This window comes from Leptonychotes weddellii, chromosome 10 (assembly GCF_054177405.1).
Source record: "Leptonychotes weddellii isolate Sample4059 chromosome 10, ASM5417740v2, whole genome shotgun sequence".
NCBI classification, from domain to species: Eukaryota; Metazoa; Chordata; class Mammalia; order Carnivora; family Phocidae; genus Leptonychotes; species Leptonychotes weddellii.
The window spans coordinates 23,019,100-23,077,148 of NC_138378.1; the positions used below are offsets into that span (position 1 = coordinate 23,019,100).

General features: G+C 42.7%; 2 protein-coding genes across 7 annotated transcripts in view; both read right to left on the reverse strand.

Annotated features, from left to right (window-relative positions):
• The window catches only part of SNPH (syntaphilin), a 36,262-nt gene extending 18,006 nt beyond the window's left edge, over nucleotides 1–18,256 (reverse strand). For 2 of the 5 annotated variants that reach the window (XM_081833008.1, XM_081833007.1), the window contains exon 1: nucleotides 17,435–17,545. Coding sequence is in view for 1 of the 5 variants with exons in the window: in XM_081833005.1 (XP_081689131.1) it covers nucleotides 17,435–17,539; nucleotides 17,799–18,049 (356 nt within the window). In the remaining 4 variants the exon portion in view is untranslated. Of the gene's footprint in view, nucleotides 1–17,434; nucleotides 17,546–17,798 lie in introns of those variants that run through there. The other 3 variants (XM_081833006.1, XM_081833004.1, XM_081833005.1) reach the window with 2 other exon arrangements.
• An 8,851-nt stretch (nucleotides 18,257–27,107) lies between these two features.
• RAD21L1 (RAD21 cohesin complex component like 1) lies at nucleotides 27,108–43,374 on the reverse strand. 2 transcript variants are annotated; one of them, XM_081832192.1, is made up of 9 exons: nucleotides 43,297–43,374; nucleotides 42,296–42,391; nucleotides 41,205–41,312; nucleotides 39,378–39,604; nucleotides 39,041–39,140; nucleotides 38,077–38,201; nucleotides 35,622–35,717; nucleotides 33,032–33,109; nucleotides 27,108–28,032 (listed from the first exon to the last, which is right to left on the reverse strand). In XM_081832192.1, exons 1-9 carry the CDS (start codon nucleotides 43,301–43,303, stop codon nucleotides 27,844–27,846), a joined length of 1,026 nt encoding a protein of 341 aa, XP_081688318.1. In that variant the 5' UTR covers nucleotides 43,304–43,374; the 3' UTR covers nucleotides 27,108–27,843. The 2 variants fall into 2 exon arrangements, with proteins under 2 accessions (XP_081688318.1, XP_081688319.1); XM_081832193.1 differs by lacking the exon at nucleotides 43,297–43,374 and having other exon boundaries at nucleotides 42,300–42,385.
• Nucleotides 43,375–58,049: the final 14,675 nt, after the last annotated feature.

Consider the following 58,049-nt stretch of genomic DNA (forward strand, 5'->3'; position numbering starts at 1 on the left):
GAACTAGAAGCAGCCCCTCCAACCCTCTGCCTGACTTCAGGCAGCCGGCCCTGGGAGCTTTCCTGGCACTCCTGACTCTGGGTCAGCCCGGAGGAGACAGGAGATGGAGGCTGCCCCTTTTGAAGTTTTGTGTCTCCACCAGCCCATCTGATCCTCTCCTGTCCCCCGCGCAGGGAGGCCGGGTGGACGCTGTTCCGTCTGACGCGTGGGAAACCTGAAGCCGCAGAGGTGGCAAGACTGCCCAAGGTCACACCTTGGACCTCCAGGCCGTTGGCACCCGCATTTCTACTGCATCAGAAGGTCTCATAATACAATGGAACTGGGATACATAGCGTTATGCTGCACAAGAGAGGAGAAATCTGCTTTCCTAGAAGACTCTAAGAGTGTGGTGGAAGAGAGGGGGTGACAGGGTGCTTCTACAAGGTAGGACACCACCAAAACAGGAGGTAAGCAGAGCAAGGACCAGCGTTAAAAAAGAGATTTCTCATGTGCCTCTCCCCTAGCCAGTGTCTCTCCCTGCACCCCCCGGAACCCAGGCTGAGGGCAAAGGAGAAGCCCTCACCAGGAAGACCACCGTTCTCACCTCCTCAGCAGAAGCAGCATCCTGCCTCTTAGCCCGGGGGGGCTCAGTGAGCCCTCCTCCACTGAGGGACCCTCAGCTCCTCCCGGCCACCTCGCCTGGTTCCTCTTGGTGACCTTGAGTCTCAGCCACCATGCATTTGGTGGGAGTCACCCTTCTGACCCCACCTATCTCTTCAGGACCCAGGCAAGGGAGCGGACTGATGGACGGCTGGGGAAGTCCTGGGCCATCGGAGGACTGAGAGTTTCCAGCTATTTCTGTCACGGCCTCCCTCCTGAAGGGGGATCTCTCTTTTCCCTTCTTCAGAGAGAGTCTTTGCTCTACCACCACCTCGGGCTTGTCAGAGCAGGCCCAGGAGTGACTCTGAAATTCCTGGCACCCTCTCCCAGGCCAGCTGCCCCGGGGTGGCCTCCTATGTGGGGAGGGGGCAGCAGGGAACACTGGCTTCCATCCCGCACCACCCCCCGCAGCTGCTCCAGGGCTGCCTGTCTACAGACACCCACGGGGAGGTAGGGGAGCCGGGGGGCTCTGTTGCTGGCCCCAGCTCAGTGGCTTCCTGGCAAGTGACTCTGGCAGATGGAGGTCCTCAGCGACCTTGGCCGCAGCATATGCTCTCTTGGGCTTCCTGGCTGATAGAGCTGTCAAACCTGAGCCTGGCTTCTCTCCCTACCCCCTCCTCCCGAACTTCCAGCTCTAAAGCATCAGAGGAAGGGGAAGATGGCGGGGCCTCCATGTCTAGGGACTCTCCCATTAGTCCAGGTCTCCGCCTGGCCCCCTTCCCCACTCCCACGTTTACCCCCAAGTACCAACAGGGCGAACACGCTCTCAGAAGTCCAGAATGGAAGGGATCTTGGGTAGACTTTGTCACGACCTATCATTGTACAGCGAGAAAATAAAACCCAGAGAGGAGCCTGAGATCTGTCTGAGGTTTGTGTCCAGCACCAGGCTGGGAGCCCCACTCCTGACGCCAGTGACGAGCCCCCACCCCTTGCCCTCATTTGAATCCAGGCAGAAGTTCTAGAAAGTAAGAACAAAAGGTAGCTTTTTGGGTAAAAAAGTCATGGAAGAGAGGCCTAGAGGTAAGACCGTGTACATCCCACCTACTTTAGGGCAGCTCATGATGGCACATGATAAAACATACACCGAAACCGGGAGGGCAGAAGGGGTTGCCACAGCGTGATGACGATGCACCGTGGACGAGGTTCAGATGCAGCTCTGAGCTTCCTGGCCACCAATGCAAAACAAGAAATTATGCCCAGTCTTCTTGTTCTCGTGGTTATGGGAGAGCAAGAAGCAAACCAGTTCTCCAGGAGACATAAGGATCTTGAAGTGAATGCTACAAGAGACACTTCAGCATGGGATTTGTGGTGGGGAAGGACTGCCCCCCGGGAACCTGCAAGTTCAAGGGGAGACGGTGCCCCCAGAGCCTACCCGGGGCACCTTGTGTGTGCTGTGCTCCGCCTACGGGAGGCTGCAGGACATATGAACACATGGGACACAAGGACTGAAGGGATGTGAGCCTGTCATCCCCTCTGCCCGGGACCACAGCCCCTTTCCATGGAGACAGCCCCCTCCCAATCCGAGATCAGAGGGCTTCCATCTTCCTGGGACCCACATCACCTCCTGCTGCCTCTGGCTCGCCCTCCCTCCCTCCCTCCCTCTCTCTGAGCATTGCCCCACAATCTAGTCCAACTGCCACACTTTCCTAAGCAGAAAACCGCAGACTTGCCAAAGGCCACGGTGTGAGCTGCGGGACGGGGACATGAGACCGAAGGTGGGCCAGCTGATTCCCATCCCACCAACCATCCTGGGCACGCTGCTCCTGCTGGGAGCCGAGTCTCATCCAGCTTTGAAGGTCCTGGGGGCTGTGTGCGGGGATACTAGTCCCACTCACCCAACCGTTCCTGTTTGAGCCCAGGAACCATGGCCCCCCGCCCCCCCTTGTCAGCCACGCTTCGTCTCTCCTCCCAGAGCCCCTTTCCTTCCCAGCTGCTGGCTTCCCTGCCATCCTCAGCAGCTGATCCTTGTCTGGCTGATTTCCAGCGGGCATTTCCCATGTCAGGTCCAATTCTTTCACCTTCGCTAAGGTCTGGGGCTTTTGGCGGGGCCTGGTATGGCTCACACTTGCTACGGGAGGGTGGGTAATCATATAAACCCTTCTCTCAAGAAATCTTCCCTCTCTGGAGGGGCTGCCCCACCCCTTCATTTACCGAAAATGAACATTTAAAAATGCTTTAAAAGGCAGATTCCGCAAACATCTATGTTCTATGTTGAAAGTTCTCTGAATGAGGTTAAGAGACTTAATAATCTAAAAGAAAGGAACCATGGTTTTGGCCTCAAATATAGCTGGATTTGAATTCCAAACTCCACCACCCACTATCTCTGTGACAGCAGGACTTGACTTCTCTGAGCCTTTGTCTCTTTATCTGTAAAGTGGGGCTACTTCCAGTTGTTGTGCATGGGCATGGTCATGGTTAGTGGGAAGGTCGCTAAATGCCTAGCAGGAGCCCAGTTTATAGAGAGCATTCCACAAACAGTAGTAATTATTTATTAACCTAAATCTAGTCTTCTTTTAATGTTATTCATATATATCACATCTTTAGCCCAGTCCAGAGTCTAATCTGAAATATCATAATAGCTGGTATCTCAGGGGCTCCTGACTACAGAATCATTTATATACACTTAGGTCCACGGGCAAAAAGAAAGAAAAAGTCACAAACCAATCATTGTCTACCAAATGGCAGACTTTCAGGACATTGCCACTTCAATCTAACAGAAGGTCTTAAAAATGAACGTGTCCACAATTCACAGTGGTGATGGGTATTAAAGAGGGCACGTTCTGCATGGAGCACTGGGTGTTATACGCAAACAATGAATCATGGAACACTACATCAAAAACTAATGATGTATGGTGATTAACATAACATAATAAAATAAAATTTAGAAAAGATGAACGTGTCCAAAATACAAAGTCCTGCTCTGGATGTGAGGTCTCCCCGCTCCGTCTCTGGCCCAAGCCACCAGCTCCCTCCGGGTGATGCATCAGTCTCAGCCCTACAAGCTCCGCACAGTAGCCAGAGGGATCCTTTTAGAGTATGAATCTGGTCATGTCGCTCCTCTACCCAAAACCTTTCCCAATGGTCCCCTGTTGGAATGCATGCCAAAGTCCTTACTCTGGCTGATGTTGAGCCCTGCATCCTGTCCCCGCTCCTTCTCCCTCTGACCTCACCTCCTGCTCCCCTCATGCACGCTGCTCCAGCCACACTCCCACTCAGGGCCTTTGCACAGGCTGTTCCCTCTGCCTGGAATGTTCTCCCCGATCTCTGCCCCGTGTATTCTCTCTCCCCCTGCAGGTCTTTACTCCAAGGCCACCTTCTCCGTGAACCTGCCTCAACCACTTTGTTTAAAATACAACCCTCCCTCTCCAGCACTCCTTCTTTCTGCTCATGCATTTTCTCCAAAGCCCTTAGCAACAGATATTTCTGCGTTTACTTCCTTTCTAGGATATAAGTTCCAGGAAGGTAAGGATGTCTGTGCATTTTGTTCTTTATATAATTCTCAGCACCTAGACCAGTGCCTGGCACATCACAGGCCCTCAATAAATATATGCTGAATAAGTGGGTGTGTATGCACTTGGTTTGATGTCACCACCCATGTATGTGCAGGCTTCTTAGCAAATCAAAACGGGGCAAAAAAAAAAAAACAAAAAAAACCCTCTATGGCACTTGGTTAATATTATTACAGTCTTTTGTACACATGGTGTCTTATCTGGGGGCTTGTCTCTCCTGCTACACCATGAGCCAGAGGTCATCTGAATCATCAGGATGTAGCACGGACTGGAGGACAAAACCCTTAATAACCACCCCTGAGGGAAAAGGATGAAAGCAGTCACTTAGCACCTCACCAGGCCCCCGGGAGTCCTGGGGGCTCCACAGTTATGCTCTCAATTCACACTTACGTCCCCCCACAGGTTAGGGAGTGTCCTCTCCATTTTACTACCAAGGAAGCTCAGGCTCGGGGGACCCACTGGTATGTACGAGGTGGCAGCACCAGGGGGGCCCCAGGATCGGTGCAGCTGCCCCTCCAAATTACATCTCCACACCAGAAAGTCCAAGTAGTTGTGCTGACAACTCCTAATCCTGGTAGCAGCCCCCAGAGAAAGATGAAGGAGACACAATTCGAGTGGATGGAGCCTCACTATCTGCGGATTCTGTATTTGCGAATTCACCTACTCACTAAAAATGATCTGTATCCCCCGAATCAACACCCGTGGTTCTTGCACGGACATGCACAATGGGGTGAAGAATGGGAGTTCCTGATGTGCACGTTTCCAGTTGTGGGGGGAAGGCAACCTCGTTTCACTTCTTATACTGCTAAGAGGTCCTTTCTGCAGCCTATTTAGTGCCACATTTTTAAAAACATTTTTGTCCTTCTTGTTGGTGATTTTGCTGTGTAAAACGACCCGCAGTGTAGTGTGGAGGCTAGTGTTCCCATGCACGAGAAGCGGTGATGTGCCTTCCGGAGAAAATGGGTGTGTCAGGTGATGTTGTGCAGTAGGAATTACAGTGCTGTCCATGTGAGTTCCATGTGAATGACATCAACAAGTTATACTAAAGAAGGTGTCTTTAGACAGAAACACCCTACAACAAGGTGACGCATTGGCCCGTTGATGGGAACGATGTGACCGGGGGCTCGCAGGAACCCAGCCCCGTGTTCTCCCTCGGGAGCCGTGGTCACTAATTCCAGGTCCGCAGCCGCTTCGCAGAACATACCAGTGCAAAGAACAAGCATTGCCTATACGAAGTCCAGCTCTCCAGGACACAGAGCTGCACACACAGCGTGCACGACATACTCCCACTCCACATGTGCTCGGTTCCAGGTACCAAACACCATCGTTCGCACCAGCACCTGCCAGGTCCCCTCCGAGGGGTGTAACGACCACATGCAGGAGCTCAGGGGATCGAGGCAGACACTCCTGGATTCAACTCCCAGCACAGCTGGGGTTGTATGCCTTCAGGTGGGTCACACTCAGGGCCAACTTCCTTGTGGGCGTGTGAGGTTCATCATGGTCACGATGATGAAGCGAGGCTGTGCAGGACAACTGCCAAGCACCGTGCCCAGCACACAAGCCACAGCTGGGATTGAGTTTCTGGCAGGCAGCAGGGCAGAGCCTTTTAAAGCCCACGCATTTGCCTAGGGTGTGTAAGGGGGCCCAGGGGAGCCACTTAGGGCCACCTCCTCCTTAGCGGACTGGCCTTCCTCCTCTGACAGGCCTGGGCCTCCTTCTGCCTAGCACCGTCTCCATTTGTAGACTAGGAGTCCAGGAACCAGACGGCCAAAGCCAGAAGGTGCCAGAGACAGGTGACTCCAGAGGTCCCAGATGGGGCTCACAGGCCATATCATCATGCCAGTAGACCACTTTCCCTCGGCCTGCATATGTACATATTTTCATCTGAGTCGACATTAATAAATTGAGACATTTTGTATTTTAAAAAATCCAGATTTCTGGCTTGTCTTAAACACCCCAAAAGATCTTGCCTCTCTGCGTCTGCATTCCTGCATGGCACTGACCCACCGAGGCTGGGAGGCGGCTCCTTTTTGCTAGTGTTCTTATCGGCCCTCTTGCTCTCACACCTCGGCTATTTTGCTTGTTAGCTGCCTAGTGCTGGAGTTTGGAACCTCTGGTCTCGTCCAATCTCACTTTACAGGTAAGTGGGGGGTGGGGGGTGCTCGCCCGAGGCCCCAGGTAAGTCGGTGGTGGAGCCGGGACTCGAACCCTAGACCTGCAGCTCTGCAACCCCGGGCACTGAGAGGCACAGGAGGCTGGGAACCTGCAGAATGGGGATGTGGGCTGAGGGGGAGATCCTGTTCAGCAGAAGGCTGCTGGGGCCGGACGGAGAGCTAAAAAGCACACCTGCTCTGCTTGCAGTCAGCAGAACTCTTCTCCCCACCTGCTGGTGAGCTGACCTTCCCCACCCTGTAAGATAAACTCTTGCACAGACTCTGTTGACACAGTGCTCTCAGCACTGCCTCCCCCCCAAGGTGAAGATCTTCATAATCATAAGGGGCCCCCCGGGGTGGGGGGTGGCATGCCAAGCAGGGGCTTTGTCCTGGGGCAAAAACTAGTTCTTAGCAGAGGATCCACTGCGAGCTTTAGCTTCCTCATTTGCAAAATGGGGTATCCGCTGGCAAGGCTGAATTAGATAATGCTTGTGAAGAGCCTGGCACACACGCCCCAGTGAACGCTAGTTTCTTTCCCTTATTTTATAAACCAAGGGCCTGGAGACAAGTGAATGATTCATTCCAAGAAGTTCAAGAAATTGAAAGGGACTTCCTTAGCTCCCACTGGATAATTTTAAAAGGTTAAATATAGTTAGAATTGCGAAGGTATTTATTATAGTTATAAAAGTAGCACACTTAAAAAAAAAAAAACCTACACTTTTGCTACTCAAAGATAAACCACTGATTAAATTCATTGCTGCTTCCTCCAGTTTTTTTCTAAGCACAGAAAAAAATGTTTTTGAGGGGAGGTGGGGAATTACTTTTACATAGTTATAACCATGGTATATATGCACCTTTATATCTTTTAAAAATTTAACATAGTTTAAGAATTGCCTATGCCATGGCATATTCTTTATAAAAAATATGTTTTCTAAAGATTCTATTTTTTTAAGTAACCTCCACACTCAACGTGGGGCTCGAACTTACAACCCTGAGATCAAGAGTCGCACGCTCCATCGCCTGAGCCAGCCGGGCGTCCCCATAAAAAGTATTTTATGGGCTGCATAATTTTCCATTTCATGGGTCCATCATGGTTAAGTTAACTTTCTCCCTTGTTGAATATTTAGACTTTCTCACTATCAAAAAGAATGCTACCATACAGACCTTTGTGCATAATTGTTTTCCTGTATTTAGAACTACTGCCTCAGGATAGATCCCCAGGGGTGGGTTTATAGCGTCAATGAATATGCTGCCAAACTGCTTTCCTAAAGGGTTGAGTTACCAGAAGATTCTCCCACCCATAACATATGCACATCAGCTGTGTTTCCCATTGGACGAAACCACTGGCACTTAGCTCTGCCTCTTAAAAGGCAAGAAGTTCAAGCTCAAACACAGAGAATTATCCGCGATGATCTTTCTGGGTTTCTTCAGCTTTGGGACAAGTGTCTTCACCTGCATGGGGCAAGCAGGGAAACTCCTGGAGACACCTAGCTCAAGAGCGACCTAGCTCCAAGCAGGCCTGAAAGCAAGTCCCCGGAGTCTCTCCTCTCTCCTAATGATGGCACTCCTTCCCCGTGTGGCAGGTGGCTTCAGTCCGTATTCACCCAGCCTCTGCTGTGTGCTGAGTCCTCCCTAACGGTTCCGGGACTCACAGTTCTTGCCAGGGAGGGGCTGTGCATGGGAGGGAGAGAGTCCCTCTACAGAACTCAGGAGGAGGTATGCGGGAGCGGGGCTCTGAAGGTTGGGTGCGGAGCTGCCTGGGGAGGAGCATTCCAGATGCAGGGCGAGGTGGGGGCCAGCAGGAGGCGGAGAAGGAGGAGAGCTCCACGGGTAGCTCAAGGCACAGGGGAATGGAGAGGGAGGCTGGACGCAGGGAGAGGGCCTTTGGAGCCTATAAGTTCTGAGCAGAGGAATGACAAGGTTGGGTTTATCTTACAGAAGCTGATGCTGTCCCAGCTGTGCTGGGGATGGGCTGGAGAGGGATGGGGAGGGGCACCAGGAGACCCTAGAGGGGAACAGAGGAGAGGGAGTGAGAGAAGCAAAGATGGCTTCCAGAGAAACTAAGGACGAAGGCTCCTAAGGGCCCAGAAGAGAGGGGTGGTGGGGAATGAGGGCAGGGGGAGAAACGTGGTGGAGCCCAGGTGTCTGGGTAGGTTCGGGGTGGTGGACATGACTCACTGCCTGCGCAGTGTTCACTCTCCCCCTTAGTCACAGGACCCTAGTGTGGGTCAGGGGTGGTGATCGATACACCTGACCTGACCCACACAAGCCTGCAGAGAGCCTCGGCCGTGCTGGCCTCGCGCTGTGAGCAGCGGCACCCGCCTGGGCCCGCGAATGGGGCCACATGTCGTTTAGCCTGCAAGGGCCCAGAGGAGTGGGCACCACGCCTCCGGCGGCTCGGGTCTCCCAGGGGCCGGGGACACGGTGGATTCCAAATCAAGGCCTAGCAGACACCTGCTGACGGAAGTCAGGCAGCCAAACAGAATGATCCGGGAGTTCCTGAGAACCCCACGAGCTCAAACCAGGTACCGGGAAAGTGGCCCTGAGAGGGCTCCACCCTCCACGTCTCCTGGGACACAGCCTGGCAGAGCGTCAGGAGCCAGGACACTCAGCTCTGCCAGAGACTGACTCACGAGCCTCAGGGCACAGCTCCCTTGACCTCTTAGCACCTCAGTCTCCCCATCTGTAAAATGGAGATAACACCCCCTACTTGATGGCGTGGTTGTGCTAAGCCGGCGTCTGCCTTCCTTGTCAGCCTGTTTCCCATCACGTCTGCTTCCCAGCCATCTCACTGAGCTCACCCTGTGGACTCATGCTTTTGTCAATGCAGTGCCCTCTGCCCAGAAAGCCCTTCCAAGCTCTGCTCTTCCTCGTCTTCCAAGCTCAATTCGAGCACAGGTGCCCATGTGTAGCTTCACGGGAGATGGAGCTCACACTTCCTCCTGGGAGGCCCCTTGCACACACACGCTCCCTTCAGAGCACTTCTTACACCAACAGGACACAGGTTGTTTGCACACAGGCTCACCTGTGGACCACAATCTTCCATCTTTTGAGGGTTTCTAAGCTCCCCCCCGCCCCCCACAGGCAGCTGGTGTAAGCGGCATGCGTGCTGCAGGCTAGTGGTCGGAGGGCTCTGGCAGAAGAGGCGATGAGCCTTCAAGCAGGCACTGCCCCAGCCTACACAGCCCCCGCACCTGGCCCAGGGTGGAATCCAACAACCTTCCTCAGTGAGTACAGAGCTCCTCCTCCTCCTCTGCCTCCCAAAGGCAACAGATAGCCCCAACACATACTCCACGTCCTTGGAGCTGGACGGCCAGCTAAAGAGCTCCACTGGCCTCTCACTCATGAGCTGTGCCCCCCTTACAGACCAGGTGAGGGTGGCTCAGAAAGATTACCTAACTCGCCTCGGGTCAAGGAACAAAAGGCATCAAGGACTCCACCATGGGCCCTCTTCCTCTCGAGATCAGAGGTCTGTGTGGGCTCTGACGCCACACCCCATGGGATCTCAGGGACCAAGAAGCTGTTGAGATGTGTGAGCTTTAAGAACGTCTAGGAGCTGTCCTTCTGTCTTCTACCTGTGGCAGAGAAGACATAAATCCAGAAGCAGGAGTCCCTCAGGAAGCCAGTCTCCCTCTAAGCCTCTCTCTATCTCTCTCTCACCCACATGTGCATGCCCACATCGAGTCTGTAACTCCCACTGGGCCCTCCAGGGCAAGACACACATTGGGAGAAAATACTTGCAAAATACATATTTGACAAAGAACTTGCATCCAGAATGTATAAAGAATGCTTACGGCTCAATAAGAAGACCAACAACCAAATGATTAAATATTAAAAGTGGGCAAAATGTTTAAACAGAAATTTCGAAGAAGATATATGGATGGCAAATAAGCACAGAAAGAGATGTTCAACATCATCATTAGGAAAATGCCAATTAAAGCCATAAAGAGATACCACTGCACACCTGTTAGAACACGTAACATTGAAAAGACTGACCATACCAAGTGCTGGTGAGGATGTGGAGCAACCGGAACTTTCACACACTGAAGATGGGATTGTAGAATGGTACAGCCACTCTGGAAACCCTTGGGAGGTTTCTTAAAAAGCTAAATATATATTTGCCAAATGATCCAGCCTTTCTACTTCACTCCTAGGTATTCGCCCAAAAGAATAGGGAAGTATTATCCATACAAAGGCTTACACACATGCTCACAGCAGTTTTATTTGTAATAGCAAAAAACTGGAAAAAACCCAACTGTCCATCAGCAGTTGTCCATTAGCGATAAATTAATCATGCTTTTTCTTTATCCACACAATGGAATACTACTCAGCAATAAAAAGGAATATATTGATATACAAAACAACATGAATCCCAAAATAATTATGCTAAGTGAAAGAAGCCAGAACCCCCCCCCAAAAAACAACAAAAAAAGCACACACTGTACGATTCCATTTATATAAAATTCTAGAAAATGCACAGTCATGGACAGTGATAGAAAGCACATCAGAGGCTGCCTGGGGATGGGGGAGGTATGAGAGGGAGGAATTACAAAGCAGCAAGAGGAAACTTTTGGAGATGATGGATTTGTTCGTTATCTTAACTGGGGTGATGATTTACACCGTGTCAAAACTTACCAAACCGTACACTTTAAATGTGTGCAGCTTGTTGCCTGTTGACTACACTTCAATAAAACTGGGAGAAGGAGAAAGAGGGGAAGGGGCAGGGGAAAGAGAAGGAGAAGCAACCCCAGCAAGCAGGAGTTGTTCTCAGGAAACCGGACACACACACACGGACACAAATGGACACACAGACGCTGACTATGAAACTGCCACTTGGCCTCTAAGAGTCTCTCAATCCAGGATTCCAACTAAAAGGGACACCAAGCCACTTGTCATTTGCTCATGACTTTTCCAGAGTCCCCCGCGCCGTGTGCATGGCTCAAGCTGGGCCCCGGAGATGAAGCCCGCGCAGGCCTAGCCCTGGGAAGTTCCTTCTGTCAGCCGTAGTGCGGCCGCCCCAGAATCTGGCCTTGACACTGAGCTGCACGCCTCAGACACCCCAGCCAGGTTCCCTTCACACCCCGTCTGAGGTCCTTCTCTGCTCTAGGCTTTCTCCCCGAGCAGAGGCCAGCTTCTCCTCTGTGCCGGCCAGGCGGCAGGGCTGTCCGTGGGGAGCGCGCTCGTGGCCGGACCTCAGCACGACCCGATCAGACAGCGGCAGACCTCGGCCGCAGGGCCAATGTGACTTCCAAAGAATGGGACCTGCCCCCCATCTCCCGCACTGAGGAGTGGCCAGAAGCCTCTCCTCACGCCTGTCTCTCAAGGGTGGCTTCTGTGCCGGGCCTCCCAGGCTGCCAGCCAAGTCCCCTCTTCAGAGGCTGCTGACCCAGCTTCCAGAACGCCTGTGGTAGGGAGGCCTGGCCAGCGCCAGCTTCAAGAGGGGCAGCGAGGTGTCTGGAGGCCTCAGTCCCTGGAGACCCGATCCCGACAGTGCTGCTGAAAAGGGCACAGGGAGGGCCTTTGGAGCCATGGGCCCAGAAGCAGGAGATCACAAAGTGCCAAAGTCATGCGGCCTCGTGGACGCCGGACGCTCTGGCCCAGGCCTGCGGTTCCGGCCTCGTTGCCCTTCTCTGCCATCACTCTAGCCCGGCAACTACGAAGCCCAGGTGCCTGGTATCTAGAACTTTACACGGAGGACGCCGACGGACGGCCTGCCACAGACACATTTTAATAGGCGCACTTAAAAATGTTGCCTAGTTGGCCACATTTTAGAAACAAGAGATGTCACAAACATCCCTGTCCTGTCTTATAAATCAGAAGATCTGCAAAACACTGGCCCCACACGCTGGCCTGGCGAGAGAGGCAGGCCAGCAGCTGCCTCTTGCAAGCAACCACTCTGCAGTGTGCTCTAATCCCTAATCCCTGTTCTGCCTCTGTCAACAACGGAGCTTGAGGTCCCCTGCTTGCCATGTTTTATTCTGGCATCTAGACCTCCTAGTGACAATAGGAGGTAGATAGCCTCATGTCCCCATTTTACAGAATAGGAAACAGAGCAGCGTGACTCCAGAGCCAAACACAAGAACACGTCTGTGACGAACGGAGCAAAACATGGACAGTAGAGTTTTTAATAAGGTAAAAGGCATTTAATTTGGAGTACTTTTTTTTTTTTTTAACTGATATTTTATAGCCTTCTGGCTTTGGGGATAGAGGTGTTAAAATGCTCTTTCTCTCACTGTATGGCAGTGGTAGTAAACAGAAATCTGTTTCAGTGTCATTTGAATGTCCATCTGGCAAAATATAAAGTTGGCAAAGCTAGGACAGATTCCCAAATGTACTGATCTTTGAAATCTAAGTCTGAGAACCACTGTTCTGCTATATAGCCTTCCAGTCCCAGAATGATAGCGTGCTTTTGTTATTTCTCTTGATTAAAAAAACAAAAACAAAAACAAAAACAACCCAATCCTAAATCACCTCTACCTGCACCTCATCATACCTTTGAAGAGGTGGCTTTTGAACTGAGCGTTCCCCAAGCCCCCTCCCTCCAGCAAGCCTGCAGAGTATTTGCTTGTGCTTCTTGTTATATTTATCTCATTCCTCCTCGGGTTACAGTTATCTGTATCCTACCCACTCTTGCACCCCCTGAAGAGCTTATAGAACAGAAGAAAGAGTTGGCCAGTCAGCGCTTGAAGGGCCCTCAGAGACCCCCCGCCTCTGCCTGTCAGTTTGTAGGTGTGGAAAAGCCAAGGGCCTGGCCTCAGGCCACCCAGGGAGTTGAGGGCAGAGCAGAGCCGAGATGAGGACCTGAGTCTCCTGATGCCTTGGTGCTGGCTCTTTCCACTTCCCCACGCTTCTCCCCAGACACTCCCTTCTGGTTGGCTTAGCATCTTGATTCAGAGGACAGTGCTGAACATTTAACTAATGCTGTATCAATTATCTGTCCAGGGGCACAGCAGCCTGGGGAACACAGGCCTCCTCTTCTCTACGGGCTCTCTGCTCTAGCTACATATCACCGGCATTAAGCCTTCACTCAGCGTGAGCTGCCCATCAAATGAAGAAATGGCCCTCCAGCCCCTGGTGACCTGGATGCAGAAAGACCCCATATGGCTCAGGAATACAATCCCAATTAGGCCAGAGTTATGATCCCAGCCTTGCTGAGTAATCTTGGGTAAATGCCTTCACCACTCCAGGTGTCAGGTGCTCCAGACAGGTGGCATGCTGAGATAGAGATGAAGAATTCCCCAAGCCTATTGGCTTAGTTATCCAGCATTAGACAGGCTTTCCAAGAGGAATTTCAGAGTCTCACCTCTAGAAGCCTCTAAAGACAGGAAAGATTCTCGTCCACCTGGGACAGATGGATTATTCCACTAGAGCTGTGCCAGAGTGAGCTTGAATGGTCCCTCAGACTCTGTGGCCACTTTTTGTGTTGCTGGGGTCAAAAGCCAACAAATCTTTAGAACGGTTTGGAAATGTACTAAGCTGGGTGGATGATGAGGATGATGGTGATTCATAAACTCAATTTAGAGTTTCAAGGACATGACAATGGCATCATCTCTCTAGAGCCTTCCTGATCCCTCGGAGTAGGAAAGATCATCTCCCCTCTCTGACCCACCATTACACACCATTATCAGTATGCATCACAGCTCCTAGATGGTTTATCATACCTACATGTTTAGATGTTTGTCTCCTGCTTAGGTATCAGTTTCTTGAAACTAGAGATCACCTCTTACTTTTTATCCTGTGTCCCATGCGCTTAGCCCAGGGCCTGGCTAAGAAGTAAACCTGATCAACGTTTAGCTAGACAAGGAATCCCCCCACCCTCCCCATTCTGGGACAAGGTGGCAGTTAGGTCTTTTAGAGCCAATAGATGCATCTAGTCCATCTGCAGGATGGAAACGCCAACTTGCGGAGGGAGACTGGCTTACCCAAAATTACTCAGTTAATGCGAGGGCCCAGACTAGAAGCAACCCTGTTGACTCCCAGTACAGTGTGCCCCCAGCTAAACCTTCTCAGCTAGCCACACATTCGCTGTGTAACTCTGGGCAAGGCTCTATGTCTCTCCGTCCTGGCTTTCTCTTTTGTGAAATGGGTAAAAGTCATAACGGGATTGTCTCAGGAATAAATAAAACAGAGCACAACACATAGGGAGCACTTCAACAGTGTGTCTGTCGTGACTGTCGTTCAGGTCCAGCAGTGAAAGGGCACCCACCACCCATCAGCAAAGCACGGCTCATGGTGACAGGAGGGCTTCCCAGCCCTGATGTACATGCTCTTCAACCCAGCAAGTCCCCTGCAGTCATCGCTTTGGGGAAGTACCTGATTTCTGGTCACGAACCCTTCACTGCTTTCCCTTCTCCAAACCCCGAGGCAGGTGCGCAAGGGCACACACAATTCCCAGCCATGACAGCAAGGCATATACAGGGTGAGGGAGTGAAACCTTCGGAAGAGCATGCTCTTCCGGGTCAGACAGACCTGGTGTCAGGTAATATGCTGCCCTTCCTAGTTGTGCAACCGCAGCCAAGTCAATCTCTCTCAACCTCGGGCTCCCCATCTTTCAAATAGATATAATTTGTGACGAGGATCACCTGAGGGAGGTAACAGCCTGGTATTCCACAGATGATACTAAGAGTAATAATACTTGTCCCATTTTCATTTAACAAAATGCACATGACAAAATGTCAGAACCAGAAGGAGCGTTAGGGATCAAGTAGTCCAGTCCTGTCATCTGATAGCTGGGGACCCAGAGGTCCTGATTGGCCCAAAGTCACACAATGGGGCAGGGGTGGAGTGAGACCTGGGGCTGGGTCTCTGGATTTTCTACTGCGTGTCCACTTCGGCCCACTGGATTCTCCTCATCTGCCCCCCCACCCCCCATACCTCCAAGCACATTGACGGGCTGGAATCAGGTTCTTCCCAACCCTCTTCCCTTCATGCTCCTCTTGAACCAGGCGGCACCATCTGTTTGCCCACATCACCCCTCTGCCAGGCACACTGAGCCCCTTCCAGCCTGCCTCGAGGAGAAGGTGAACCAACTGCTGGCTACTGGCATTAGCACTAACGACACTACTAGTAATAGTGATTAATGGCAACCAGCAACCTGCACAGTGCCCTGTGCTTAGCAGCGCTTTTCTGACAACTGTCAACACATTCCCGCCGTTTCTCCCTAACCTAGTAGGCTTAGGGACATAACTTCCTCAAACTTATTCAACACTTACTGAGCACCTATTTTGTGCCAAGCCATGGGCCAGAGGTTGGAGACACAGAGAGGAAAAAGATGGGGCCTCTGTTGGGAGGAGCTCACAATCTAATGGGGATTTAGGGCAGGTGGGGACATAACTTCATTTGGCCCAAATGATGCAGCAGCAAAATGCCCTGCCCCAGCCTACGGGGAGCCTTCTCTATCATGCTGTAAGAGGCAGAGTGTTTCTGTGGAATAAACTGGAGCAAGAAAGGGTGAGTGCTAGGCTGAAAGGACAGCAGGAGGGAAGATAAAGAATAGGAAATACAGACACCAAACACTCGACTGCCTGTCTCAGGGAGATTCTAGTGGGAGACTGCAGGGAGGGCAAGGGAGGACCAGCAGGCCCCATATGGGATCAGGAGGCCCTGGCCCCGACCCCTGCCAGCACACAAGATTCTGATGCTTCTCTTCCCTTAGGGACTTTGCCCTCGGATGCCAAGATTTTCCAAACCCAGTGCTGGACTGTATATGCCTCCTTGGGTCCATCATTAGCTAGAATGATGTCACGGTCCTTGCAGTGGAAGTGTTTGTACCTCCTGGATGCTTCCTAGGCCCTCAGCCCAACACACTCCAGCATTCATTATGCCCTGGCAGGGACGCCATCCGCAGGGATGCGGAAGAGATCGGTGGGGTGGGGGAGGGGGAGAAGAGGCTAAAAGCAGCCACCCCTCCTTTCTTCCCCCAGTCTATCTCTCAAGTCCTACGACCCTGAACACCTACTATGTGCCGGGCACAGGCACGGTTTTAGATACTTCCTTATATGTCTCATTTAATCATCACTCAACCCTCTGAGGCATGCCTGTCTCTTCCCAGATTTACAGATGAGGAAATTGAAGCCTGGGGATGGAAAGTAACCCCACGAAGGTCACCCCACTATAGGACTGTCTGATGCCTCCCGTTCCATGAGGCTCACAAGGTCATGGTTCACTAGAGAAGTCCAGAGTTGAAAGAGACCAACTGAGGAAACCCCAATTATTTCATAAACCCAAGCTTAAATTCTGGGTTGCTTTAGAGGGGCCCCCCTGACATGTAAGAGCTACTTGAGTGGCATATCACAACTATACAGACCATCGAATCCAACTCCTGCATTTAACAGATGAACAGACAAGACACCCACGCCTAAAGGATTTTAAGATGGCTACTGGTGGCCTACTAGGAGGCTAAGGGAATCTTAGTGCCCAATCTCTGGCACTTTCCCTACACCACCCTGCTTGCAGAGATCACCTTTTCCTGATAAGCTCCTCTAGCCCATCCCACACCTCCAGATGGGCAGAGAGGGCAGAGGAAACAGGCAGCTGTGTGACCAGGCCTCTCCTCAGTCTGCAGGGTTGAGGAAGGGAATATGGGGCTTCCCAGGCTAGTAGGTGTTCTGCTGAGGAGCGGAGGGAGCTCCAGGGAGACTGAGGCTCAGATCTCCCCCTGTAGCGGTCATGGGCATGTTTTCCAGGGCCCTGAGGCTTCGCTGGAGAGAATGTGGTAAAGAAGCAGTCATTGGCACTTGACCTTGGGTTGGGTGTGTGTGTGTGGGGGGGTTCCACCCCTCTTTCACCCCCAGGTACCCTTGCTCCTCCTCAAAAAAGGAAAGGGGCTTAAATATTTGCTAAATGCCTGAAGAGGAAGACATTTAAGAACGGGGTGGTCCCTAAACCTCTCCTAATCGCCCACCTTGGGCATCTTCCCTGCAGCAATCAGCATCCTGTAATTAGTGATTTTCAGGGTTTGGGGGAGGGATGGGGGGGAATGAAGGGAGGGTAAGAATGAGTCACAGTTAACTCCTTCCTCCTCGGCCGGTGCCCTCTGAGGGATTCTACCGCAGCGGGCGGTCGCCAGCGGCCCCCGCCCGCCCGCCGGGTGCAGCTCAGGGCCCCCTCCGGGCTCGGCCGCGGCCTCCTCACCTGAGTCCACTGGCGCTCCGCAGCCCGCCGGCTCTCACCGTTCCGTCCCGCTTGGCGCAGCGCCTCTGCAGTCGCGGCTGCAGCTGTCTGGCCCTGATCAGCAACCTGCGGCGGTGGGGGAAAACACACAGACAGGGGCGGGTGAACGCGGGCGGGGACACCGGGCAGCCGAGCCCCCCGCAGCTGACAGCTGGGCCGCTGAAGCCAGAAAGCCCGGAGGGCAGGCTGCCTGCCGGGCGCTCAGTCCCGTCTGCTCCCCGGCGCGGCCCGCTCCTCCCCTCCCCCCAACCGCACGCGGCATTCGCCGCTGCGGTGGGCGCAGCTGGGCGGGGGGCCCGGAGGTCCCCGGGGTCCCTGTCATCACCTGCGGAGGCTTCCATGGCTTCGGCTGCCCTGCCCAGGCCGCCGACCTGCTCTCCGGAGCCCCTGCTGGAGGCGGCTCGCCAGGGCTGGGGCTGCCGGGAGGGAGGGAAGGGGAGGGTGAGGTGGATGGAAGGGACCAGCCAGTGGGCGGCTCGCTGGCAGCTGCGTAAGCGGCCCGTCTTCACTTTCCTTCTTAAAGAGATAGTTGGCATCTTGCTCCAGAGGACGCGGGAGCCGGGGCCGAGCACGCATGGGGTGGGGTCCTCTCGCACCTACACGCCACCCTGTGCTTAGAGCTGGGCAATGAGGCACGGAGGAAAGTGCATTGTCCACTGACAGGCTGTGGGATCCCAGGCAAATGCCTTCACCTCCCTGGGCCTCAGCTTTTTCATCCGTAACATGGGTTGATGATACCAATCTCACTTCCTGGCACACTGCCGGCTTATGTTAAATAGTAATGTCATCCAGGGGCGCCTGGGTGGCTCAGTCGTTAAGCGTCTGCCTTCGGCTCAGGTCATGGTCCCAGGGTCCTGGGATCGAGCCCCACATCGGGCTCCCTGCTCGGCAGGAAGCCTGCTTCTCCCTCTCCCACTCCCGCTGCTTGTGTTCCCTCTCTCGCTGTATCTCTCTCTGTCAAATAAATTTTAAAAATCTTAAAAAAAAAAAAATAGTAATGTCATCTGAATTCCGTGAGGAACATTTTTCACTTCTGAGTACCAGGGTTACTTATTTAATGTGAACAGCATTTGGACTACTAAGAAAAATGATGGCAAGACTCTTAAATGTCTGAAAACGAAAATGTTTGTTTTTGAAGTATTAAGATGGTGAATCTTTGAAAACATGGAGAGATAATCACAACCTAAATTAAATGTTCGTTATACACCTTTTCCCTCTGTCTTTGATCTGCTAATGCCGGGGAGATAAGGGGACCAAAGAATCCAGAGAAGTGGCTTCTCTGCCTAGCCCTTCCACTTCTAGCCATGCAACTTTAGAAAGTTAACTACTCTCTGGACCTGTTTATCTGTTCCATGTGTGAGAAGTGGGGTGCAGCAGGAAGGGGCTCTTCTGAAGCAGCCTCTCTGGTCAGTCATTCCTTGCCTCAAAACCATCCCTTACTTTTCCAGATCTCTGCTCAAATGTCACTGACTCAGGGAGGCCTTCCTTGGCCACCGTACATAACATAGTAATTTCCTCCTCCCCTACTCCTTTTGCCCTAGTTTTGCTATATTTCCAGCTGACATGTTGTATATATATACTATTTGTCTGTCATTGTCACCCCTACTAGAATGTACACTCTTTGAGGGAAGGAACTTGGTACTTTCCCCTGCTATATTCCCAGTGCCTAGAATAGTGCCTGACACTTATCAGGTGCTCAGTAAATATTGACTAAGTGAACGAGAGAGCAAGCATACATTGTGCCAGGCCCAGTCTTCCATATGAACACTAGGCCAGATGCCATCCTTGTCTCCTAAGACTCTCACGTCAAGTTTGTCTACTCTTGGCAAGGCTGAACTTGTACCCTCTACCCTCCACCAAAGCTGAGAGAGAATTTTTAAAGTGATTTTACCCACTTTATATCATGATTCTGCAGTACAGGCCTGGTGAGAAATAGTACTTACAAAGTACAGGGGAAAAAAAACAGTTACTTTAAATTTACTGTTACTTTTCAAAGTTAAGTCTTTTTCTGTGGCTGGAATTTGTGATAAATCCACCACTCTGTAATGATGCCTATAATTTTGAAACTTATGCCTATAAATTTTTTTGGTGTTGGTTATATTTTTCCTTCTATTCTATTAAATTGAATTTTCCTATCAGATGGCCATCATTAATTATGCTTTGTGGAAAAACATGGCAGGGCAATTGTAGCAGGAATAGGAAATTGTTGAAAAAGCCATGTGAAATAAGGTCTGCTGTCTAAAAAAACCCCCAAAACTAATGCTGTATTAGCAAGTCAATCAATAATATGTTCTATCTGCCCTAAAGCCCACTTAAATTATGTGACTTCTTTGCACTTGAAGCAAAACCAAAGGAAGCCATACAATTTGTTTTATCAGGAGATAATTTCTAAGATCCTCATTAAAATAAATTTTGTCTGTCCCCATGGGTTTTTGTTTTTGTTTTTTGCCTGGTACTTAGAAGACTACAGTTCCCAGAAATCTCCACAAGGAACTTCCCCCAATCAAGAGAGCACCTCCACCCACATTACTTCCATCTGGGATGGTGTTAGCTAGTAAAGAATTCTCTCCTCAGCATCATAAGGCATGTGATGAAGAGAGCCAGTATTTAGTTATAATGTAAATTACAACAAATGAGGATTTTAAGCATAAATCAAATTATTCTAAAGAAATTAGTAGTTTTGGGGTACCTGGGTGGCTCAGTTGGTTAAGTGGCTGCCTTTGGCTCAGTTCATGATCTCAGGGTCACGGAATCGAGCCCCCCCCTCCCCTGCGGGTAGTCTGCTTCTCCTTCTCTCCCTCCCAACTCGCGCGTGCGTGCTCAAGCTCTCTCTCTCAAATAAATAAATAAAATCTTTTTTTTTTTTAAATATTTTATTTATTTATTTAACAGAGAGAGACACAGCGAGAGAGAGGGAACACAAGCAGGGGGAGTGGGGGAGGGAGAAGCAGGCTTCCCACCGAGCAGGGAGCCTGATGTGGGACTCGATCCTAGGACCCTGGGATCATGACCTGAGCTGAAGGCAGATGCTTAACAACTGAGCCACCCAGGCGCCCAATAAATAAAATCTTTAAAAAAATTAGTTTTGTTTTATACTAATTGGGAGATACTTTTTTTTTTTTGACAGAGAGACACAGCAAGAGAGGGAACACAAGCAGGGGGGGTGGGAGAGGAAGAAACAGGCTTCCCGCTGAGCAGGGAGCCCGATGCGGGGCTCTATCCCAGGACCCTGGGATCATGACCCGAGCTGAAGGCAGACGCTCAACGACTGAGCCACCCAGGCGCCCCTAATTGGGAGATACTTAAATTTGTTTAGTTTCAAAAGCAATTTTGGTTCCAATTCTGGGTAAACACTCCTCCCACTGAATGCAGCAATAAAGCCTGTGAACAAGTATCAGCTACGTGAGTAGTCTGAAGAGAAAATACTAGCAGGCAAATTGGGGAAGAAGGCCAGAATTTTCTGGCCTAGTGAACTAGCAAATTTACCATTTTGGTTTCCTCTGGTATCCCCTGGCCTAGTCTCAAGGCAGCCCAAACCTGGAATTGGGGAATCAACACAGAAAGAGCTCCCAAAGCAGCTCTCTAGTTCTGACCTGCGGTTCAGGAAAGGAGAGCCCCTTATGTTCAGTGTGAGTGGGGGAAAATAATTTTTCTTTTTTAATCTTTCCTCCATTGTCTCATGACCCAGCCCCCAGGCAATCCTGCAGTGGTGGCTAGGACAACAGGGACCCACATGTCTCAAACTCTGAGGAAGGAGAGACTTCTCCAATCAGAGTAACTGTGGTCCTGAGAGATGGTGAGCCTCTGATGTTTTTTGTCTCCTTCTGTCCTCCCATCATTTGGCTCCAGATGCAGGTGCAATTGTGGGAAGAAGCCAACAAAAGAGAAGAGTAAATAAATCTCCACACTCCAGCTTTCTGGTGAACCCCGAAGAGAGAAACCGAATAATAATAATAGAAAAAAAATAATTTTCAGTTACTACTGAAAACAAGGAAAAAAATCTTGAAAGCAATCAGAGAAAAATGATGTATTAATTATACAGGAAGAGTGATTTGAATAACTGTGGATTTATCAACCAAAACCATAGATGGCAAGAGAAAATGGAACAAAATTTTTAAATTGCTGAAAGAAAAGATCAGTCAACCAGGATTCCATATCCAGCAAAATTATACTTCAGGAATAAAGGTGATATGAAGACATTCTCAGATAAAGGAAAACTAAAAGAATTCATTGTCAGCAGATCTGCTCTGAAGGAACTGCTGAAGAAAATTCTTCAGACAGAAAAGAAATATTAGAAGGAAACGTGGAATATAAGGAAGGAAAGGACAATAAAAATGGTAAATATCTGGGTAAATTTAATAGACTATTTTTCTCTTCTTGAATTTTTTGAAGTCTGACAGTTGAAAGCAGAAATCATAACACAGTCTGATGGTGTTTCAATATAGGTAGGTAAGACAATTACAATATAAAGGAGGGAGTGTAAAGGAAACTTCTATGATGTAAGGTTTCTACACTCTAAGTGGTAAAATACTGATTCTAAGTAGGGTGTGAAAAGTTAAGTATATATACTGTAATTCTTAGAGATCCTTAAAAATACAGTAAAAAAACCAGGTAAATTAAAATGGAATTTTAAAAATATGTTTAAATATTCCAAAATAAGGCAAGAAAGGGGGAACAGAGAAACAATAAATAGAGGGAACAAATAGTAAACAAATAATAAAATGGTAGATTGATGTCCAAACATATGAATATTTATATTAAAAATAAATGGTTTAGATACATCAATTAAAGAGATAATCAGAATGGATAAAAAATGACTTAAAAAGATGTTGTCTATAAAAAGCTCACTTTAAATATAATGATATAGGTAGTTTAAAAGTAAGACATAGAAAAATACATACCATGCAATCACAAATCAAGAGAAAGCTGGAATGGCTTAAGATGAGAAAAAGTAGACTTCAGAGCAAAGAAAATTACCAGGGATAAAGAGAATCATTATACAAAAATAAAAGGGTCACTTACCAGGAAGACTTAATTGTAAATGTGTATGCACCTAATAAAAGAGTTTCTATATACATTAGGCAAAAGCCATCAGAACTGAAAGGAGAAATACACAGTCACAATTACAGCTGCAGAGATGAATACTCTTTTTCTCAATAATCAGTAGAATGAGTAGACAGAAAATAAGTAAGGATAAGGAGAAGTGAAGAGCACTTGTCAATCAACTAGGTCCAACTGACATTGATAGAACACTTCACCTAACAACTGCAGAATATATGCTTTTCAAGAGCCATGGAACATCCGCCAAGACAAACCCTATACTGGGTCATAAAACAAACCTTAACAAATTTAAAAGAATCAAACTCATTTAAAGTATGTTCCCTGATCATCATGATTTGGACTAGAAATGAATTACAGAAAGATAACAGGAAAACCTCCCTTGGAAATTAAATAATATCCTTCTAAATCATCTACAGGTCAAAAAGGAAGTCTCAAAAGAAATTAGAAAATAGGGGTACCTGGGCTGGCTCAGTTGGTTAAACACCTGCCTTTGGCTCAGGTCATGATCCTGGGGCCCTGGGATCAAGCCCCACATCAGGCTCCCTGCTCAGCGGGGAGTCTGCTTCTCCCTCTCTCTCTGCCTCTCCCCCCACTCAGGCTCTTTTTGTCTCTAATAAATAAATAAAATCTTTAATAAAAAGAAATTAGAAAATATTTTGAACTGAACAAAAGTGAAAATGCAACATATCAAAATTTGTGCAATGCAGCTAAAGCAGTACTTGAAGGGAAATACATAACATTAAGAGTTTAAATTAGAAAAGAAGAAAGGTTTTGGGGCACCTGGGTGGCAGATAAGCATCTGCCTTCGGCTCAGGTCATGATCCCAGGGTCCCGGGATCGAGACCCACATTGGGCTCCCTACTCAATGGGGAGTCTGCTTCTCCCTCTGCCTCTCCCCCTGCTTGTGCTCTCTCTCTCTGTTGAATAAATAAATAAAATCTTTAAAAAAAAAAAAAGAAGGCCTCAAATCAATTAAGCTTCCATTTTAGCAAAATAAACTCCAAGCAAGCCAAAGGAAAGAAATAATAAATATCAAAGCAAAAATTAATGAAATTGAAAAAAGAAAAAGGAGAAAATCCATGAAACCAAAAGCTGGTTCTTTGAAAAGACCAATAAAATTAATAAATCTCTAGTATGACTGAAAAGAGAAAGAGAGAAGACACAGATTAACAGTATCTGGAATGAAAGAGGGGTTATTACTGTTGACCTTGCAGACCTTAAAATGATAATAAGGGAATATTCCAAACGACTCTACACACATAATCACCCATTTAGATGAAATGGAACAATTCCTCGAAAACTGGAAACTACCAAAAGTCACTCAAAATGAAAAAGATACCTGAATAGCCCTACAACTATTTTAAAAATGGAATTCATAGTTTAAAACCTTCCTAAATATAAATCCTCAGATCCAGATTATTTCATGTGTAAATTCTACCAAACATTTAAGTAAGAAATAACACTAATTCTACGTAGTCTCTTCCAGAAAAATAAGAGGAGGAAACACATTCCAAGTTATTTTATGAAGCCAGTACTACCTTGATACCAAAACCAGGAGAAAATAATATAGGAAAAGACAAATACCCTCATGAACTAATATCCCTCATGAACACACATGCAAAAATCCTAAACAAAAACAAAACACCAAATCCATATGAAAACATGTTCAACATCATGAGTTATTAGGAAAATGCAAATCAAAACTATGAGATATTTCACATTCGCTAAGATAGCTATAATTTTAAAAAGGAACAATAACAAGCACTGACGAAGATGTAAAGAAATTGGAACTCTCAGGGTGTCTGGGTGGCTCAGTTGGTTAAGCGGCTGCCTTCGGCTCAGGTCATGATCCTGGGGTCCTGGGATTGAGCCCTACGTCTGGCTCCCTGCTCAGCGGAGAGCCTGCTTCTCCCTCACCCTCTGCCTGCCACTCTGCCTACTTGTGCTCTCTATCTGTCGAATAAATAAATAAAATCTTAAAAATAAAAAAAGAAATTGGAACTCTCATACATTGCTGATAGAAATGTAAAATGGCACAGCTACTTTGGAAGACAGCTTGACAGTTCCTCAAAAAGTTAAACATCGTTTATCATATGACCCAGCAATTCCACTCCTAGGTATATATCCAAGAAAGATGAAAACATGCATACACAAAAACTTAAATACTAATGTTCACAGCAGCATTATTCCTAATAGTCAAAAAGTTGGAGCAACTACGTGTCTACCAACTGATGAATGGATAAACAAAATGTATATCCATATAATGGAATATTAATTTGGCCATTAAACAGAATGAAGTACAGATACATTCTACAACGTGGATAAACCTTGAAAATGTTATGCTAAGTGAAAAAAGTCAGACACAAGACATATACTGTATGAGAGTCAAAAGGTGCATTAGTGGTTGCCTGGAGCTGTGGGGAAAAAGGAGTGGGGAGTGACTGTAATAAGTATGGGGTTTCTTTTTGAGTGACGAAAATATTCTAAAATTAGATAATGGGAATAGTTGCCTAACACTGTGAATATACTAAAAACATGAAGTGAACACTTTAAAAGGGGTGAATTCTATGGTATGTAAATTATGTCTCAATAAAGCTGTTAAAGTAAATTAGCAAATTGAATCTGGAGATCAAGTAGAGTTTATCCTGGAAATGCATCATAGCCGAGTAGAGTTTATCCTGGAAAGGCAAAACTGATTAAAAAATTCACCATATTAACAGGGTAAAGAAAAACCTCATGAAACAATCAATTCAGAGTGTTTAACAAAATTCATCCATTCACACACACACACAAAACCAACTCTCAGCAAACTAAGAAAAGGAATATCCTCAACCTGACAAAAATTATTCCTCCCCCCCAAACCAGTTACAGCTAATATCATACAGAATGGTGAAGGTGAATGCTTTCCTTCTCACACTGGGAACAGACTGACAAGGAAGAAATGAAACTGTCCTTTCTTGTAGACAACATGATTGTCTATGTAGAAAATCCCAAGGACTCTACAAAAAAACAAACTCCTGGAACTAATTTTTAAGTTTAGCAAGGTCACAGAATACAAAATTCATCCATGGAAGTCAATTGCATGAATGACAAAATTATAGAGATGGAGAACAGATTAGTGGTTGTCAAGAACTAGGGAGGAGGGTACAGAGGGAGGTGGCTGTGGATTCAAAAGGGTATGACAAGTGATCCTTGTTATGGAGCTCTTCTGTTTCTTGACTGGTGGTGGTCACATGAAGCTACATATGTAATAAAATTGCATAGAACTGAATACACACAAATGAGTGCATGTAGAACTGGTGAAATATAAATAAGAGGAATAGACTGTATCAATGTCAATTTCCTGTGCTATTGTACTATAATTATGCAAAACGTTACCATCGGGGGAACTGGGTGAAGGGTATACAGGATCTTTCTGTGTTATTTTTTTGCAATGGCATGGAGTCCTACAATTATCTCAAAATAAAAAGTAACAAAAGGTCAGTTGTAACTCTCACACTGCTAGTGTGAGTGCAAAAGGTACATCCACTCTGGGAAATGACCTGATAATTTCTTATCAAGTTAAACATGCACTTACCATATGAACCAGCAATCCCACTCCTAGATATTTACCCTAGAGAAATAAACTTCTATTCACACAAAAGCTGTACACGAGTGTATGCAGCAGCTCCATTTGTAACTGTCCAAAACTGGAAACAACTTCAATGTCCTCCAGGGGGTAAATGGATAAATAAAGTGTGGTATATCCAGACTACAGAATACTATTCAGCAATTAATAGTATCAAACCACTGATAAGTACAACCACTTGGACAAATCTCAAAGGCATACTGAGTGAAAGAAGCCATATTATTTGATTCCGTGTATATGACATTCTTAAAAAAACAAAACTATAGTCATGTAAAAGAGTGGTTGCTAGGAGTTAGGATGGGGAAGGGAGTGATTACAAAGTGATAACACAGAGGAGTTTTTTGGGTGACGTTACTGTTGGTATCCCGAATGTAGTGGTTGGTCAAAGGAATCTAGATGTGTGTTAAAATTCACAGAACTGTGTGCCAAAATGAAAAAGTCAATTATTCTGTATGTTAATTAAAAAAAAATACTTTTTTGGGGACTCTAAATCATGTATCTTTCAAAAAATAAAAGACATTTTTAAAAAGACAATTTTGACATTTCAATCTTATATAATTAATACATTCAAAGAGGCCATTTAGAATTTCATTTCCAGCATAATTCCAGATCCAAGGGGATTGAAGAGACTACTATAGGCTTCACTTTATAGTATACAATGGAGCTCACAGAGCATTATATGAAAATTTCCTAACTCAAACTTCAACTAAGAAAAAAGAAAATCAATAGTTTTAATGTCAAAAATGCTCAGTAAACACCAAGTAAAAGAACATTTATTTTAATAACCTTTATTTGAATTGTAGCTGCAGACAACATGCTGAGTAAGTGTCTGCTAATTTTTTAACATAAGCAGATTTAGTTTTGTTGACATATGAATGGTAGTTATAATAATCATTAAATAATAAATAAAAATGTTAAATGACCTATAAATAGGCTAAAAGCCACTCAGATAATTTATAACAAAGATGTATTTTAGAACCTTTAAGATATTAGATTAAAAACCATAGTGTTAGGTCAAATCAAGGAGTATCTGCATTAGAATCAAATTAATTATTGTCTGTGGGGAAGTAAGGAAGTATTAATTATTAATTACTCCATGAAATTTAAGTAAATAATCCAATGTAAAATGGCTTTTAAAAAATATCCTTAAATGTTTCTTGAAGGTATGTAGTATTTTAAAAATGTATTCTAAATGCAACATTCAAGTCAGGGAAATGGTAAATACTATACATTCAAGTTAGCTAAGTTAAAAATATTACTTAGCTACAATTAAGTATTTCTGTAAGCATATAGGTTTCCAATTCTGGCTATGATTATTCTGAATTTACAAAGAGGAAATAGGAGTCAGACTATATATGAAATGGATCAGACCTTTAGCTGCTTCCAGACAGCTTCTGCATTAAATTGAACAATCTAGGGGGCGCCTGGGTGGCTCAGTCGTTAAGCGTCTGCCTTCGGCTCAGGTCATGATTCCAGGGTCCTGGGATCGAGCCCCGCATCGGGCTCCCTGCTCGGCCGGGAGCCTGCTTCTCCCTCTCCCACTCCCCCTGCTTGTGTTCCCCTCTCTCGTTGTGTCTCTCTCTGTCAAATAAATAAAATCTTTAAAAAAATAAAAATAAAAATTGAACAATCTACACAGAAATTCCAATGATTACATAAATCTGTATGTTCTGGATTTCCTTCACATTTTATGGAACATTGGTCCCACTGTAGCTATAATATCTGCATAGGGAGCACTCTGGCTCAGCTCAATAGCCTGATGTTTTTTTAGGACAAGAAAGCTATAAAATTTGGCAGCAGCTTGTTTTTGGTCACTATTTCTGCAGAGCTTCATCAGACTAAAGTACTGCATTCCCATCTTGTTGGATTCCTGGGAAAATAATTAGAAAAGAAGAAAGGAAAGAGAAACAACATCATTAAAAGTACAGCAGGCTTGTGATGCATAATGAATAAAATATTGATATTTTTGGTAAATGAGCATGAAATCCTAAAATGGAGAAATGCAAATGACTCATTAATAAACTTAAAAAACATTATAGGTCATTGAGTATAAGCTTGGTTCATTGAGAAAATGCATGCAAAAGAACTCTTAAAGTGTTATATAAATTTCTGATGTGTTATACAAATGTTAGGCCTTTTAAAAATTTGATGTTGGGGCGCCTGGGTGGCTCAGTCGTTAAGCGTCTGCCTTGGGCTCAGGTCATGATCCCAGGGTCCTGGGATCAAGCCCCACATCAGGCTCCCTGCTCTGCGGGAAGCCTGCTTCTCCCTCTCCCACTCCCCCTGCTTGTGTTCCCTCTCTCGCTGTCTCTCTGTGTCAAATAAATAAATAGAATCTTAAAAAAAAAAAAAAATTTGATGTTAACATAAATGGGCTCTTGTGGAAAGTGAAGTCAGTTTAGACTTGCAGGCAGAAAACAATTCACAGGACTTTGGGAGGCTTCAAATACAATGAAAATTATCAGCCTTATCAGGCTTCTTTTCCTTAAAGGTAGTGGGAGGTGGGGGTGACTATAAACAACTATAGTTATAAATGTAAAATTATATTTATATCTTAGTGGCAGAGGAATATGACTATATAAACATCTCCCAGTTTCTTGGCACAGATTAAAAAGATGTTGGATTCACCATAGGGCGCCTATGAACGTACTAGAAAAAACTGAGATACAATAAAGTATTTAATTATGGATAAAGATAACTCATTTTATGAAGACTAGTACTTGGAATCAGAGTTCTAGAATAGAAGTACAGTATAGTTTTTTTAGTTAGAAATACTGTGATGAATACTGATCAGTATCCCTTGAGCTTCTAATTCCTTTGATAGCTGTGAAGTATTTTTAGAAATACCATATACAGTTTTTTTTTTTTGCTAGTCCACAACATTTAGCAAACTAATAAATTAAATACTTTATCATACTTTATGTCAACAAAAGGAGTGGACAGGTATCAGCCGCCTTTCAGAGATGGCATGCCAAAACTGCTTATTCGCTCTTGAGGAGACAAGATGTGGATTGCCTGACTTTTTCCCCTGGGAGAGAAGAGGGACACCCTTTTCAATTTCAATAATCCTTTTGAAAAATACCCCAATATGCAAGCTGAACACACATGCTTATTTATTCTGTTCCCTCCAGAAACCTCTCTAAAACGAAGGTAAAAGAATAAAAGGTGACAACGGAAGGAGATAAAGACAAAGTGAAAGACTGACTGACTTAGCAGAGTAGAGAAAGTTAAAACCTAAGTGTCAGCAGGGAGGAAAGCCAGCAGAAAACAAGCCAGTGTGAGCTACAGAACCTTGGAAAAGCTCAGGAATTGCAGGTAACAGTATGTTATAAGATGGAGATAAAAATTCCTCAGAAGTCTACTTGGGAGTAGTCAGACCCTCAGGTCCACTCTACCACTTCACTGAACCAGGAGACCATGACTCCAATACCCTGCAAGGAGGCAGGAAGTGGCCTCTCTAAAGATTCCAACCGCTGAGGCTCTAGAGTTGGGATACCAAGCACTGTGGATGGTGGAGAAGTGTCATACCACAAGCTAGGGGTTAAGTGAAATTCTACAAGCTAAACAATGAGACAGTCAAGGTCTTGCCTTCCCCCTCTTGGTTCCTGAACCAGCAGCATCATGCTTATATCTCCTGGGCAGTAGATTTGAAGATTTAGCTCGGAAAACTGACGGGGGCCTGGGGGTTAGGAGAACTACAGATAATGGCGCCTGTGTCTGTGCAAGTGTGTGTGTGTTGCTGGTGGGGGGGGGGGAGGCACCGCCCAGTTATCTCACTATTAAGACCATAAGTCTACAAGCCCCACCCTTGCTTATATATCTTCCAATCTGATTTTTGCTGGCTCACTCTTTTTTTTTTTTTTTTTTAAGATTTATTTATTTATTTTAGAGACAGAAAGAGAGCATGAGCGGGAAGGGCAGAGAGAGAGGGAGAGAGAATCTCAAGCCGACTTCTCGTTGAGCACAAAGCTGAGGTTGGGATTGATCTCACAACCCTGAGATTACAACCTGGGCCGAAACCAAGAGTCTGATGCTCAACCAGCTTCGCCACTGAGGCACCCCCCTTTGCTGTCTCACTTTTGAAGAAGAACAGATAACCAAAGATCTACCAGACATTTGAGTTTAATTTCTAACATTCAAGAGCATCACTAACATTCAAGAGAATCACTAAGCAAACACAGACAATGTAGGGACCAGAAGAAAACTATAACCTATGAAAGAGAAGACTCTGTATCCATAAAACATAATGAGGATGATTATTGAAAGAAAGCAGATTAGTGGTTGCTTGAGGAGGGGGGAGGGGGGCCAGTGGGAGAGATGGGACAAAGGATTATCAAGAGGCACAGGAAACTTTTTGGGGTTGTAGATATATATGTTCACTATCTTGATTGTGGTGATGGTTTCACAGATATATACATAATGTTAAAATTTATCTACTGTATACTTTAAATAGGTATGGTTTATTGTATGTTATTAATACCTCAATAAAGCTGTTAAAAAACTAAATAAATAAATGAAAAGATTAGGATGCTACAAAACAAAAGAATAATTAATAACTAAGAAAAAAACTCCTGGAAAACAAAAAAGGTGAAAGTAGAAATAAAATTCAATAAAAACTGGAAGATAAAGTTGAAGACATTTTCTAGAGGGTAGAAAAAAATAAAAAGACAAGGGGAATTAATATAAGGGATAAAAGATTTTTTAAAAATTAAAGGTATAAAAATATATAAAAATAAATAAATAAAAATTAAAGGTGTAACTCAGGGGACCCAACATCTGACCTGTAGGCAATCCAGAAAGATAGAACAGATTAATAACACGAAGGAAATCTAAGAAATACAATAAAATTTCCTAGAATTCAAGGACATGAACTTTCAGAATAAAGAACCCATTACCTGCTCAGCACAATAAATGAAAAAAGACCCATATCAAAACACATCATCATGAAATTTCAGACCACTAGGAGTAAAGAAAAGACCTAAACATTTCCAGAGAGAAAATAAAGGTCACCTACAAAGGACTGCCAACCAAGCAGCATCTAACTTCTCAGTAACAACGCAAGAAGCCTAGATATGTTCAAAGTCTTCAACATCTGAAAGATATTATTTTCAAACTATATTTAGAGACACCAAATCAAGTTGAAGGTAAAAAAAAGAAATTTTCAGACTTGTACATAGGGTGTCTATCTCCTATGCACTCTTTATCTCAGGAAATTATGAAAGGATGTTAACCACCAAAAAATTCAAGGTAAAGAAGATCAAAGCATTGAGAAATAAAGAAACTAATATAGGAAAGAAACAAAGGAATTCCCATATTATGATTAAGGAATGTCCCAAGATAAAAACTGGGGAAAAGACCTAGAGAGCAGCTAGTCCAATTAGAACAAGAGGATGATAAGCTCTGGAAGGAATATCTGCAAGAAAACATACTGGAACTGATGAATCAATTGACACATTTGAGCATATTAAAAGGGGTTTCATTATATTGTCAGAGAGTTTGAGAAAAGAATTAAGGATGAGTACATAGACACTAAGCAAATGGGAAAAATGAGGCAATGATTAACTCCAAAAAAACCCACTACAAAGTTGACAAGAAAAGAAATGTAATTACACTAATTTTTACATAGTCTTTGTAGCAGTGACTGCTGATTGTCTCTTAATATCCATTCTTGTCTTCTTTCATAGCAATAGAATAATTAGCTGGGCCCAAGGTTGCCAGATAAGGACTACATTTCCCAGATAGATGTGGCAAGGTGACTAAGTGCTGGGTAATGAAATGTGAAAAGTGATACATACAATTTCTTGTTGTACCCTTAAAGGAAATTTTGCTGCTGAACAGAATGCAGACGTGGTGGGTACTTAGCCATTTTTGATTCTGAGAATAAAGAAAATGAGATAAAGGTAACCTGGGTCTCTGACAACTTTGTGAGCATAGCGGCTATACCAGATTATACTTTATCTTTTTAAACCACTGATATTTTGGCTCTTTGTCAAAATCAAACCTACATCATAACTATTACAATTATAACACTGTAAACACTGAATACTGTGCTAAAAACAGACTGCGGTGAGAAAGCTGTAACTATGCTAAATTTTCATTTTACGTTGAAAGAAGTCAACAGATAAAATTTAAAGCTGAAATATCAAGAAAGAACAGTAAGAATATGTAATTAGAAATATAGATATCAATACTAAATGAAATAGCTTAATATAGTTGCCTCTGGTGAGCAGGACTTAGTAAATAAGGAAGGTAGGACAAAAAACTTCTGTTTCCTTCTTAGCCTTATAGCATAGAACTATTGAACTTTAAAAATTATATACATGTATTATTTTGATTAAAATATGTTAATTTTTTTTGAGAGAAAGAGTGAGAGCAGGGAAGGAGGTGGGAGGGGCAGAGGGAGAGAGAGAATTTCAAGCAGGCTCCATGCCCAGCACAACTTGGGGCTCTATCTCATGACCCTGAGATCATGACCTGAGCCAAAATGAAGAGTCAGATACTTAACTTACTGAGCCACCCAGGTGCCCAAAAATATAAGTTAAATTTTAAAATGATCTGTTTTAAACTGTTATAAACTTAGTTTCATATAGAGAATTAGTTGATAGCCTGCTAAACACAAGAATGGGACATACACTAGATGTCTTAGGAGCATGAGTATAGGTAAGAAGTTGATTAGAATATGCAGGCACCAAAAGCAAACTCCCACAGTTAGCCCTGGGTATACTGCTCAAAATCATTTCATTCTAGTGGAATTTGGTCTCAACAAAAAAATAATGAAGACGAATTCATTTTTATTAATATCTAGAAGATTGACATCAACATTTTATTTTTAAAAACAAAAATAGGATTGACAAACCCTACCATCTTACCCGCAAACTATTTAACATCTGAAGAATTCTTCGATTCCATCTCTCTGTCTCAATATTTTGTTCATTCCCTGATGACTCCTGTTTGAATGATTGATAAAATATTTCATTTAAACAAATTTTACCATATGTTTACTATTTGCCAAGCATAGTGTTAGCTGCTACAAGAAACCCAACTATAACACTGGGTCCTGCTAAATAGAGTTTATAGTCTGATGATAGAGAGAATAGGAAACATACAAATATGTATCAATCTTTGCAGGATTATATCTATGCTACCTAGGCAATGAGAGGCTCCAGAGTAGGAGATTTTGCAGTCTGTTTTGGTAATGCATCCAAGAGGATTATGTCCTTACTTTCAAAAGTAAAATCAGCAGTGACTTTTGGTTAGGACTATCCCAGCTCTGGTCAATTTGAACTGAGTTGACAGGAATAAACATAAAGCTATAGAAAAACTGCCTTGTAAAGGCCTTTATGTGAACTTACCTGGTGATAAAGATGGTCTAATTAATAAGTGATGTTTAGCAATCTGTGTACAATTGGATTAGAACCTTTTTGATTTCAAGGGTAACTTGCCCAAAAAAGATCAACCCACTTCCTGTCATATTATCTGAATAGATTCATTCTTTTCAGTCTTTAAAATTTAGCCACCTTCAGAAACACCTCAATATTTAAAAATTGTCAAGTTGAAATCCCTTCACAGGAACTCACTCTAAGTTCTTATCAACTAACACTTTATGAGCTAAGAACAGAACTGGGGATAGGAAGGGTGCTGATGAATCTGACAAAAGAGCAAGTCTACAAAGTGCAGGGGGTGGGGGGGGTAGAGGGGAGGAAGGTGGCACAGAACTGACCTACTTTATAATTTTTCCTAGGCTAGCTCTGACCAAGCAATCATCCTTACCACGGGTACACTGTTTGTCAAGTCTCACTTCACGGGTACCTTTGGAGCCTAGACACTTCCTATCTGTTTTCAATTTCACAGACTCCAAAATGATTTCAGAAAGTTCCAGAATATTCTAGATGATATTTTGAATCACGTGAAACTAAGGGGACTGCAGAGTCCTCATTCCTACCAATTATACTGCCTTCCTGGTCCTGCCGATACAGCTTTCTTTCTTACATTCCAGTGGGAATGACCTGAAAATATGGTCACTTTATCCTGAAGAGTTTTCCAAATCCCTCCAGGTACAATTTACTTTTATTTCTTTCTGGTCTGCCCTGGGATAACTGAGTTCACCCAATTACTGGTGTTTATTATATAGTTAAATACACAAATGCTGTTTTTCAAATATAAAAAGCAGTGGACCAACTCTTTGTTAAGATCCATGAGACTGCAGCTTCACCTATAACTGCACAACTAAACTAACCAGGAAAATGCTCAGAAAAAATAGTCTGTGCGCTTTGCTGAAGCCTGTCTACTTGATCTATCTGGACACCTTACCGCTGAATCCATTGTGTGGAAAGCCCAGTGGATTATTAAAACAGCTGAACTTGTGCTGTGTTGTGGTTTGCTTGACCATGTATGAAAATAACCTGTGTCTACAGAAGCAAAGAGAAAGGTGAAAATGAATCAACCCACTTCTGGCCGAGCTGTTTGGATGTTTCAGGTAAAAAGTTCAGGTATCTATCCTGTCCTAGATTATCTAGAGAATTCAGTCTGTTTTCCACATATGAAAAAGCAATCTAGTAGTCTTGGAACTCATTATAAAGATAATTTATTTAAGAACAAACTAGCATCTGGCACTAATAGCTATTTTGATATTATTCAATAAGAAACTTTTGCTAAAATTCATTACAATCTTAAAAATGCTTTCAGCACTGTGGTACAAAGACTGGAGAAATAAGAACATGATACTTATGGAGCCAGGTGAGTCAGATATTACTTCTGGCTTTGCTACTGAATTGTGTCCCTTTGAGCAGACCACTTTCTTTTTTTGATTTCTAGAAATCTTGGACAGATATAGGCCTTGACCCATATAATGTTTTGGAAAAAAAAAATGCCATGCTTGTTTCTTGTTTTTTCGTTTTCCATTTATAAATAAAGTAAAATTTCAAATGCCCTAAGATGTACCTCTATTATAGCTCTGCTTCTTTAAAGCTGTTGTAAGTTAAAACAGTGATTCTCAATATTTTTAATGTATGACTACCTTTGATAACATAAAAATCTCACAATTTTCTTTCAAATTATTTGAAGTTTCAAAATAAGTTAAAGAAAGGAAAAAGGTCAAAGCAATTCTGAGTATGTTTTATCAAACTACTGACATACCTCTTTGTTGAGATGACTAATTTAAATAATAATTCTAGACAGTAACATGACAGCTCTAAAACCAATTTTTAGGCAAATAAGGTGGTAACTATTTAGGAATAAAGTTTTTTGTTTTTGTTTTTTTGAAGATTTTATTTATTCGTTAGAGAGAGAGAGTGCACAAGCAAGGGAAGCAGCAGGCAGAGGGAGAAGGAGAAGCAGGGCTCGATCCAGGACCCTGGGATCATGACCTTAGCCGAAGGCACATGGTTAACTGACTGAGCCACCCAGGCGCCCCAGGAACAAAGTTTTTAGGAACATTCTCAAGACTATGCATATATTTACCAACTCCACTGTACAATTCTCAATTTCTTGTGCTAAGATCGCATTCATTAAAGAGGATTCCTCAGTAGCTGAAGATACCATTTCAACAATATCCTGCTAAAGCAAATGAGGGAAAGATAGGTAAGTCATCACAGTAGTAGTAATCACAGGAACAATTTTATTTTGTTAATGAATGCTCATTTCTAAAACTAATTTAAAATACTACCTGCATTCACAAAATATTATTTCTGAAATATCCTAGATAGGCTGCCCTGTTTTCCATACGCCTCCACAAATGAAGAACCGGCACATCCCTGTCCTCTTTGCTGCCCATCCTTTCCACTCCTACCTCCTTCACCACTGCAGACCTCATATCAAACACCTTCATAGCTGTGTGGCTAAGACCACTTTCCTTTGAGGCATTTTGTCTAGCCCCAGCCCCTACCTCTATCCTCACACCAGTACCAGGTGGCAGAGAAAGGAGAACTATAAACAGAGGGCTGAAAATGGGGGAAGGGATATTAATATCCCTACCTTGGGCCATGGCAAGATTCTTGCCACCACTGCTGGAGCTGTCACTGGCAAAAGGGGAGAAAAACTGTGTCCTCTGGAAGGGGAGCAAAGGCATACAGGAAGAAGGAATAAGAGAAAGCCAGAAATTCTCCATTCCTTATCATCTCCTTTTTTCATTGCTATAGAAACAGTCGGCCCCTTTTTCATCTTTAACCAGTCTTCAAGTTAGGAGCCTCCTACAACAAAGGGTACTTGATTTTTCATTTCAGCTTTTAAAATTTTTAGTGAATATAAGGATTTGCATTTTATTTTATTTTATTTTTTTTAAAGATTTTATTTATTTATTTAATAGATCGAGAGAGAGAGAGACAGCGAGAGAGGGAACACCAGCAGGGGGAGTGGGAGAGGGAGAAGCGGGCTTCCCGCCGAGCAGGGAGCCCGATGCGGGGCTCGATCCCAGGACCCTGGTATCATGACCTGAGCCGAAGGCAGACGCTTAATCGACTGAGCCACCCAGGCGCCCCACATTTTATTTTTTAATCTACATGTTTGTGGAGACTTATTTTTTTTCTCTCTTAATTTCTATGAATATTCTACATTTTAGGTACTCTCAATTTTGCAGTTACTTTACATAAAAAATGTTTTATGAAAATTTGAAAATGATTAATCAGAATCAATATTTTTCTGTTCTGTCGATGTGTTCCCATTCCTGATTATATTTCACATCTGTTCACTATTTTTGGAAGCAGAATAAGAATGGAATTGAAAATTAAAGCATAAGTATAGAGTAAAGGAGTTAAGAGGGTCAAGAGAACTCCTATATCAATCTCTATACTTCAAGCACTTGGGAAAATCTGTTTTGTTACTATGTTAAAAAATTATGAACTAAACAAACCTGCCTGATCACAATTTTCAGTAGGTGCACTCTAAGAAATGCCTGAGCCCAAATAAGGAAGACAGTATACTGGCAACCCAATATCTCAATATCTAGTATACTATCAAATATTTAGTAAAATACATTGTTTTAATGCATTATAAAATTGTCTTTCCTTGCAAGGGCATTCAGTTCCAATATGGACTGACTTTTTTTTTTTTTAAGATTTTATTTATTTATTTGAGAGAGAGACTGAGATAGAGAGAGCATGAGAGGGGGGAGGGTCAGAGGGAGAAGCAGACTCCCTGCCGAGCAGGGAGCCCGATGCCGGGCTCGATCCCAGGACTCCAGGATCATGACCTGAGCCGAAGGCAGTCGCTTAACCAACTGAGCCACCCAGGCGCCCTGGATTGACTTTGAATTTCCTGAGTGGTTATCAAAATACAGTGATGATGGAACAAACCAGAAAAGCACTAGTTTATTTTTATCTGGTTTGGCTATAATATTTGTATTTGTACAACCACTAAAGTGACAATGGGGAATATATTTTAAAGCACATCGTTTCCAATGATGCTTTTAAATAACTATGTTTTTTTGAATAAAAATTACAGCTTCAAATAAAATTTTTTAAAAATTTTGTTTGGTCATGGATTTTAGATAGTCTTTTGGATTCAAGGTTAAGGTAATTATAGGTCTAAAACATAGTCTTAGAGGTGAGAAGAGTGAATTTATGATCAGAAACAAAACATAGGTGCACTGTCTAGAGTCCTAAAAAATTCTATGATATTGAATGTGGGGCCCAGTAGGATTCTCAGGATATAATTGGATTCAAGTACACTCATCTATTTGATGTACCATGCAAAATGTTACAGTATGAAACTACTTATCTTGTAATTTACTATCCAAGCTTCAGAAAATACTGTTCTGTGGATGAAAATCACGCTTTACATAGTACTGCCACTTACTAAACAAATTACAGAATAAGATGAAATATAAACTATAAATGTAAGAAGACATATCAGAGTCTCAAGTTTTCTTCACTCTGTGTCAGAAAAATAATATTTTTATGATTTTCTTTGATTAACTTACCTCAGAATTAATATTTTTATTGATATCCTCATGAGAGCTATACTTAGATCCATCGATCACATCTTTCCAAGTTTTGGATTGATTTAAGTCTTGCTGGGAATTTAGTTCTTCCATCACGGAGGTCTCTGAATTATTATGGAAATAAAGATTTCACCAAAATATCTTTCAAACTTAAATTGGAATATGGTTGTTAAAAAAGAAAGCTTCTGACAGAAAACTTGGAATCCAAGAATTTAAGCAAAGGGTGTACAAATTTTCTTATAGTTTCCCAAGATCATGTATATTTATCTTCTCTTTCCCCTTGTCTGCTTCTTACGACCTCCACTCCCCATCCTCCATGAACTATCTCCCCCACACTCACTCCAACACATGCACTCACAAGACAACATGGATAGTTCAAGCCCATCTTGGTGTATGGTTCAGTAGATTTTATGCCTTCAGGACAGGTGATCAGGAAGCAGAGATTCATTTACTACCAAAGCTGGTTTTATTATTCCTTTATAATAGTCACAATAATAATCAGTAATTATTAATACTCCATGTATCCTCTAGGCGGATGGAAATATCTATGTCTCAGGTTAATTGTATGGTTTAAATGCTATTCTTATCACTAGGTGACTTTTCATGTTAGCTGTCTTAAAGTGAAACATTACCCTCCTAGATAAAAATAGTTTTATCTGTTGAAGGTTTAGAGTACTGCCTGTAGGGATGGGGGAGATAGGAGGAGTGAGATTAGGAAGAATCCACATAGTATATATACCTCATCTTTTTAATGTAGCTTGTTGGACAAAAATTAATCTGCAGGCAATGCTGATGTAACAATTTCTTTTAAGTTGAAATACTCTTCTAGAGATAGCATTTATACATGGGAATATGGAACTGGATCCCATTTTCATTTGAAATGTAAAATGACATTTTTGTTTCTATAACATTCCCTTCAACACCAACAGTTAGGATGTCTCACCTGTTATGTTTTTGCTTTCCACTTCTTCCCTTACTGATTCCTTCTGTACCAATTTTCTTCCAAGTTTAAAGCCAGAGGACAGAAAGCATTTTGTAAACAACTGTAAAAACATACATTTTTATTTCTTGTTTTTGTACAAGTAAAACAATTCAATAAAATACAACCACATGTGCTAAAAAATGAAAACTATAACTCATGCACACACATCAAGCAAATTAATTCAAAAGTAAGGGGTATTTTTTACAAGTTTATATTCTGTTGTATACATGAATGTAAATATGCATTTATTTATTTATAACCAAACACTGCACCTACATAAAAAGATGAAAACTATTACCATTTTCAGTTCAGCATGAGTCAAATCCTGGGCAGCAGTTGACAGAAGTGTGTCCACTCCTCCCTTCTTCTTCCACATCATCAATCTTTGGGTAGGAGGTGCAAGTTCCAAAACCATAAGTGTGTCCGTAAAGGAAGTAAGTTGTTTATGCATAATTTTGCTACTGATCTCCTTGATTGGATCTATGAGCAATTTCCTCTTTTTGCCTTTTCTCTTCTCAGCAATGTCTAAATATAAGAAATAGGCACAAATGTGATTGGTTGTACAGCTTTGTAAAATGATATTCTAGGCACTACATATCTAAGAAACATCTACCACAGTGTAACCTACAGAGTTGCCATGGGAAGAAAATCCCTTTCTCTCTACTGAAAAATTATGCTTCACAGGGTTTTTGCACAGCTAAAGTATCTGAGTAGCCAACAGTTGATGCATTTTGTAAAGTGTTCCTTCCAAGTGCTTAGGAGGGACTCTGTTGACCTAGCAGGAAGACAACTGAGGAAATTTGGAGCAGAGGATATAATGAGGGAAGTTGCTCAATTTTGAAATTCCCTAAAATATCCATATAATAGGATATTTTGAAACATTAATTTGTATTTGGCCAGTATATTTTTCCCTCCTCCACTGAAATTCATACACAAATTCCAAGTAGGTAGCTAGGCCCATGGGATTTCACTCCTTTAGATAATTTTACCAGGTAGAAAGAAAGCAGAAGTTACGCTTTTCCTTAGTAAAGATGCAAAAAGGGAAGATTAGATTTCCCAGAATGGGTGAAGATCTGAGATCAGATGGAGCCAGATGGAAAAGTAACCTGCCTGCTAATGTGCCTTAGTAAAATCCTGGGAACGTGACAAGTTCCCAGAAGGGCTGCTGTGTGATGACCCCAGAGGCTATATAGACTGGGACAGTGGGTACCACAAATTGTTGTGGCTGATGACCTAAGTTTCCTTTCCACCTGCCACACCACTCCCCCAAATTTTGACACTACATGGCTTAGGGCACACAGGAGAACTGTACAGATTGAAATTTTTGCCAACCCAGTGAGATAGAAGCTCAGAGTTGCATACAGTAAAGAAAAAAACTTGAATGCTTTATTCCTTGCATGCCTGAGTTTATAACTGAAATTCATATCAATTATACCACTTAAAACTATGATGTCCTTACAAGGTCAGGTTATATATTAGATTCATATTTATCTTTTATTCCTAAAAATATGCATGAGGTTAAATGTTAGAGGGCGTAGGCCTCTCTTCTGATCCTTTTATTCTGCCTTATTTTATATTCATTTGCATGTTTATCTATCTTCCCAATCAGATTGTAAGCCTCTTAAAAGCAGGGACTATGTCTTCTTCATTTCTCGGCCCAACAGAGAGTAATGGTTCTGTAACTACTGGCATTGAACTCAGTTTTAGATTTTCCAGTTTCCCAAACTGGGTATATGGCTTGACCATGACTGACAATAATGAAAGGATCACCTCAAATTTCCTCCACACTCTTTCCCTATCATATTGCAAATGTTATTACTGGGTTGACTACCTCCGATAATATTTCACAGATTATCTCACAGTAAATAAGATAGTGTATCAGAAATAAAAACAAAGGGGGGCCTGGGTGGCTTAGTCGATTAAGCAGCCAACTCTCTTGATTTCGGCTCAGGTCATGATCTCAGCATTGTGAGATCGAGCCCTGTATCAGGCTCCACACTCAGTGGGGAGTCTGCTTGTGGATTCTCTCTCTCCCTCTCCCTTTGCCCCTCCCCCCTCAAATAAATAAATCTTTAAAAAAATTTTAAAAATAAAAAATAAAAACAAAAACATGAATGAGTCTGACCTGCAGCATCAATTGGGTCAAGGGTAAATCCTTGTTCTTCATCTGATAATGTTTCATCCATTTTTCCATTTTCAGGTAGACATATATACTCTGGATTATCTGGTTCCACTAATAACATCACCATAAAAGGAATTATTAAAAAAATAATGGTTATGTTATAAGTTAGATGCTTGTATGAGAACGAAAGCAAAAGATAATGATAATTGAAGATTTGTATTGCTAACTGGAGCCAAATCTGATTTTTAGAATCATGTACTTAATGGAGTTGAAGAGACACAGAGATTACATGGTCTGGGGCCCAGTGTCTAGGTGAGTCAAGTAACATCACCTTCTTCTGCACATGTAACATCTAAGGTTAGACTTAGTAGAAACAGTGGTAGCAACCACAATAAATGACCGACATAAATTTGATTATATGTCTGCTAAAAAACTTGTATTCTGTTAAATCATTTAATTATTAGTTGACCCATAAAGAACCATAAGTAAATTTATATCGCCTCTCTTTTTACATTTTAAATTTCTACTATGTGTTAGGAGGGAAATGTAACATCAAAAGAGTGAAGAATCAAAATGGGTTTATTCATGGTTTTAATTCTCAGGAAAAATCAGACAGAAAGACTTTAAATAATCTGAGGTACCTTCACATGAATTTCAAGTAGAAAATATCCCCACATCTGTAATTTTTCTCAAATTGTATATAGATTGTCCAATTATATTACTGCCAATATGGTATTAATATTAATAATTAACAATATTAATAATTAATAACCATATTAATGACAAACATTAATGATGTTTTGAACATGTAGCACATATTACTTTAATGATTCAAAAGCATAGTATTCTTGCAGTGTTTAAACATGCTCTCATACCAAAAAAACCCAATCCTGGTTAAATAACATTGTTGTACATTTCTTGGAGCCTAGTTTCCTATTCCATATTGTCTAGGGTCAGACTCAAGAGAGTTTGAGGGACAACATTCTTTACTATCATTCACTATACTATATTGCTACCTAAACTGTGCAGTTACAAGGCTTAATTTGAATATTAGTATCTGTTCACTTTCTACACAAAGGATAATTTCATCATACCCACTATAGTATCAGGAGGCTCAGGAGGCAGAGAAATTTCTCTGCTCAAATGCACATCTTCTAACAGGATATTTTGATCATCTTGCAGTAGATTGTCTTAAAAAACACAATAAATACTTGTGTCATACAGAGTTGACTCTGTCATTTGTTCACTAAACATTTATTGACATTATTGTATACAGGATTATAAAGTACAACCCTACTTAAGTAGATTTGATTTGTTACATAGACTATCATATTTCAAGCAGGATAATATAAAAATTTATATATATCATTTCCTTTCCTTTATTAAATAGATGTTTAATTTCAGGAGATATTTACTAAACTAATACCAAGATAGTAACCTTATTACACAGCCATGTTTAGATTTCAAATCAAGAAGTAAAAGCTTTCAAAATTCTTTGGTAGAGATTTAAGGTAGAACCACTGTTTTTTCATAATTTTGAAATTTCAAAAAGTTTGCCATAGCCAGCCTTTTAAAGTAAACTAGAGAATTAAAAAAACATTTGTTACTTAGCCATCAATATCTTTAAAATGTGTATTTAGATTTCCTAGTTTTTGTCTACCCTATTTCTATGATTATTTTATAATAACATCATAATATAAATATAAAATTATAATATAAAATGTTGGACAGATCCTTTAGAATAGCTGTTTCACAATTTCTGTTAAGGAAAACAATGTTTTCTAATATATGATCTAATATATTTTGTGAGGAATATATTAACTCCACTCCTTCCCCTTTAAAAATTAGGAATTTGTAAAAATAAAAACAAGTAGTATTTTATAACCTATATGAAAAATGTGTTTAAATAGATGGCTATTCACTTAGACCTAGCCTAAATGTTTAAATACACAATAGATTTTGAAAACTTGTGTAAAAAATATATTGATTTATATGACACAGGGGCATACCTGAAATTTTAGTTTGATTTAATAAACCTATTAATACATTCTAGTATGATTGAAATATCCAATTTCCATATAACCAGACAGCATACCAATCATCTCTCCTGCAGCCCCTTCATCTCCAAATCCATCTCCACTGTCACAGAACAGAGATTTTTCTCCGGCAAGGCTTCCAGAACTATGTTCAACTAAAGGACCACTGGAATTCAGCAATATGTTGTCATCAAAGAGGCTATGTCTTCTGAGAATTTCTGATTCCTCCCCTAAATAAATATATATCATTAATACTGAGTTAGCCATAGAAACATAGAGTTTTAGGGTTAGATGGAAATTCAGATATCTTTTTGTGTAGCCCCTCCCATTTTACAGATAAGAAAAATGAGAGCTAAAAAACTTATTTGAATTGTTCAACTAATGTCACTCAGTTAATCAGTGGAGACTGGATTTCTAAAGCAATAGGAAAATACATTAGGATAGAGTTTTTAGTTGTAGTTCAGTTGAATAATTTCCCAGAGGATAATTATTGGCAGTGGAATGATTTCTCTACATTAGATAGGTCATGTCCTGCTTGATAAGCATTATTTCATATTATTTCAAGTACAATTGCTTGTGTTGTTTATCCATAATGGAGGTTTGGAAAATAAGAAGCATATCTGTCTTCTTAGGAATGGAAAGGTAGTTAAAATATTAAAGAATGGGCTTATAACACTCATTCAATAAACATTTATTGAATGACTGTGTATTAGGCAATCTGCTAGGTGTTGGAGATACGGCAGTCAAAAAGACAAAACCCGGTCAGCTAACATTAACCGAGGCTAACATTAACCGAGTACTTATTATGTGCATTATATTATGTAACAGAAGATACTATTATAATCCTTATTGTACAGACAAGGAAACATGTCCATAGAAAGGTTTTATAATTTGCACACAGGCATACCCTAATAAATGACAAAGCCAGGATCTGAACCTAGCAGAGACAGGACAGTATCTGTTAGAATTTCACTGGTAAAATATTTTGCAAAATGGCAACTTATGAGAGCAAACTCCTAAGACTCCACAGCAGCAGATAAAATGAATGCCCTGCTTCAAACTGACTTGCTTCCAGATTGGCCATCAGCACATGTATATTCTTTGCCTTTCTTGGGTTTCAGTCTCTAGGTCCAGGGGTCTGAAACCAGCGGTCAGACAGAAGTTGGTCTTCTCTTCCCTCTCTTTAACAACCCATGTTAATTAGTGTTAGTCAGTAAAGAAAATAATGAAGTATCACTTATATTAAGATTCTTCTATAGGCCTACATCTCCTAGAAAGGAAGAGTTGAAAAAGGCAACCTTCATTGCACTGGATTAAAGATTTGCTCAATAGAAGACTGACTTAAAAACAAACAAACAAACCAAACCCCCTTCCCCAAACCAAAAATATGTTCACATCTTCCAAAAGCAGCTTGAAAGCTCCCAAAAGAAAAACCAGACTTGGCCAATAAGATAATAACATTTATGAGCAGACACGATTATGAGCACTAGCATCACGATACCAAGATTACTCAAAAAAATTTAAAAAATAATCATTGCTTTCAATCTTATATTGTAGTTCGGAATAGTATAAATATTAAACATTTCTCAGAAAACATGATGTTTGAGCTAGTTTTTGAAGGAGAGAAAAATCACTTATTGGTGAAAAGGACTGAAAGGGAAATAACACTCTGATGATGCTAGTAGTAACTCAATTTTACAAAAAGGGTAGTAAGGCTCAGGGAAGCTAGGTCATTTGCCCAGTATCACATAGCAAGGCCATAGAGAAAGCTGATTCAAATTCAGGTCTGTTGGTATACTAAGAACATGTTCTTCCCCTTTTTTGAATCGTAGGAGACACAGACTGAGAACAGCTAAATTGTATTGGTTGGCTGGTAAGACATTTAGAGCAAAACTCTGTAGTGAGAATAAAACAAAGTTGATAAAACAAAGAAGATGATAAACTGGTATAGGGCCTTGAGGATAGCGAGGGGTGTCTAAAGTAAGTCACAGGAATCCAAAATACTTAAGTAGAGGAACGTGATATGAAAAAAAAAATGGAATTTAAGGACAATTGTTCTTGCAGAGATATATAAAACATGGGAAGAGACTGGGAAATGTGTAGGAGGGTATTCTAGTACTCCAGGCCTTTAGTACCTTTGAACTATATATATATATATATATACACACATATATATACATATATACATACACACACACACATACACACACACTTTTTTTTTTAAGTAGACTCCATGCCCAGCGTGGAGCTCAATGTGGGACTTGAACTCATGACCCTGAGATCAACCTGAGCTGAGGTCAAGAGTCGGACACTTCATCAACTGAGCCATGCAGGCACCCCACTACTGGTAAACTATACAGGTGGCTAGGGAAATAGAAAGAAGACCTAAAAGGCATTTCCAATTTTTTGTTGTTGTTGTAAATCAGCACTGGTATGAAGCTTACAGAAAGTGTAGATAAAAGTGATCCTAGTGGGGCACCTGGGTGGCTCAGTCGGTTAAGCATCCGACTCTTGATTTTGGTCACGATCTCGGGGTTGTGGGATCAAGCCCCACATGGGGCTCCACGTTGAGCGCAGAGTCTGCTTGAGTTTCTTTCCACCTCCCCCCTCCTCCCCCTCTGCTCCTCACCTTCCCACCTATAGGAGTCAAAGATGAATATGACACAAGATCTTATCACCTTGGAGTTCTCAGACCAACACAGGATGTATATAGTATCATGGTACAAGACAGAGGTAAATGCCATAAAAAGAACAAATACTATATGGCTTTAATTCTAAAATACACTCAACAGTTTCTGTTTCACAATCAATGAGTACGTACTTAGCATGTGGTATTTCCTCCTCAGTCCCAAGCCATGTTAAAATCTATTTTTTTTACAATTGGTATCATCATATACTGGAGGAATCACCATATTTTGAAGGCACACTCTATGCCGCACACATGTAAAACCTTATAAATATGTTACCACAGCAAATGTTTATTTTCACGTCTCTCTCACAGCCTGAAGCTCCTTCAGGAAATGCTTCTGCAAATTTTGTACTGCCTATGCCTGTGATAGTACCTACGTAGAGTAAGTATTCAATAAATGCTTGTACACTAAGAAGGGAAGTTTATAGCCTAAGACTGAGTCTTGGCATCAACACCTCTTCAGAAAAAGGTAAGGGCAAACTTACTGAGAGTTGCATTTACACAACAAGAGACTCATTCTAAAGATATTTCTACTGGCGTAGAGATAGCTATTTCTATTGACATTGTCTCAGTACAAAAATGCAAGTACAATTGATTATAGCTTGTAATTTTAATTTCTCAAATATTCTCACCAAAGCTTCCAGCTTGGAAAAGTAGATCATTACCATAATCTTCTCTAAGTGTGATTTCCTCTGGTCTGCTTCGGTTCTGAGTAAAGTGTTCTGAAACGTTAATAGCACTATGGAGAAACGGAAGATTGAGAAAAACATGGGAACAGAACCCAAGGATTTTGCAGTGTACTGAAAAAAACCCCAAAACCCCTAAAACAAAAAACAAGTTTTATTATAAAAATACTTTTATTTCCTCAATAGTATTATTTACAAACACTAGTTTATTGTACATGCATATATACAAATGATCTCCAGGTTGCCAAATCCAGTGGTCAATTCTCAGTCATTATCTTACTTACCCTAACCAACCGCATTTGAAACAGATGTTCACTCCCTCATGGAACAGTCTTCTCTTGGCCTACTTTCTCCTGATTTTTTTCCTACCTCATTGGCTGCTCTTTTTCCATCTCCTTTATTAGTTCTACCTCATCAGACTATTAGCTACTAGGAATGACCCAACACTCTGTTCTCAGATCTCTCTCTTTTTAAAAAATTGAACACACATTCCCTGGAGGTCTCTTATGACTCATGGGTGAAGTTCCAACTATATACTCACAACTTTCAAATTTATATATCCCAATCCAGACCGCTTTCCTGAATTTCAGACAAAGATATTCGACTACCTGCCTACTCCCCTTGGATGTACAACAATCATCTCAAAATTTGTAAAATTTGTAAAGCCTAATTTAGCCTTTACCCTGCCCCTCTTAAACCTGCCATTCCCTAGTTATCCTCATCTCATTAGGTGGTTAACTCCATTCTCATGCTCAAATCATATAGTCATCTTTCTTTCCCTTAAAGCCATATCCAATTCTTCAGGAAATCCTGTTGGCTCTGTCTTCAAAATATATTAATAATTTGAGTGTTACCACCTTGATAACATGAAGACTGAGAAGTGAAGTGATCACAGACACTATCATTTCTCCCTTGGACTTCCTTTTTTTTTTTTGGCGGGGATAGTACCGTTTATTAAGGAAGAACAAGACAAAGACCACAGGAGGGTCCCTTCTAGGACACAGCGGCCAGGCATCCTGACCCCACATCTGTGGGAAGGGCATGTGCCCCCAGTTGGGCTCTCAGGCTCCCACAGACAGGCAGGATTGTCATGTCCCCTTCCTGCCCATCCCAGTCATGAGTCCTGGCATCCCCCACCCAAGGCACTAACTCTTTTCAACCACCAATACCCTCCTCCCATGTCCCCTGGGCCTTCACTTTCAGATCAATGGGGGTTGGGGATATGGCCTGGTGTGGGCGGGGAGACACTCTCAGTGCTGGGATCTACCCAGCTTCTGGTAAGAGTTGGGGTGGAATTTCCCTTGCAGCCCCTGGGGGTAGGGGCCCCGGGCTAGGTGTTGGGGTGGGGAGGGTCATCTGGACTTCTTACTGAAATAATCTTTTTTTTTTTTTTTAAAGATTTTATTTATTTATTTGAGAGAAAGAGAGTACACAGAGGGAGAGTGAGAAGCAGACTCCCCGCTGAGCAGAGAGCCCGACGCGGGACTTGATCCCAGGACCCTGAGATCATGACCTGAGCCGAAGGCAGACACTTAACCGACTGAGCCACCCAGGCGTCCTGAAACAGTCTTCTCATAGGCTCTCTGTTTCCTCCCTTTCCCCCTTATAGTAGGTAGCCTGAGGAAGCATGTTGATATCAAGTCAGATCCAGTCACTCTCCTATGCTTCCTATCAGAGTAAAACAAAAGTCCTTAATGTGGCCTACAACACCCTACATCATTTGCACCCCCAGCTACCTCTCTGACCTAATCTCCTACCACTCAGATGCTCATTTATAGCACTCCCCCATCTCACTTGCCTCCCTGCTGTCCTCTGAAAATGTCCAACATGTTCTGCCTTAGGGCCTTCCCACTTGCTCTACCTGGAACATTCTTCCCCACATTACTGAATGATTTGTTTCTATACCTCCTTCAGGTTTCAGTTCTGACCTTAAAAAAAAAAGGCCTTTCCTGACCATCCTGTCATTTATTTACATTATTTTCTATTTCTTTTCATACCGCTGATCATTTCCTGTCATACTGTATATTTATTTATTTGTTTATTATTTGTCTAAAATGTAAGATTCATGCAGACAGGAGCTGTTGTTTACTGCTACCTCCTTAGTGCTTAGAGCAGTGCCTGGCATGTGGAAGGCACCCATTAAATATTTACTGAATGAATGGATGAACATACTGTCAATATTGCAAACTACATTCAGCAAATAAAATTATACATTTTTGGCATTGTATTTCAAAATTTCACACTGAATTCAAGTCTTCGTCAACTGCATGTGTATTTTAGTTGTTAACTAGATTCAACTTGTGTTCATGAAATACAAAGGTGAAAACAACAAAATATCAAGAAAATCAAATTGAAGGAAAATAAATAAAAAAATTTACTTCACATTCTGGGTGTCAAAATCATGAAATTCTTCTGGCAATGTGATAGCACTGTAAGCAGCTTCAAAATTCTCTTTTGGAAGGTCAACCAGTCCTGAAAAGAATCAAAAACCACATTCAGTGAGCAATAATACTATATAAGTAAGAAACTCCCAACTCCTGCCCTTCTTCAGTCCCTTCTCAACAAACAGCCAGAGTGATATTAAAAATATTTAAAAAGCAACCAGATCAGCTCCCTCCTGTGCTTAAAATGATTTAGTGACTTTCCCAGTGCATTTAAATAAAACCCAAATTTCTAATCAGGGCCTCTGCAGCCCTACAAACCTATCAGCATCATCTTTCCCTCATTCACTAGACTCCAACCATACTGGCCTTTTTGTTCCTCCAGACCTTTGCTCTCACAGTTCCCTCTGCCCGGAATGCTATTCCCTCAGGGATTTTTTACATGGTTGGGTACTTCTCATTCTTCAAGTTTGACCTTAAATTCTATCCTCTCTGAAAGGCTTTTCCCAATCACAGCCTAACTCAAGTAAAGTTTTCTGTTATTTTTTGTTGTAATACTCTGTTTATATTCCTGCATAGTGCAATCGCAATCTATAATTATTGTAATAATTTAAAAAAACTTTTTCATTATCTGATTTCCTCACCAAACTGAAAGGGACCTCATTTGCCTTGTTTATCCTTGTATCCCAGAGCTTAAAACAGTGTTTGGCACAAAATATGGGATCAATAAATATCTGTGGATTATATAAATGAAATAATGAACAAATTAACCATATTTGATTGAGTATAAACTTATGTAGAGATTCTACAAATATTTTATTTTAAATAAAGACAAAAAACCCTGTCAACCTCAATTCAACAATATTAATTGAGGGAATAGTATGTTCAAGGCACTGAGACAAGTACTATAACAGATTCAGAAAATAAATATGACAAAGATGTTGCCTTCAAGGAGCTTGCAAACTAGTGTGAGAGGCAAGGTCTGTACCTAAATAACCATAATAAAAGGTAGAAATGATGAATGTCTTTAAATTAAATTTAAAGGCTATATTTATGACGCATGTAAACCTCTAGCACTTTGGAATGCCTAGAGATTTTCTGTAATATTTCATAATAGCATGCTGCTTAGAGTCCTGAGAATTCTGAAAACAATGACAATTATGATATCTGGGTTTTGTCAATTACACTATTTCTAACACATCTCATAAAGGCAAAAACAGATACAGCAAGCTAAGCAATCCATTAAAACTGTTATCAGAATCTCTTACATAAGTGTGGTAGCTTTATGTATATTTTTAATGTAAATATGTAGGAACATTACCAGTTTTTGAAAGTATAACCTTTTCCTGCAAACACAGGAAAAGAGCAAGGGAAAGAATATAATTTGTCCTTAACCATGGAAACTTAGAATCAGTGAAAAGGAAGTTTATATTCACTATACACCCTGGAATTACAGAGCACCACCAATTAAAAGAGACCACCCCAAATAAAAATGCAAAAGGGGACCAAGATAAGTGAGACAAATCAACATTGCAAGTATACCTGGGCGAAATGTCATCTTCATTTTAAGCAATGCTTCACTGCAATCTGCCAAAAGATATTTTGCCTTCCTATCATAGATTCGTACAACTCCCAAAAGAAGGTGTCCTGAAGTTCGAAGTGCAATTTTCACCTTTCAATAATTTTTAAAGTATTAGAATGTTAAGAATTAGACTCATAAACCCTATTTGAAAATTATAAAATCATAGAATTTCTCTTTATAAAGCAAACATTTTGCTTATTCTTACTTAAAGTAAATTACTTAACTTTTACCTCATCTTGTAAAATGATGAACTTTTGTACTTATTCAATGAAGATAATCTCATGTACCATTTAAGTGAAATATGTTATTACTGGTTTCATGAGAAGAATATAAACTCTGCAGTCAGGCAGACTCGGGTTCAAGTCTTGGCTCAGTTACTGAGGCTGTCATTCAACCATCTTGAACTTCAGTTTATTAATAATGGCTATAACTTATTATACACTTATTTTGTGCCAGGCATTGTCTTAAGAGCTCTTCATTTATTATTTAATTTTGACAACATCCTCTTTTTACAGAAAAAAAAAACAAACCCTGAGACTCAGAAATGTTAGGTAGCATGCCCGACGTAACACAACTATTAATGGAGTAGGAATTAAACTTAAATTCGACTAACCCAAAAGTTAATGCTCTTAACTACCACACTTCACTGAGGCTAAAATAAACCCATTTCATAGGGTTGTTGTGAAGATTAAGCCTAGCCCAGTGCCTGACACATAGAAGGTTTTCAATTATCATTCATCCTTCTTTTAAGCAGAAAAATACTTAACCTAAAAAAATACAAAAACAATATTTTAATGCAAATTCTAATACCTTATTATAGTGTCTTATAATGAACATAGTACTTTATGAAGTATTTTCATATATATTTTGATTTATACTCAATCCTCCTTTTTTTCTACTCTCCATATTCATTCGCTCACTATTTTTCTTTTTTTTTTTTTTAAGATTTTATTTGACAGAGAGAGAGAGACAGCGAGAGAGGGAACACAAGCAGGGGGAGTGGGAGAGTGAGAAGCAGGCCTCCTGCAGAGTAGGGAGCCTGATGTGGGGCTCGATCCCAGGACCCTGGGATCATGACCTGAGCTGAAGGCAGACGCTTAACGGCTGAGCCACCCAGGTGCACCCGCTCACTATTTTTCTAAGAAGTACTTATTTGGTTCCTATGACTTACATGGTATTTTGTTAAGGGAATAAGAAGGGATTACAAAACATGTAAAACATGACCTTTCTCTTTCAGGGTCCAATTCGTTCACGATAAAACACATGAAATAGTAATTACCAACAGAAACTGACATATGTTTAAGCTCAGGTAATAAATGTTGTAGGAATTAAAAGAGAGAAAACCATTTCAGAAGTAAAACTTCCTTGGAAGTTTTATAATTTTAATTTAATTTTATTTATTTATAATTTTAATCAACAACATACCTTAGGTGAAAGAATTTTTTCAATGGTTATCTCTAGATTACATTCAAATACATGAGCCTTTGTAAGTTTCTTCTCCCAGTGAGCTGCAAGCCAGATTTTGGCCAATGGCCCTCGCTTACTCATAAGCACATGTGTGTAGAACATGTTGTCTGTTTTCCTTAGCTGTATTTAACAAACTAGAAGGAACATTAAAAGATATTTAAAATTTGATTACAAAAACATTTCAGTGCTATTTTATAGCAAAAACACTTTTTATTGGTTCTGTAAAATAACACTCCGATTATCTTCCAATTCAAGGCATTATTCAAATTATTTTCTTTAAAGAAGAAACCGTTATTTAAAATACAAAATTATAAACTAAGATTGTGACCCACACCTGGTTTAAATGTATTCTGATCATTGATGGCTTCTTACATTCTACTTATTTTATCTTGCAAAGGATTTGAGCTCTCTTATTAATATAGTCAAATAAAAAAGAGGGGAAAGCTTGGGAAAAATAGATGGAAATAGGGAAAAAAACAACAGGAAAAGGTGGACAAAACTAAAAGTGAACACATGTCACCTCTTTTCTAAAACTTAGGAATTTGAGAAATGTTGGATCATTGGCTTATAACCAGGTGTTGAATTTCTTTGTTTTCTGCAAGATGCTCTGGTTTATTCAACAATGTATTAGCCTTTGAAGTTAAAATAATGGAACTCCAAAGGACTTTAAAGTGGAAAAATGAAGAAAACAAGAAACTACAGGAATAGAATCACAAAGCAAGAAAGGAAACAAGAATCAAATTTAAATGTTTCCAAACAAGAATGGTGAACGAAAACCTTAACTCAGAACAAAAACAATTTATGCACATTTCTACCTACTGTACTATCCTTGAGACTATCATAAGGCTCCACTTTAAGCAAAGGGACATTATAATACTTTGACTTCTAGAGAAGAATCAAGTTATTGCTCACATATAAGTAATATTTTAAGCTGCCACTATAAAAGCTTTTTTGCTTTTCTACTTAAAGTTCTGATCAAAAGAGAAAAGCCAAAATGAACACAAAAACAAAATCAGCCACAGAATTCAAAATTTAGGTGAACTTTGATCAAAACCCATTTCCACCCCCAAAATCAAATCACTGTGCCCCAAATTAAAACTTAGGCAATCTACCAAACCCCATTCCCCAGTAAGAGAGCAGGAGATTTTAATGTTTATGGCCTGTGCCTGCCCTGGTTCCACTTTCTTCTTTTCTGTTTTGTGTTTGGTATCTTGGAATAAATTGCAATTTATCTTACAAAATTGCTCCCAGGTATATGGTTATTGATGTATTTTAAGGAAAAACAACAACTCTGATTTAATTTTCCTGAGACACTGATTTTCCCGAGCATATATTCCACCCCCCCCCCAAGTCCCTCCGGGTACTTCTAGATTGGACTGGCTTCGCGCAAAGCGGAGCTGACGAGAATCGGGAACCGGGAGCCAAGGAGGGTCCCCTGCTGGGAGAGGGCCCCGGGCAAGGGTGGGGGGGTTGGGGGAGGGAGGAGGAGGAGGAGGGCGGCCGCGGGCAGCGGGGAGTGAGGGGCGCACAGCCGAGCGCGCGGGCCGCTCCGGGGCAGGGGCGTGGGGAGAGCCAGAGGGCTCCTTCAGGAGGGCAAAGCCGGGTGACCGGCGAGGAAGGACCAGGCGCTAGAGGCGGGGTGGGGGGGTCCGCGGCTGTGACGGAAAGACGGCGAACGCAAGGGCAAGGACGCCAGGGGCTTCCTCCACAAACTACTCCTCAGACTTCAAGGCCGCCTGTTCAGAGAGGGAAACTGAGGCCAGAGACGTGACCGCAGGCGCCCGTTCCTCCCCGAGAGGGCAAAGTGCGCCGGGTCGCGCCTCCAGCCTCGGAGAGCTGAGGGAGGCTGCGTTCCTCTCTCAGGCGCGGTCCGCCGGGCTCGCGCCGCTGAGGAGCTGGCGGGGCGCGTGTGGGGATGTGGGGGGCCTCCGCCCCCATCTCTCAGCCCGCCTCCAGCCCCCGGGTCCCGCCCAGCCCCTCAGGCTGCGCCCTACTTTCGGCGCCGGGTGTGAGGAGACGCGTGCCGGAGCAGGGGCTGGAGGACTGGTCGCCGGGGTCCCCCCGTCGAGTCAGAGGCGCCTCGCTCCCGGGGCTGCCAGGCGTCAGGGGTGCGCGGCGGAGCGATGGGCGGGGCTGCAAGGGACGGGGCGGGGCAGCTGACTGGGGATGGGGTGGGGCGATGGGCGGGGCGGCAGAGGAGGGGCGGGGCAGTAGGGCGGAGGCGGGGCGTCCTGGCTTGCAGTCTCCTGCGTGGTGCTTGCGCTGTCAGAGCTCTAACCAAGGACTTAAGCAGTGAGTGGTGCGGGGGTGGGGGGGACCGGGCCTAAAGAGAGTATGACAGGGGCGGGGCCGGGCCCTGCAGAACAATTGTGAAAGGTAATCTGACCCCCCTGCGATTCTCTCTTCCGCTAACTACCTAAGGGGTCCCTGGAGAAATTATTTAATCACTTGAACCCCAGGTTTTCTCATCTGTGAAATGGAAATGATGCTAATAAAAGTACCTGTGCCGTAGGTATTGTAAGAGAGAAATGAGACAAAGCATGTAAAGAACCTGGCAATAATAAATGCTCAAGGGCCCCTGGGTGGCTCAGTTGGTTAAGCGACTGCCTTCGGCTCAGGTCATGATCCTGGAGTCCCTGGATCGAGTCCCGCATCGGGCTCCCTGCTCGGCAGGGAGTCTGCTTCTCCCTCTCCCACTCCCCGTTTGTGTTCCCTCTCTCGCTGTGTCTTTCTCTGTCAAATAAATAAAATCTTTAAAAAAAAAAAATAATAATAAATGCTCAAGAAACATTAGCTATTATTACTGTCATTATTAAAAAAAATCACATTGAACCACCCTTCGGGAACAGCAGTTATTTTCCTGCCTGGGAACATCACAGCTTTCAATAGCCAAAGACAATTGCTAGAACCTAAGAAAAATCATTCCACAGAATAAGGATCCAAGGCTGGTTTCCCCCCTTGAGATTCATAGTAAATACTAATAAACCCTGGAAGAACAATGACATCCAATATGTAGGTGATTGATAAGGTCCCAGGCTCCTCCTGATAGGTTGTCTCATTTACTCGTGTTAAATAACACATATTCAACCAGGTACATTTTAAAGATCTAATTGTCTTTATTAAACGATTCGTGAATCAGGCAGTACCCCATCTAGGAAGTAGAGGGAAAAGTACAAAGTAGGTTTTTATGGAAGAGCAGTGTGGCATGAGAGTTAGTAAAAGAAAAGGATTGTTTCAGGCAAGCTTGCTTTCACTTAGGGGCAAGAGCAAGGGGTCTTACTGTGCAGATTAATTCATCTTTTGGGGGGGATGGAGAGGGCCCCTGTGGCTGACTCATTGGTGCCCATCAGAAAATTCCTGACTGACGAGTTAAGACTACATTTCTGGGGGAGGTTGAAACTGCACTTAGCTTATGTATTAAGCCCTAATCTGGGGACTCGGCCCAAGTGACATCATTTAGGGCCTGTGGTTTTCTTTTTAATACTCTCTCTTTAGACAACCTCCATTTTGCAATAAGAAGATGACCCAAAGAGAACAAATGACCTGTCCTGGGTCACAGAGCTGGGAATGGTAGAGACAGGATTCAAACTCAGGACTAGCTCCCATTTTCCCACCTTGGGGTGGTGTCACTGCAACCACTCAAGAGAATATCTGGGAGACAGCCTTGATGCCCACCTCACCTCTGCTTAATGGCAGTTCATCAGCAAGCCCACCACTCACCTTCACACTACTACTTCTCACCACCTCCCCAGCCCACCCTAGTCTAAGCCACCTCCCTCCTGGAGAAGGCCCCCCAGCCTCCTCAGCAGTGTCCCTCATGTCACTTGCCTCCCTTAAGCCCACTGTCCACACTGAAGCCAGATCAGTCTTTGAAAAATATAAATCAAATCACATTACACCCTGTCTTCCTCCCTTAAAGCCTTTACGTTCTCCTGTTGCTCTTAGAATAAAATCCAAACTCCCTCCTAACAACTGCAGGGTCCTGCATAGTCTCCCCCTTATTATTCTCACTTCATTTCATGCGGGTGGGTTTATCGTGACAATAGTGAATCTTCAGGTTCATGGCCCTTGTGCTTTCGTGGGTCCCCCCAAGGCCCTGGATGAAACATAGCAATGTGTTCATCTGGGTGTATGTTTTTGTAAACATTGCACAAGTAAGATATTTAACTGTAATCCTTTTAAGGTTGATGTCTCCTTCCACCCCAGCTTCTTATCCATCACAGTATGGTGGTGGCAGTGGAGTGCCTGAAGGATGTAGCTATTAACCTTAAAAATAAAAACTGCCAGTAATTTTACCCGCCAAAGATGGGTTTATTGGGGAATAAAAGAAAATTGCAATCCAGAATGAATAAGCTGCAGCAGAACTGTAGGCGTGCCGGGGAACAGGTGAGGGGCACGCTTTTTTAAGGAGAAAGGGGGTAAGTTGGGAAGGCTGTTATGAACTAAAAGTCCATTGGAGTAAAGTGGGAGTTTGAAGTATGGTGGCTTTTTATTGGCTGAGCTGTTGCTGGGGAGATAAGGGGAAAAAAACCATCTCTTCCAGAGTAGATTAGTATCCATGTCCAAGGTCAAGTTCATGAAAGGTCAACTCTGGCTTTTCCCGCTGGCTCTGCAACTGACTATGAATAGTCGGGTGTGAGAGCTCCTGCCAAAACCTCCCCACTCCATTTTAGTGAGGTTCCCTGTTATTAATTTTCACACAGCTAAGGCAGAGTTGAGTTAGGCGTACATCTAATTTTGGTTCAGAGATGTTTTGGACTGAATGTTTGTGTCCCCCCCCCAATTCATATGTTGAAATCTTAACCCGCAATGTGATGATATTAGGAGGTGGGGCTTTGGGAGGTGATTAGGCCATGAGGGTGGAGTCCTTATGAATGAGATTAGTGTCCTTATAAAAGAGACCCTGCTGAGCTCCCTCGCCCCTTCCACCAAGTGGGGACACATCGAGAAGAGGTGCCTATGAACCAGGAAGCAGGGTCTCACCAGACGTGGAATGTGTTAGCCCCTGAATCTTGGACTTCCCAGCCTCTAGAAGTGTGAGAAACAAATGTTTGTTGATTAAGCCACCCAGTCTGTGGTAGTTTGTTATAGCAGCCCCAAAAGACTAAGGCAAGAGGGATCCATTTATATGGTTCACAGTTGTTTTCCTCTATAGTAACGTCGCTGCTGTCCATGTGAGCGTGGGAATTCTCCCAGGAATATTCCCACTGGCCATTGTTGACTCATCCTGCTCTTTGACATGAAGGTGCAAAAGCCATACGTCATATTTAGGGCCCAGCATCAAGAGTAAGTACATAGTGGGTGGGAAATAAGATTTGAAACATACAGAGCCAGAAGCCAGGCTACAAACAATGCTTGCAATCATCAGACATATTAAACTATAAGCAGAGGATTTGGTTCTCAGCAAAGCCTAGTTAAAGCAGATGTTCTTGCCCGTCAGAAATATATTGGGCAGTACAGCATATGCAATTAAAAATGCACTGCATGTTTTTTCTTCCTTTCTAATAGGACTTGCACAAACTAGAAATATTGGAGTCCTGGGTTTATAGGCCATGTGGCAAACACTTGGCAGGATTACAAACAGCTAGTACATCTGTCTGGGAAGTCGTGTGTTTCATGACCTCATTGTATCGTGTCATGTCTTTCTTAGCATTTCTGTCCTAGCAATGTCTGGTGCTTACTGATAAAATGGCCTCCAGATCATAACAAAAGCAGTGATTTATTAAGAATAATAGGTACATTTCAAATCAAAGTAATAAATAGACTTGGATTGTTTAATAGTCTAGTTAATTTAAAGGAGTGAATTAGAGGGGCGCCTGGGTGGCTCAGTTGGTTAAGCGACTGCCTTCGGCTCAGGTCATGATCCTGGAGTCCTGGGATCGAGTCCCGCATCGGGCTCCCTGCTCGGCGGGGAGCCTGCTTCTCCCTCTGACCCTCCCCCCTCTCATGTGCTCTCTGTCTCTCTCATTCTCTCTGTCTCAAATAAATAAATAAAATCTTTAAAAAA

Bases quoted from the DNA above. Each gene is read 5' to 3' on its own strand.
- RAD21L1 (XM_081832192.1), bottom strand. The intron at 39,605-41,204 runs GTCAGACTCATT...TCTTATATTTAG, and splicing joins TGACCCAATTGATGCTGCAG to ACATTGCTGAGAAGAGAAAA. The intron at 39,141-39,377 runs GTAATAGTTTTC...ATGTTTTTACAG, and splicing joins CTCATGCTGAACTGAAAATG to TTGTTTACAAAATGCTTTCT.